Source organism: Mustela putorius, unplaced genomic scaffold, assembly GCF_011764305.1.
Source record: "Mustela putorius furo isolate JIRA1106 unplaced genomic scaffold, ASM1176430v1.1 tig00003913_pilon_pilon_pilon, whole genome shotgun sequence".
NCBI classification, from domain to species: Eukaryota; Metazoa; Chordata; class Mammalia; order Carnivora; family Mustelidae; genus Mustela; species Mustela putorius.
The window spans coordinates 10,473,261-10,545,349 of NW_025422060.1; the positions used below are offsets into that span (position 1 = coordinate 10,473,261).

The 72,089-nt window shown below is 36.5% G+C and overlaps 1 protein-coding gene and 1 long non-coding RNA gene across 3 annotated transcripts; both read left to right on the top strand.

Moving 5' to 3' along the window:
• The first annotated feature begins 3,053 nt into the window (after positions 1-3,053).
• Positions 3,054-20,357, top strand: LOC123388841. Its single transcript, XR_006603347.1, has 3 exons — positions 3,054-3,103; positions 5,526-5,674; positions 20,319-20,357. It is a non-coding gene; the product is annotated as an uncharacterized LOC123388841 (long non-coding RNA).
• Positions 20,358-20,464: 107 nt separating this feature from the next.
• Positions 20,465-59,869, top strand: LOC101677498 (ankyrin repeat domain-containing protein 26-like). 2 transcript variants are annotated; one of them, XM_045069189.1, is made up of 9 exons: positions 20,465-20,832; positions 25,879-26,092; positions 29,363-29,546; positions 31,869-32,021; positions 45,112-45,381; positions 46,385-46,599; positions 47,853-48,018; positions 58,502-58,547; positions 59,631-59,869. In XM_045069189.1, exons 1-9 carry the CDS (start codon positions 20,727-20,729, stop codon positions 59,768-59,770), a joined length of 1,494 nt encoding a protein of 497 aa, XP_044925124.1. In that variant the 5' UTR covers positions 20,465-20,726; the 3' UTR covers positions 59,771-59,869. The 2 variants fall into 2 exon arrangements, with proteins under 2 accessions (XP_044925124.1, XP_044925125.1); XM_045069190.1 differs by having other exon boundaries at positions 59,634-59,869.
• The last annotated feature ends 12,220 nt before the right edge of the window (positions 59,870-72,089 follow it).

Genomic DNA, 72,089 nt, shown 5'->3' on the forward strand with positions numbered 1-72,089 from the left:
GTGATTCTCAAGTGTCTTTGCCCCAGGCGGAATTGCACCGCCCTTACCCAGGGCTGGGGTGAGTAATCCGCTCGGGTTTGCTTTCAGGAGCTTTTGTTCCCTCCCGTTCCGGAGGACGGGAATACAAATGGCGGCCTCCTGGTCTCCAGCCCGGAGGAGCCGAGAGCCCAGGGCCCCACTCCTCAGTGCGCCCTCAGAGAACAGCGCCAGTTACTCCCGTCTGCCTGACCTCCGGCCGCGCTCCGAGCTCACCGAGCCTGCGACCAGTTCAAGGTAACACGGAGCTGCGTGCTTACTGTCGGTTCTGTCTCTGTAGCCGGCTTTCCTGTTCCAATACCCGCAAGCTCTGCGACACTCAGACACCCCCGATCCTTCTGTGACCCTGCGGGACCTGAGGCCACGCTGACCCCGCGTGGGCTTTGCCCCAGTTTAGCCTCTGGAGCGATGTCCCTCAGCGGAACAGACTTTTAAAAGTCCTGATTTTGTGCGCGGTTGCTTCGCAGCTTGCCGGGAGCCGGCCCCTCCCCCCGGGGTCTATCTTCCCGTCGCTTTGGATTCACTTCTCCGCCGGTCCTACCTTTCAGAAAGTGGTTGTTTTTCTGTTTCCAGAATTGCAGTTCTTCTTCTCTTCGATCTGCCGATGGATTTTCAGGTGTTTGCAATCTTTAGATAAGCTATCTAGCTGATCTCCGGCTAGCTGAAGTAGTCTCAGCCTGCTACTTCTCCGCCATCTTGACTCCTCCCCCTCCCTTCATTAATTTTGATGAATAGGTGGAATATTGGTTTTCAGGAGTACTATATCATTTAAAAATAATATTCTCCTGATACTCAGTCTATTGATTAACCATTTCTAATTTGTGCTCTGCTTAATGTACCAGTTAACTCAGGGCCTTTCATCAGTCATATGATCAGATTGGTACTAATAAATTGTACAGTATTTTTTTCACCCCTGTAGTTTTCTGTTCTTTCTTTACTTGTAGAACTAATGCTATATTTTCAAAAGACTTTCAATTATCTCCTAGAGTAGTGAATACAGACAACAAATTCAAAGTTATTTACCTATACAAGTGACTTGCTCCTGTTACTTCCTCATGAGCTTGGTGGATCCAAGAAGCAGGACTTTTAAAACAAAGCACCTACGGGTTCCTGTAACACAGGAAGATATAGAACAGAAAAATAAATACATGCAACTTAAAACAGTTCATGTAGAATAATTCCCACTTGATGCCTTTTGTAAAGTAATGGGCAGAGTTGGTTGCTAAGGACCCAAGATTGTGTGTTTATTCATTTAGTATAGATTTATTCTGTACTGCCCCTGATAATTTTATATCCTCAATATTTCTAGAACAAGTCTGTCATTTCAGGTGTGCTTCATCTTTATTTTGCATCAGTGCCTTCTCATTCATCTCCCATCTTATATTACAATGCCCCTCAAATTCATCCCTCCCCACAGCATTTAGAGTGATCTGTCTCAAACGCAAATATGACTGTGAACCATTGCTGAAAATATGTTTGTGTCCAGGTATCTTAAAATTACATATAAAGCTTTCATAATTTTGAGTTCTGCTAAACTCTCCAACCCTTTCTACCGTCTGCCCTTTTCTCTGCCATTCTGAACTGCTGGTGATGTCTTCCTCTTTGATTCCTGTATTTTAGACAGATATTTACCCTGTTGTGTGCGTCTCTCCCTTGTCTTACTACGGGCTTGTATAGTCGCCTCATTTTCTTCCCTCTAACCCCTTTGAATCTGTCTGACCTCAGTGTTGCTGTGTCAGTTCAGGCATTATTTCTACAAAATCCATTCCTGACACCTTTTATCTACATGCTTCTTTAAACCTGGGTACCTAGCACTTACTGGGAACTCAGTAAATAATTACTGAGTAAAATAAAGAGTGTTTACACAGAGATGATTTGTGAGATTATCCCATACAGGGACTCCTGGGGGGCTCAGTCAGTTGAGTGTCCAACTCTTGATTTTGGCTCAAGTCATGATTTCAGAGTTGTGAGATCAATTCCCATGTGGGGCTCAGTGCTGGGCATGGAGCCTGGTCAAAATTCTCTCTCCCTCTTCTCCTCCCCCCCCCCCTTTTAAAAAAAGAGAATGAGAGAGATTGTCCCATACAGTCTAGTAACAAAAGGAAAAAAAAAATATATATATATCTTACGGTTCAGGTGGTGAAGATGCACTAGAAAAATCTGTATAGTACTAATGTAGCCCCAAAGAAAGAGATCTATTTATCTAAGGAAGGGTAGCCTTAATCAGGGGCACTGAAGGTCATTTGACAAGGTAATAGCAGTCTGTGACCTATAAGATGTGAAGAAATTTGTCAAGTAGTAGAGGAAAACATTTTAGGAATGTTTACATTCATCAGGGAAATACACCCCTAGGAAGGTTGTACACTGATACAGGCATAAAAAATACTAGTAATTTTGGAAACCATGAATAATGTTGGAGTCGAAGCTTAGGGTGTTGTTTAAGAGATACTACAACAAGGTAAAGAATAGTCTGTTGTGATTTTATATCTTTCTGCTGCATTTTTAAAAAATGTATTTATTTGACAGAAAGTGAGAGAGATCACAAGTAGACAGAGAGGCAGTCAGAGAGAGGAAGGGAAGCAGGCTCCCTGCCGAGCAGAGAGCCCGATGCGGGGCTTGATCCCAGAATCCTGGGATCATGACATGAGCCAAAGGCAGAGGCTTAACCCACTGAGCCACCCAGGTGCCCCTCTTTCTGCTGCATTTTAAAAATTTGTTTCTGATTGTTTTATTCATTGATATTAGGTGGGTGAATTTGTGAATGATTCTTTGAGATGTTTGTATGCCTTTAACCTAGTGACATTTAGTATTTCCCAAATGGTTTGCTGAAATTTTTGATAATTAAAAGTATTTCTTAAAGTAAATATTCAGCTAAAGATTGTTTAATTTAAACTCTTAATTGATCAGATATTGTTTTCTATCTTTATGAAGGTTATAGCTTTTATCTAACCATTCTAATTTGTCCATTTTATTAAAATATATAGATTTTTCAGCAGAACTAGACTTAGAAATGACAACAGAAAAAGAGGAAGAAAGTTGTAATGAAAGTGAAAATAAACACCTGCAGGTACATACAAATTTAAATTTAAGTTTCCAATTTTATATTGTTTCCCTTGCTTTAAGAATGTAACATAGTTCAATTGAAATTATCTTCTGAACAGAACATATTGAAGTTGATAGATTATAATTTAATATTTAGTTTTTGTAAAATTTTACAAGTTACCAAATTTAAAATATTGTTAGAATTTATAGTAGCTTATAATTAAACTTTATCCTTGCAATTGGACCAAAAAAAATTCCTGAATATTGTTTGCTTCTTCCATTTTTGTAAGTTTTTACATGCTAAAAAGGTAACATCAAATAATGAACCATATGTTTAAGCAGTTGAAATTATGAGCAGTATAACAATGATGACTACTGACTTAGACTCATGTAGAAGGAGTGGTTCTTGGTGGTTCAAAATGTGCAGTTCTGTATTGCCTGTCACTAATGCCAAGATTAAAGATTTATTTTGCCTTGTGATCTCTGTGTAGTTGACTTCAGAGAGTAGGGTCATAAAATCAACACAATTGCCTATTGTAGAATCACACCTTCCAGGATGGGACCTTTGCAGTTGGGTAATAAACAGGCACATTTTCAGTTATTTCATTTCAGTATAGGGAATCTGTAAATATTATTAACATTTTTTCTTATCTACTCTCAGTGGATGTTACAATAGCTGGATACAGGCAGATAATTTATAGTGATATATAATACTATCATAGTATATAATTTGAATTAAAATTTAGGAATTTATTTTTCTTTTCTGATTGATGTTTATTGATTTTGGCTCCTAATTATAAGTTTGCCTATTCTCTAGTTATTAATCTTTAAAAAACATCATCAAATGCACTATTGGGGCTCACTGTTTAAGGTATGGTAAGATAAAATGTTTTAAAGTTTATAACATTGAAAATCATGTAATTCATTTTTTGGTAGATGTAACATGTGATGAATTGTTTAGTTTAAAAAACTGACAAAATTAAGTTTATGGATTTGTGTTTTTCTTCTATTTCAGGCTAGGGCACGTTATTTTTTGCTTCGTAGTTACAATCCAGTGACTTGGGAGCAGCTTAACATAGATTAAGGAATTTAACAGTTAAATTTTAATTATTTTCTAATTTTTCCTTTGTCCATACTTGATTACTTAAGGATAAAGTTATTTTATAAACATGTATGCTAACAGAAAGGACATCTGAAAATCAAATACAGCACTTTCACTTTCCATTTTTGTATCTGTCAAAAATGGCCCAAGAACCAGGAATGAATAAGGAATGTGATAGAGAGGATGATATATTTTTATATTCAGAACATCCCTCTGTTCAAAAGTGTGAGGACATGTGGACCAAACAAGACAAATTAGAGTGGAAAAATAAGTTAAAACTCATCACCAGAGAGTTAAAGCAGAAGTTTGGTGAAATTTGTGAAAAACAAAAACAAAATCAACATTACTGCTTATCCTAAGGAAGAGTCCCTACATGTTCTCTTTACAGAAGGAGCAAACTTAACAGAATAACCTTCTAATTTGACAAATTATAGATTTGATTTGATAGATGCATTTGCAGTGCCTGTCTTTGTCACACTTCAGGCATTACCTGATCAGAAAGAGTCTAGACTCGAAAATGTCATTTTTTCTCATTCATCCTCGGATTGTAGTTGCCGGTCATCTTCTCATCTTTCCTTAAGTGAAAATAAATCAGACTCTGAAAATGATAACAAATCAGACTTTGAACAGATTTTTAACAAAAGTGAGTTTTGATAGTGACAGAGAACATAAAAAAGTAAGGAACCCATGGGTTACGTTTGAAGTGAAAGAAGACCAAGAGTTTGACATGCAAATGGCAAAAAAGTATAAATCAAACTAGTTATTTTAAGATTTTATTTATTTGTCGGAGAGAGAGTGGGAGGGAGAGAGAGCAAGACAGCATGAAAACACAAGCAGGGGGAAGTACTGGCAGAAGCAGGCCTGAACTCTGTCCCAGGACTCTGGGATCATGACCTGAGCCCAAGGCAGATACTTAACCAACGAGGTACCCATGTGTCCCAATTCCTCTCTTTCTATTGAAACAGAAATGAAGCAGAATTTATAAAAATTGCAGTTACTTGTAATGATAAACATAAAATATTTTTATCAATTAAAATTATGACAAACTAAGAGTCAAATGATATAATTAATGAAAAAAGTTCTGGGATGCCTGGGTGGCTCAGTTAGTTAAGAGTCTACTTTTGGCTTGGGTCATGATCCCAGGATCCTGGGATGGGGTCCTGCATTAGGCTCCCTGCTCAGTAGGGAGCCTGCTTCTCCCACTGCTGGCACCTCCTCCTGCTTGTGCTCTCTCTCACTCTGATGAATAAATTAAAATCTTTAAAACATGTATAATTAATGAAAAAAATTCATTTTAATGAATAAACTAGTAACGATTATCCTTCGTATCAAACTTCTATTAAAGATTGAAGAAACGGAGAAGCACCAAAATGATGAAATGGCAGTACTAGAAAGCATATATTCTGCTGCTGCTGCTGGACTAATGCATCCAATAGGGAGTGGAAAAACTGATAACAACCTATGTCCTATTACGGAAAATGAAGAATCTGATGGGTAAGCCTATAGCAATATTTAAATAGTAGGTAATTATTATCTTCCTATAAAACAAATTCTAGTTGGAGCTAACATTCATGATTAACAAAGTTTATGTTTTTTAGTAAGGCTATTTCATCTTGGGCACTAATCAGAAAAATTTAAATAATGAGATACCATTTTTTGCAATTATAATGATAAATATTTAATTAAAAAATTGACAACCAAAGTTAGCAAATGTGAAGAAAAGGGCATTCTTATACACTGTTGTTAAACAAAATTGGTAAACCCCTTCTGAAGGGTGATTTAGCAGTGTGTTTCAAAAGTTTAAATTAGCCCTCAGGGAGATTCGAATTAAAACCACATTGAGATATCACCTTACACCAATTACAATGGCCAAAATTAACAAAACAGGAAACAACATGTGTTGGAGAGGATGTGGAGAAAGGGGAACCCTCTTACACTGTTGGTGCGAATGCAAGTTGGTGCAGCCTCTTTGGAGAACAGTGTGGAGATTCCTCAAGAAATTAAAAATAGACCTTCCTTATGACCCTGCAATTGCACTCCTGGGTATTTACCCCAAGGATACAGATGTCGTGAAAAGAAGGACCATCTGTACCCCAATGTTTATAGTAGCAATGGCCACAGTCGCCAAACTATGGAAAGAACCAAGATGCCCTTCAACGGACGAATGGGTAAGGAAGATGTGGTCCATATACACTATGGAGTATTATGCCTCCATCAGAAAGGATGAATACCCAACTTTTGTAGCAACATGGATGGGACTGGAAGAGATTATGCTGAGTGAAATAAGTCAAGCAGAGAGAGTCAATTACCGTATGGTTTCACTTATTTGTGGAGCATAACAAATAGCATGGAGGACAAGGGGTATTAGAGAGGAGAAGGGAGTTGGGGTAAATTGGAAGGGGAGGTGAATCACGAGAGTCTATGGACTCTGAAAAACAATTTGAGGGGTTTGAAGTGGGAGGGTGGAGGTTGGGGTACCAGGTGGCGGGTGTTATAGAGGGCACGGATTGCATGGAGCCACTGGGTGTGGTGAAAAAATAATGAATACTGTTTTTCTGAAAATAAAGAAATTGAAAAAATTAAAAAAAAAAGTTTTAAATATTCTGACCCCTTATCCCAAGAACTTCATTGCCAGGACTAGATCCTATGGGAAAATGTGACTTGTGTAAACACACACACACACACACATTATAAGGACATTTATTATACATTTTATATATATAAAATATGACATACGTTAAGGATATTTATTATAGCATTATTTTCATATAAAAAAGTTGGAGATAGTCTTAAGTATCTGTCAATAGGGAAGTGAATTTTCACCCCTGTAAAACAATGTAGTATGCGACTGTTGGAAAAAATGAGTTTAGGTCTACAAGGTACTGATTGTTTAACAAAGTATATTTAAAGTTTTTGGTTTGATGTCATGTTTTATGCAAATTTTAGAATACTTTTATTTACTTATTTATTTTTCTATCCCAGCATTTCTTTTTCTTTCTTTCTTCTTTATTTTTTTATTATGGTATGGTAGTCGCCATACAATACATCATTAGTTTTTGATGTAGTGTTCTGTGATTTGTTGTTTGTGTATAACACCCAGGGCTCCATGCAACACATGCCCTACTTAATACCCATCATTGGGCTCACTTAACTCCCCCACCTCATTCCCCTTTAAAATCCTCAGTTTGATTCCCAGAGTCCATAGTCTCTCATGGTTCATCTCCCCCTCCGATTTTCCCCCCTTCATTTTCCCCTTCCTTCTAATTCCTCCATGCTATTCCTTATGTTCCACAAATAAGTGAAACCATGTCATAATTGTCTTTCTCTGTTTGACTTATTTCACTCAGCATAATCTCCTTCAGTTCCATTACGTTGATGCAGATGTTGGTATTCACCCTTTTTGATGGCTGAGGGATAGTCCATTGTATGTATGGACCATATCTTCTTTATCCATTCGTCTGTTGAAGGGTACCTCTGCTCCTTCCACAGTTGGCTATTGTAGACATTGCGGCTATGAACATTGGAATGCATATGGCCCTTCTCTTCACTACATCTGTATCTTTGGGGTAAATACCTAGTAATGCAATTGCTGGGTCTTAGGGTAGCTCTGTTTTTTTTTATATATATATATCCACATACACATACATATATTTATATATATATATATATAAAACTATATCTATAATAAATATATCTAATATATATATTAGACTATCCCCAACTTTTTTATATGAAAAAAATATATATGATTAGATATTAGATATTAATATATATTTATATATGTTTATATAAGATTTTTATTTATTTATTTGACAGAGAGATCACAAGTAGGCAGAGAGGCAGGCAGAGAGAGAGAGGAGGAGGCAGGCTCCCTGCTGAGCAGGAAGCTGCATGCAGGACTCGATCCCAGGACCCTGAGATCATGACCTGAGCTGAAGGCAGAGGCCCAACACACTGAGCCACCCAGGCACCCTGTTTTTAACTTTTTGAGGAACCTCCACATTATTTTCCAAAGCGGCTGCACCAACATACATTCCCAACAGTGCAACAGGGTTCCCCTTTCTCCACATTCTCTCCAATACTTGTTGTTTCCTGTCCTGTTAATTTTGGTCATTCTAACTGGTGTTAGGTGATATCTCAATGTGGTTTTGATTTGAATTTCTCTGATGGCTAATGACGATGAACATTTTTTCATGCATCTGTTAGCAATTTGTATGTCTTCTTTGGAGAAGTGTCTGTTTATGTCTTCTGCCCATTTTTTAAATATAATTTTTTATTTTTTTATTAACATATAATGTATTATTAGCCCCAGGGGTACAGGTCTGTAAATCACCAGGTTTACACATTTCACAGCACTCACTATAGCATATACTTTCCCCAATGTCCATAACCCAACCACCCTCTCCCTACCCCCACTCCCTCCAGCAACCCTCAGTTTGTTTTGTGATATTAAGAGTCTCCTATGCTTTGTCTCCCTTCTGATCCCATCTTGTTTCATTTATTTCTTTCCTACCCCTCAAGTTCCCCATGTTGCCTCTCAACTTTCTCATCTCAGGGAGATCATACGATCGTTGTCTTTCTCTGATTGACTTATTTTGCTCAGCATAATACCCTCTAGTTCTATCCATGTCATCGAAAATAGCAAGATTTCATTTCTTTTGATGGCTGCATAGTAGTCCATTGCGTGTGTGTGTGTGTGTGTGTGTGTGTATACCACATCTTCTTTATCCATTCATCTGTTGATATCCATTCATTCATCTTGAAAGAACATCTAGGTTCTTTCCATCGTTCGGCTATTGTGGACATTGCTGCTATAAACATTCAGGTGCCTGTGCCCCTCTGATCACTACTTTTGTATCTTTAGGGTAAATACCCCGTAGTGTGATTGCTGGGTCATAGGGTAGCTCTATTTTTCACTTTTTGAAGAATCTTCATGCTATTTTCCAGAGTGGTTGCACCAGCTTGCATTCCCACCAACAGTGTAGGATGGTTCCCCTTTCTTCGCATGCTCACCAGGATTTGTCATTTCCTGACTTGTTAATTTTAGCCATTCTGACTGGTGTGAGGTGGTATCTCATTGTGGTTTTGATTTGTATTTCCCTGATATGGAGTGATGTGGAGCACTTTTTCATGAGTCTGTTGTTCTGCACATTTTTTGACTTGATTATTTGTTTTTTGGGTGTGGAGTTTGGAGTTTTAAAATCTTTAAAAAGATTTTATTTGTATTTATAGATCTTGGATACCAGCCCTTTATCTGTAGTGTCAGTTGTGAATATCTTCTCCCATTCTGTTGGTTGTCTCTTTGTTTTGTTGACTGTTTCCTTTGCTGTGCAGAAGCTTTTTATCTTGAGGAAGTCCCAAAAGTTCATTTTCACTTTTGTTTCCTTTGCTTTTGGAGACATGTTCTGAAAGAAGTTGCTGTGGCTGATGTCGAAGAGGTTACTACCTATGGGCTGCTCTAGGATTTTGATGGATTCCTGTCTCGCATTGAGGTCTTTCATCCATTTAGAATTTATCTTTGTGTATGGTGTAGGAGAATGGTCGAGTTTTGTGAAAAATAGAATACTTTTAAAATCTGATGTGTTGCAAAAGGAAGTTACCTGCTATACTGGCACTCTTATTACCAACAAAATTGCTAGTCACTAGGTTTTGGTTTTGGTTCCTAATGAATGAGTGCTCAAATGTTGGGCCCTCAAATTGATCTGAATATTACCAAGAGATTTCATATGGCAACTTGTCCCATGTTCTATACAAACATTTCATTTGATCCCTGTGCTATAAACTAAGATGTTGCTAATGTGTTGAATCTTCTTAAGGTACCATGCACGCGTGCTATTATCCTTCCTTTTTAAAGAGAATCTATTTCTACATGCACCCCACCAAAATTTTCAATAGTAACTTCATATTATAGAATTTATGAGAATTCAATTTACAAAGTAGGAATATTTTCTGTACTTTCCTTACAGAATTTTAATCTGACTAATGATTTTGGATAGTAGAAGATATCCTAGAGTTAGATGATTTTTATCAAGCATGAAATACTGCTGTTGGAACTTAGAGTTTTTCTGTGGTCTTTCTAAGCATGAGAAAAATGATAATCAGGTTATATAATATTATATATCTAGAAAAATTTTAAGGAGTCTTTTGCTTGTATAATTTCATGAATTATTTAATGCCTTGGTTTGGCTTTTTAAAAAGATTTTATTTGTTTATATTAGAAAGAGAGTTGGGTTTGAGGTGCGGTGGTTGGGAGAGGGACAAGCCGGCTTGGCACCGAGAGCAGAGCCCTGTGCAGGGCTTGATCTCACAACCCTCAGATCAAGGCCTGAGCCAAACCAAGAATCAGAGACTTAACCGACTAAGCCACTCAGGCGTCCCCTTGGTCAGGCACTTAAAAAAAAATAGTGCTACATGTACGCAATTTAAAAAACTTCAAGATATTACAAAAATACTACGTCATCATTGTGTAAGGATTGAACTAAACAAGAAAATTAAGTCATCTATAATCATTCCACTTAGCTATGAAATCCTTAAAAGAACCATGTACACTCAGTGATCCTTATTTCCCTCCCATTCACTATTGAATTCTCACTAGTAATTTTCACTCCCATTACTCCAGAATTGATTTTTCAAAGGTTACCACCGATTTTCATTTTAATAAATCTAGACATAATTTCTTAGATCTCATTTTGTTTAACCTATCAGCAATCTTTGACCCATTGGAAAACTCTCTTCTCCAAAATTCTGTCTTCATTTAGCTTTCAGAATATCACTCACTCACCTGGTTTCCCCCCTGCCTTTCTAGTCTGTACATCTCAGCCCGATTTGCTTCTTTCTCTTCATTCTCCACCTCTTCCACATTGAAGTCTTCCAGGAATCAGTCCTGATCTTCCTTCTCTTGACTTTTACTATCTTGTATATTCTAATGATCCTCAAGGTTGTATCGCCAGCCCACATCTCTCTGTGGAATTCCAGACCTACATATAAAACATATGATATTTCTTTGGGATAGTTATTGGGTATTGCAAACTTAACATGTCCAAAATTGAACTACTGATATTCTTTCTTATACCTGCCGTTCTTGTCTTTCCCAATTAAGTTAATGACAATTCTTCTAGTTGCTCTGCCAAAAAACTTGGTATCATCTTTGACTCCTGTCTTTTTCTTTTTCATACATGTCCCATCTACTCTGTCAGCAAATCTTGTCAGGTCTTCCTTCAAAATATATCCAGAAGCCAAACACATCCTCCATGACCAAGCCACTGTCATCTGTTGTCTGTATAAGTGTAATAATTAACTAATTGGTCTTCTTGTTTGTTTGTTCTTTTGCCTTTTCTTTTTCCATTAATTCTAAACACAGTGGATCTTTTAAAACACAAGTCAGATTATGTCTTCCTCTGCTCAAACCCCAATTGTCTCCGATTTCACTCAGAGTATGTGCTGAAGTTTTTTCTAACACCTACAAGGCCTTGTATGATCTATTCATCTCAGGTCTCTCCCTATTGCTTACCACCTCTCCTTGATTTGAACTCCTATTTTCTGTCCTTTTCACTCTGTTGAGGCACACTGAATGCTTTTCTTTTTCTTTTTTTCTTTTTTCTTTTTTTTTTTTTTGCTTACTATAAACACTTTGAGCATACCTCTCTACTTGCTGTTGACTCTGTCTGGAGTGCTTTTCCCATCAATACTCTCTTATGGCTTGCTTGCTCCTTGCTCCTTCCTTTTTTTTTTTAAGATTTGCTTAAAAATTAAGGCCTTTCGGGGCGCCTGGGTGACTCAGTGGGTTGAATCTCTGCCTTCAGCTCAGGTCATGATGCAGGGGTCCTGGGATGGAGCTCTGCATAGGGGGCCTGCTTCCCCCTCTCTCTCTGTCTGCCTCTCTGCCTACTTGTGATCTCTTTCTCTGTCAAATAAATAAATAAAATCTAAAAAAAAATTAAGGCCTTTCTTGGTTATCCTATATTTCAGGAAATATCCTGATTTCTTGGTTATCCTATAGCACATCAAAATTTGGTTTTTCTCCTCTACTACTGGCTATTTTGCCTGTGTAGTTTATTGTTTATTGTATTTACTTCACTCATGAGTAGGATTATAGTTATCTGTTTAACAGTTTTAAAACAATAATTGCTAGCTTTGTTTTTGTTTTCAGTGCTCTTAGGGGCTCATGCTCAATTCCTAAATTAATAATCTCTTGTGGGAAATTTAGTCTTTTTGTGAGTTTATGTAGCTATATGCTAATAATATTCTCTTGCATCCATTTAGTCCATGAAAAAGTAATTATAATTTTGTATTAGTAAATCTAGCTTTTATATTAGGATTAAATAGTAAGCTAAAAGTATACAAAAGTTACCAAATCATTTTCTTTAAGAAAATTAAAAAGAAATTATTTGTGAGAGAGAGAGTATGAGCAGGAGGGAGGGGCAAAGGGAGAGGGAGAAGCTCAGTGGGGAGCCTGATTTGGAGTTCGATCCCAGGACCTGGAGATCATGACCTGAGCTGAAGGCAGACCTTATCCGACTGAGCCACCCAGGCACCGCCAAATAATTTTATTTTCAAACAAAATTAAGCACATTATTGCTATTTTTGACATCTGAGTATTGTTGAATTTTGTCCAGATTTTTTGAGGTATAATTGACAGATAACTGTGTAAGTGTAAGGTATACCTGTATTACTTTAATATACTTTTATATTGTAAAATGCTAATAGTGTTAATAGCTCTATCACCTCACATAATTATCATTTCTTTTTTAGCAACTCTTTTAGCAACTTCTAAATATATAACAGTATTATTAACTGTAATCACCATTCTGTACATTAGATCCTCAGATCTTACTCTTCTTGTAACAGGAAGTTTGTACCCTCTAGCCAATATCTACCCATTTCCCTCAGCTTCCTACTCCTGGCAACCACAAATCTATAAATGTGTTTTTTTTTTTTTCAAGATTCCATGAGTAAGTCAGATCATAGAGTATTTATCTTTTTGTGTGACTTCCTTCACTTAGCTTAATTCCGTCAAGGTTCATTCATGTTGTTGCAGATGGCGGCGTTTCCCTCTTTTTTTTTTTTTTTTTTTTTTTTTGGTGGCTAAAAATATTCCATTGTAAGTGTATAGCACATTTTTAAATCAGTGGATCCACTGATGGGCACATAGGTCGTTTCCGTGTCTTGGCTGTTGTAAATAATGCTGCAGTAAATGTAGAGGGACAGATACCTCTTTGAGATACTGATTCATTTCTGTCAGAATGTTCCCAGAAATGGGATTACTGGATATTCTGATAGTTCTATTTTTTCGTTTGTTGAGGAACCTCCACACTGTTTTGCACAGTGGCTGTACCAGTTTACAGTCCTGTAAAAGTGTGTAAGGATTCCCTTTTCTGTACATCTTTGCCAGTGGTATCTCTTCCCTTTTTGATGTAAGCCATTTTAACAGGTGTGAAGTGATAGATATATCATCATGGTTTTGATATGCATTTCCCTGATGAATAGTGATGTCGAGCCCATTTTTTGGTCCTGTTGGCCATTTGAATATCTTCTGAGGAAAGCTGTCTATTAAGATGCCTTGCCCAGTTTTTAATTGAATTGTTTTTTTGCTGTTGAATTATATGAATTTTTTATATACTTTACATATTAAGCTTTTATCAGAGAGTGTGGTTTACATATATTTTCATCCATTTTGTAGGTTGCTTGTTCATTATGTTACTTGTTTCTGCTTTGTTTTTTAGATTTTATTTAAATTCAACTTAGTTAACATATATTGTATTATTAGTTTCAGGGGTAGACTTTAGTGATTCATCACTTGCATGTAACACCCAGTGCTCCTCACAAGTGATGAGCCCACCACACAGTTAGACCGTCTTCTAATGCCCACCACACAGTTAGACCATCTTCTCACCCACCTCCCCTCCAGCAGCCCTGTTTCTTTTTTCTAGTTAAGAGTCCCTTACGGTTTGCTTCCATCTCTGTTTTTATCTTATTTTTTCCTTTTCTTCCCCTATATATTCAATGTAAATGGAACTAGAGTGTTGTTCGTTTCTTTTGCTGTGCAGAAACATTGCTTGTTCCACTGTTTTTGCTTTTGTTGCTTGTACTTTTGATGTCACATCCAAAATCATTGCCAACATCAATGTTGGCAATATCAGAGAGATTTCCCCCTGTTTTCTTGTAGGAGTTTTATGGTTTAAGGTTATATATTTAAGTCTTTAACCGAGTTTTGGTTAATTTTTGTGAGTGGTGTAAGTTAGGGGTATGGTTTCATTCTCTGCATGTGAATATCCAGTTTTCTCAGGATCATTTATTGAAGAGATTATCTTTTCCTTGAGTGTGCTCAGCTCCCTCATCAAATTTTAGTTGACTACATCCATGGGTTTATTGTCCAGTTCTTGATTCTTTTTCTTTGGGTTTTGTGGTGGTTTTTTTTTTTTTTTTTTTTTTTAATGAACGGTCATCCTATTTTGATTTTTATACCTTTGTAACAGTTTGAAAACAGGAAGTGTGATGCTTCCAGCTTTGTTCTTTCCCAGGAATGATTTGCTTATTTGGGGTGTTTTTTTGTTCTATATAAATTTAAGGATTCTTTTGCCTATTTCTCTGAAAAATGTCCCTGGAATTTTGACAAGGATTGCCTTGAATCTACAGATGGCTTTGAGTCATGTGGATATTTAATGTTGATTTTTCTAAGCTATAAATAATGAGTTATCTTCCTATTTGTGTGTCTGATGTTTCTTTGATCAAAATCTCATAGTTTTTAGTGTACATATCTTTCACCTCGTTGGTTAAGTTTATTCCTAAGTATTTTGTTCTTTTTGATGCTTTTGTGAATGGTATTTTTAAATTTCTTTTTCAGATTTTTTGGGTTAATGTATAGAAATGTAATGGATTTGTATATGTGGATATTGTATCCTTCATCTTTGCTAGTTCCAACAGCTTTTTGGTGGTGTCTTCAGGATTTTCTATATGTAAGATCATATCCTCTGCAGACAAAGACAATTTGATTTCTTTTCTGATCTGGATGCCTTTCATTTCTTTATCTAGTCTGATGTTGAATACGAGTGGTAAGGTGGGTGCCTTTGTCTTATTCTTGAACTTAGAGGAAAAACTTTCAATGTTTTGCCACTATGATATTAGCTGTGGGTTTTTCCTATGTGGTCTTAATTATGTTCAGGTATGATACTTTGGTACCCACTTTATTGAGAGTGTTTATTATGAAAAGATGTTGAATTTTGTCAAATGCTTTTTCTGCACATATTTTGAGATGATCATGTAATTTTTTTCATTCTGTTAATGTGTATCAAACTTACTGATTTGATTTGATTGATTTCTATAGGATAATTTTGCTCAGTAAAGTATTCTTGGTTGGCAGTTCTTTTCTCTCAGCATTTTTTTTTTTAAGATTTTATTTATTTGACACAGAGAGAGGGATCACAAGTAGGCAGAACAGCAGGCTGAAGAGAGGGGGAAGCAGGCTCCCCCCGAGCAGACAGCCCGATGTAGGGCTCAATCCCGGGACCCAGAGATCATGACCTGAGCTGAAGGTGGAGGCCCAGCCCATTGAGCCACCCAGGCCCCCCTCTCTCAGCATTTTGAATATACAATCCCATTCTTCTCCTGGCATATAAGGTTTCTGCTGAGAAACTGCTAATAGCCTTATGAGGGTTCACTCGTAGGTGACAAGCTTCTTTTCTCTTGCTGCTTTTATGATTCTCTCTTTGATTTTGATTTTCGATGGTTTTATTATAATGTGTTTTGGAGAAAATCTCTTTAATTAGTTTTTTTGATGACTGAGCTTCATAAACTTGGATTCCAAATGTTTCCCCAGGTTTGAGAGTTCTCACCCATGACTTCTTTAAGCTTTATGTCTTTTTCTCCCTTTTCCTCCTTCCGGAACTGCAGTAATTTACACGTTGTTTCTTTTAGTGGTCTCCCACAATCACATAGGCTTTTCTTATTCTTTTCTTTCTTTTTTCTTTATTCTCCACTGATTGGATAATTTGAAAGTTCTAAAATTTGAAAATTTTAAATTCACAGAATTTTTTTTAATCCATTTTCCTCTCAGTGATTTCTTATTTTTTCCTCTCCCTCTTTTTAAAAAGATTTTATTTTTATTTATTTGACAAAGAAAGAAAGATCACAAGTAGGCAGAGAAGCAGGCAGAGTGAGAGGGGGAAGCAGGCTCCCTGCAGGGAGCCTGATGCCAGGCTGGATCCAAGGACCCTGAAATCATGACGGGAGCTGAAGGCAGACGCTTAACCAACTGAGCTACCCAGGCGCCCCTTGTCAGTGATTTCTATTGCTTTTTCCCATTACATTCACTATATTATTCAGCTCCAGAATTTTTTTGTTATTTTTTTTAACTATTTCTAGCTCTTTTAAAAAATATATATTTTATTTATTTACTTGAGAGAGAAAGTGAAAGAGATCAGCTTGGGGGTGGGACAGAGAGAGGGAAATAGAATGTCAAGCAGACCTGGGGCTCAATCCCACAATCCTGAGGTCATGACCTAAGCTAAAACCAAGAGTCAGACACCTAACTGACTGAGCCACCCAGGTGCCCTTCCAACTCTTTATTAAACTTCTCATTTTGTTCTTCTAGTATTTTTCTCATCTTATTGAAGTGGCTTTTTTTTTGTTTTTTAAGATTTTATTTGTTTATTTATTTATTTTAGAGAGAGCATGTGTGTGAGCCGGGTGAGTGGGAGAGGGAGAGGGACATGCAGACTGCACTGAGCATAAGTCCGATGCAGGGGTGGATCTCATGACCTTGCGATCATGACCTGAAACAGAATCAAAGGTCAGGTGCTTAACAGACTGAGCCACCCAGGCACCCCTGAATTGGCTTTTTGTGTTTTCTTGTAGCTCACTGAGTTTACTTAAAACTGCTATTTTGAATTCTTTTTTGGATAAACTACTGATCTTCATGTGTTTGAGATCAATTATTGGAAGATTATTGTGATCATTTTGTGGTATCATATTTCCTTGACTTTTTATATTCTTTGAAGTTTTACATTGCTGTCTTTGCATTTGAAGTAATCTTTAATGACTACCTTTCCAGTGTATCCAAACCTGTTTTGCTTTGTTTTGTTTTGTTTTTGTTCTAGTGGTGTGCTGGAACTTTACTGTAAGAAATCTAGTTTTCCAAAAAGGCTCTCTCTTCAATGGGTGATTATCTAAGTGTGTTCCAAGGGCTCCCAGATGTGGTTGAGAGGAAGGGGCTGGAGCCAGTCTGTGGGCTATTGCTGGCTCTATAGCTGGGACTGTAGTGAGTGTGTCTGTTATCTGATGCATGGGTAGGCGAGAGTTTTCCTAGGTCCCTTGGTTTATGATGCTTGGTTCCACAGCTCCTACAAAGAGGTCCACAGCTGTTTTGTTGCCACAAAGACATTGTATTGTAATTGTATATTTATCAATCTTTGAAGCAAGGGATGTATATTTGTTTATATATGGTTGGACTTCATAACTGTTCTGTGAACTAATAAATGAATTGAGATGGCTAGCAGAATTTTACAAAAAATTGGCTTTTTATTCTTTACCAGTAAAATTATTAGAAAACATCAGTTTAATAAATCTTTTAAAAATATTTTAAAGGATTTTTTAAAATTTAATTTTTTCTCAGTGCTCCAATATTCATTGCTTATGGACCACACCCAGCGCTCCATGCAATTTGTGACCTCCTTAATACCCACCACGAGGCTCAACCAACCTCCCACCCCAACCCCTCCAAAACCCTCAGTTTGTTTCTCAGAGTCCACCACTCTCATGGTTTGTCTCTGCCTCCGATTTCCTCCAACTCACTTTTCCTATCTCCCAATGTGCTCCATGTTATTACTTGCTCCACAAATAAGTGAAACCATATGATAATTGACTCTCTCTGCATGACCTATTTCACTCAGCATGATCTCATCCAGTCCCGTCCATGTTGATACAAAAGTTGGGTATTCACCCTTTCTGATGGAGGCATAATATTCCATTGTATATATGGACCATATCTTCTTTATCCATTTGTCTGTTGAAGGGCATCTTGGCATTTTCCACAGTTTGGGGATTTGTGACCATTGCTGCTATGAACATTGGGGTACAGATGGCTCTTCTTTTCAATACATCTGTATCTTTGGGGTAAATCCCAGTAGTGCAATTACAGGGTCATAGGGAAGCTCTATTTTTAATTTCTTAAGGAATCTCTGCACTGTTCTCCAAAGTGGCTGTACCAACTTGCATTCCCACCAATAGTGTAAGAGGGTTCCCCTTTCTCCACATCTTCTCCAACACTTGTTGTTTACTGTCTTGTTGATTTTGGCCATTCTAACTGGTGTAAGGTGGTATCTCAATGTGGTTTTGGTTTGAATCTCCCTGATGGCTAGTGAAGATGACCATTTTTTCATGTGTCCATTAGCCATTTGTATGTCTTCTTTGAAGAAGTGTCTGTTCATGTCTCTGCCCATTTTTTGATGTGATTTTCTGTTTTGTGTGTGTGACGTTTGAGGAGTTCTTTATTAGATCTTGGATATCAGCCTTCTGTCCGTAGTGTCATTTGCAAATATTTTCTCCTATTCCATGGGTTGTCTCTTTGTTTTGTTGATTGTTTCATTTGTTGAAACATTTTTTTTCTTGAGGAGGTCCCAAAAAGTTCATTTTCACTTTTGTTTCCTTTGCCTTTGGAGACATGTCTTGAAAGAAGCTGCTGTGGCCTATGTCTAAGAGATTACTGCCTATGTTCTCCCTAGGATTTTGATAGATTTCTGCCTCACATTGAGGTCTTTGATCCATTTCGAGTTTATCTTTGTGTATGGTATAAGAGAAGTGTCGAGCATTTATTTAAGAGAGAGGGATAGAGAGTAAGAGAGCGCATAAGAGGGGAGAAGGCCACTGAGCCAAAGGCAGTGGCTTAACCAACTGAGCCACCCAGGCTCCCAAAAACATTAGCTTTTTTTTTTTTTAAGATTTTATTTATTTATTTGACAGAGAGAGAGAGAGAGAGAGATCACAAGTAGGCAGAGAGAGAGGAAGGGAAGCAGGCTCCCTGCCGAGCAGAGAGCCCAATGCAGGGCCTGATCCCAGGACCCTGGGGTCATGACCTGAGCTGAAGGCAGAGGCTTTAACCGACTGAGTCACCCAGGCACCCCCATTCCTTAATAATTTTAGATATTCAGTGCCTTTGACAGTATCATGAATGGTTATGGATTTATTAGGGACTTTGAATTATCTGGTTATATTTACTTAATATTTGTTTAGATTCTGGGGGAAGGAGGAAGATTTTATTTATCAATCTATCATAGATTATTACTTTTGGTTTATAAAGTTCTAAATTACAAAAGCCGAAGATTCCTGTACCAACAGTGTCATTGACACATATATAGTATACTCAATAAGTGTCTGTTTGGGAATAAACAGTTGAATGAATAAATGAATGCCCATTGATCAGCTTCTGTAGAAGAAGCAAATCTTGAGTTGTTTGAAAGTAGATTTTCAATATTGCCTACATATGTAGTCTTTTTATTTAAAAAATGGTTAAGATTTATGAATTATTATTACAATTATAGCTAACAATGGAATACTAATAGATTCATTTGCTATCCGATTACTTAAAAACACTTAAATATTACTTTCACCATATGCTGTAAAACACGTGTTTTGAAGGCACATTTCCTGGATTTGAATTCTGGGTCTACTCCTGACCACCTGTACTAGCTTTGGGAAGTTACTTTTTTCTGTGCCTCATTTTCTTCCTGTGTAAAATACCTAATATAATTACCTATGTTTTGTAAGATTGTTGTGAGGCTTAAAATAGCTTTAAAACATGTGAAGTTTTCATAAAACTGCATATTATTTACACAATAGTTCCTCAAAACACTAATCATGATTATTTAAAAAGGGTTTCTTCCATATCAGAACTTAACTTGCAGTTTCCAAATAGTTTTTAGAACCAGTAAAAGCTTGATTTATTGAAAATGACAACAAAAAATGTGGTATATTTCTTTGTATCAAATAATGCAAGTAATGTTATGATTTTCCTTTGCTCAGTTTGATCTGAATTTAGTGCTTTGTTAACATTATTATTAATATAGTTTAGATATGATTTAGATATTCCTTATATTTTAAGTATTTTATATTTGACTGAAAAGAATTGTTTTTTTTTTTTTTTTAGATCTTCAAAGAAAACGTTTAGTGTCAAGGAAGAGGTAAATACATATATAGAAGATTTTTTTATTTATTAATTTTTAAATTTTTATTTTATTATGTTATTTTGATAAATAATGTTTATCAGGAATATTATTCCATGATAAAAGATTACTTTAGGAAAGGTATAGTGAAAAAAGAGAAAATCTGCCTTTGTTGTACAGACATATACTTTGAAAAAGTTGTTCAGAAACACTAGGTATTGATAAAGGTCGTTTTGATAAAAATCAGTCCTTTTGAAAGTACCTTTTTTTTTTGCTCCTATAAAGAGATATGTGTATTTATCATCTCTCTACACTCATTATATTTTATCAATATTCAGGGAACATTTTGAAGTAGTATTATTTATTTGTAGGTCAAAAAAACAATTGATTCTATGGATGACTTCAATGACTTAACTTTGTCATCTGAAACAATTTCGGAGGATTTCTACATGCCTGACTGTCATCATATGGCTTGCATGTTGCTAACTGAACAGCATGGTATGTATTGTAAAAGTAAGAGCATTGTGTAAATATGAAGCCTTTGTATGTACATTACTATAGTAATATGTGCACTTCTTGTCTAGTGCTGTACCATACAACACTGATGTGTTATAGAGCTACTCATCTCAGAAATACATTTATATGAAAATAGAGAAATGTTGAATACTCTTAGCAAAGAGCCATAATTTCCACTATACTTTTCATCATGGGAATGGCACACCTGATGTGTGTTAACTCTCCTCTTCTGTGCCTTCACCCAAGGTCAGGTTACCACTATATTTGTCCTAGAATACTGAAACAACCTCGGGACTGTTTTCCTTGTCATTCCACCTCCCAGAATCTTGGTCTACTCTGCAACCATAGTTACCATATATTTTTAAAAAATTTATATTTCATCACGTGACCCCCTTGCTTAAAGCTTAGCTATTACTTCTCATCATTCTGGGATGAAAGACCACAGTTCTCAGCCTCATCTTGGATTGTTTCATATCCTTCTGTCCATATCTCAGCCATTGTTTTAGATATTTTTCCTTACAATAGAGCTTTTTTCCCCTCAACAGCTTAAGTTAGGACAACTGCACATGTATAAAGTGTATAATTTGATAGTTTTGACATATGTATATGCATATGAAACCATAACTGTAATTCAGGCAGGTAAATAACCCTTAAGTCTCGTGTCTCTTTGTAATCCCTCATTATGAAACTGCCGAATGGTTTTCTAAAGTAGTTGCACCATTTTCAGTTCCCACCAGCAATGTCTGAGAGTTCTGATTTCTCCCTGTATATTCATGAACACTTAGTATTGTCAGTTTTTTAAATCTCAGATGTTCTGATGGGACTGTAGTATATGTATCATTATGGTTTTAATATACATTTCCCTAATAACTTATAATGTTGAGCATATATTTGTGGGCTTATTTGCCATCTGTATATCTTCTTTGAACTGTCCAAATCCTTTGTCATTTTAAAAATTGGGTTTTCTTACCTGTTGAGTTTTGAGAATTCTTTGTATATTCTAGATATAGTTCCTTTATCACCTGTATTTTTTTTTTTTTGCAGAGATTTTCTCCCAGTCTATGACTTTTCATTCTCTCAGCAATATCTTTTGAAGAGCAGTTTTTCTTTTTTGATAAAGTCCAGTTTATACCTTTGTTCTTTTATGAATTTTTGCTTTTGGTTTCCTATATGAGAAATATTTGCCTAGCACAAGGTCAGAGGTTTTCTCTCTGCTTTCTTTTAGAAGTTTTGCAGTTGAATAACAAAGTTTTATAGTTTTAGGTCTTACATTTCGATCTGTGATCCGTGAGATCCAGTTTGTATTCTTTTTTTTTTTTTTTAAGATTCTATTTGTTTATTTATTTATTTGACAGAGAAAGCATGAGCAGGGGGAATGGCAGGCTGAGGGAGATGGAGAAACAGTCTCCCTGCTGAGCAGAGGGCTGGACATGGGGCTTGATCCCAGGTCCTGTGAATCATGACCTGAGCCGAAGGCAGCCACTTAACTGACTGAGCCATGAAAGCACCCCCCATTTTGAATTCTTTTTTATTTATGATACAGGGTATGGGTCCAGGTTTATTCTTGAACTTAGTAAGTTTACTTATTAGTTTTAGTAGCTTTTTAAAAAATTCTGTCAGATTTTTCTACATAACCAAAGTTTATCAAACTTTTTTTAAACTACTATTTTACAAATTTCTTAAGGTGGAGCCAAAGGTCATCAGTTTGAGGCTTTTCTTCTTTTTTAGTACATACATTCAGTGCTATAAATGTTCATGTGAGTGGTGCTACTGCAGGATTCCAGAAATTCTTATGTGTTATATGTTCATTTCCATTCAGTTCAGAATATTTTCTAATTTCTTTTTTCTTTACTTCTTTGACCCAGGGGTTATTTAAAATTTTATTTATTTCAGAGAGAGAGAGAGAGAGAAAGAGAGAGCATGAGCTGGGAGGGGGGAAGAAGACTCCCCTCTAAGCAGGGAGCCCAGAGTGGGGATTGATCCCAGGACCCTGAGATCATGACCTGAGCCGAAGGCAGACACTTAACTGACTGAGCCACCCAGGCGCCCTGACCCAGGGTTTATTTAGATGTGTGTTAATTAGTTTGTAAATATTTGAGTATTCTCCAGAGGTATTTTTATTCTTGATTTCTAATTTGATTTCTTTGTGGTCATAAAACACACTCTTATGACTTTAGTTCTTTTGACTTACTTCTCCTATTATAATTTATTTTATGATCCAGAATATCGTCTCTTTCAGTAAGTGTTCCATGGATGCTTGAGAAGAACAGTTGTGTTCAAGTCTACTATGTCCTTGCTGATTTTCTGCCTACTGAAATCTCAAACTATAATTGTGAATTTGCTTGTTCCTCTGAAGTTCTGTCAATTTTACTTTATGTATTTTGAACCTGTTAATAAATGCATAAACATTTAGGTTTATTATGCTTCCTTTAGTTGACTGTTTTATCATTATTAAATGAACTTATTTACTGCTGCTAATGTTTTTTGTTTTGAAATCTATTTTGTGTGGTATTAATGTAACCGCTCAGGCTCAGCTTTCTTTTGCCCAGTGTTAGTGTGGTCTGTCATGTTTCTGGCCTCTTAACACATTTGTAGTTTTTACATTTAAAATGCATTTTTTAATAGCTGGCAGATAAATGGGTCTTCCTTTTTTATCCATTTTGATGTCTGCCATTTCATTGAGGCTCTTAGACCATTTTCATTTAATGTGATTATTGATGTAGTCGATTTGAATCTGTCATCATGTTGTTTGACTTCAATTTGTCCTTTCCAATGTTCATTGCATTCTCTTCTTTTCTGATTTCTTTCATATTGAGCAAGTAATTTTTATGATTTAGTTTTATTTATGTGTGTGTGTATGTATGTATTTTTCTTACTAGCTGTAACTCTGTACTTTTGCTACTTTGATGATTAGAGCCTAAAGTATATGACCTAAGCATCATAGTCCTCCATCTAGTAATGTTATAACAGATCATATGTCGTTGAAGAAAATTATAAAGGTTTACTTCCTTTTCTTCACTCCTAGCCAGATCCTTCTGGATCTGTGGGTGTGTAGTTTTCATTAAGTTTAGAAAGGTTTTGGCCATTTTTTCTTTTCTTTTTTAAAAAAGATTGTATTCATTTATTTGAGAGAGAGAAGGAGAAAGAGAGAGAGTGCACGAGCCAGGGAGGAGTGGCAGAAGGAGGGGGAGAAGCAGACTCCCTTTTAATCGGGGAGTCTAACACCGGGCTTGATCCTAGGACCCTGAGATCATGAGATCATGACCTGAGCTGAAGGTGGACACCCACTGACGAATCCACTCAGATGCCCCCGTCGTTTTTTCTTCGAATATTTTTTCTTGTTCCTTTCCTCTGCCTCTTTGGGGAACTGTATATTAGTTACTTGAAGTTTTCTCACAGTTTTCCGATGTCAAATTTCAGTCTTTTATTTTGAGCTGTCTAATTGTGTTTATTCCAATCCAGTGTGTTTTTCATGTCTGACATAATTTACATCTCTGTAAGTGCTATTTGGTTTTTTAAAAATTAGCTTCTATGCCTCCACTTACCTTTTGATGCTTTCCATTGGACTTCTAGCTCAGTTAATGACAAACAGTTTGATCCTTTCCCATCCTGCTCTTATGAATTGTTAGGTGAATCCAGAGTAGTGTTCAGCCTAGAGCTCATAATTCCCCACTGCTGAGGCACGAACTACTTAACTCTATTCATTGTGCTGCGGGTTATGAGTTTTTCCAGCATGGCTAATGGGGATATATACTGCCGCTGGTGCCACGTGAGCTCCAGGAAGGGTTTCCTCTGCTCTTTCTAGATGGATCTTTCCCCTGGTAGCAGGAGATTTCCTTACGGGCATGCATTGGTTATTACTCTTCTGATCTCCAGGGTTCTTTCTTTGTTCTGCTTTCTCCTCACCAGGGCTTTGACCTCTGATCTCATCTGTCTTGGTTTCACCAGACTCAGTTTCATCCCCTCAACTCAGGGTGTCTGGTGGAGTCTATCAGTTTTTTCACCTATGTCATGGCCTGGAAATTGTCCCAAGACAGTGAGCTCAGGTATGTGTTAGGCTAACTTCCTGTGTTTTCAGGGATCATTGTCCTTCATTGCCTGAATTCCTTTTTCTTGAAAATGATTTAAAGTGTATTTTACCTGTTTTTGTTTGGCTTTTTTCAGGTAGGAAGATAAATCAGTACCTGTTACTCCATCTTGGCCAGAAGCAGATTGCAATAGAACTTTGGCACATGCTGTAGACTGTCTTTAATGCTCTCCTTCCTCCTTTGCTCACATGCTTCCCGCTCCTCCTCCATTTCTCAGAATAGCTCCTCAAGGAAATCTCCCTTCTTACCATAGATCAAGTTATGTTATGTGATCATAGAACTCTTTTATTATAGGAACTATCTGAATTTATAATTGTGTTCTCCTTCACTAGACTTTAAGCTAAATAAAAGCCAGAGATCTGCAGAGCTTAGTGCAATATGTTTTGCTTTTTTAAAAATTTTATTTATTTAAGAGACAGAGTGCATAAGCAGGGGGAGGGGCAGGGACAGGGGGAGAAGCAGAATCTCCACTGAGTAGGGAGCCCAATGTAGAGCTTGATCCCAGGACCCTGGGATCATGACCTGTGTTGAAGGCAGATGCTTAACCAACTGAGACACCCAGGCATCCCAGTAATATATTTGATATTGAAATCATTCAATATATGTTTGTTTAATGTATGAATGAGTGAATGTGAAAGCATACAGTCTTTTATATGCAAAAAGTACTCATATATTTTATTTATTTTTCTTTTTTTATATTTAATTAATTTATTTGAGAACGAACATGACTAGGGGTGTGGGAAAGAACAGAGCAGGAGGGAGGAAGGGTGGGTAGAATCTCAAGCAGACTCTGTGCTGAGTGGAGCCCAATGCAGGGCTGGATCCGACGACTCTGGGATTATGTATGACCTGAGCTGAAACCAAGAGTCAGATGCTTAACCAGCTGAGCCACCCAGGTGCCCTATATATTTTATTTGTTTTTGTTTTTTCTCTGATGTAGATTCTGTCAGTCTATTGAAAATCCAGAATGCGGTTCTTTCATATGAAAGACTAATAGAACGTAAAAAAGATCACTGTGAACAACTTGAAAGAAAAAATAAAAAAATGGAAAATATGGCTAAGGGACTACAAAAGAATCTATCAAAAGCAAAAGAAATGATATCTAAGTTGGAGCTTCAAAAAATAAAATGGGAGGATGAACTCTGCAGTTTGAGGTATGATATCTTGGTTTTAAGGAAATACTTGTACTATTTACCTTGTGTGTGTGTGTTTTTTTAAATAGGCTCCACACCCAATATATGTAGGGCTTGAAGTCAAGAGTGTTATCAAGAGTCACATGCTCTACCAGTTGAGCCAACGAGGCACCCCTTGAATTATCTACTTTTATCTACAGATGCGTAGACATTTTGAAATTGCTAACTTACCTTCTTGGATTTTATAGGGAAGAAAACTTCTTTAGTATTGTGAAGTATGAGATTCTTCAAAATAATATAGCAAGTTCTTAACAGTGAATACTTTTAATAATTTAATGAATATTCCAAATCATAATTTTAATGACCATATAGAAATCCACCATGTGGAAACCTCATTATTTACCAAATTGAATTTTGGGTTTTTTACCCCCATTTTTCTATACTTTAATTAATGCTGTAAGGAATGTTTTTTATATAAATCTGTTTCTACATTTCTGGTTACTTGGAATAAATTCTTCAATGTAGTGTTGTTAAAGTATAAAAATTTTTAAAGAACGTCTTTGATCCTATTTTTAAATTGTTCTCAGGAAATTTTATATTAATTTATATGCCCATCAACAGAGTAGAAAATGGCCATTTTTCTCAAGACAGAAAAATTTTTAAAAACTAGTTTTAAACATATGCGTGATTAAAAGGTGAAATAGAAAATGATTACTGTGGGCGCCTGGGTGGCTCAGTGGGTTAAGCCGCTGCCTTCGGCTCAGGTCATGATCTCAGGGTCCTGGGATCGAGTCCCGCATCGGGCTCTCTGCTCGGCAGGGAGCCTGCTTCCTCCTCTCTCTCTCTCTGCCTGCCTCTCTGCCTACTTGTGATCTCTCTCTGTCAAATAGATAAATAAAATCTTTAAAAAAAAAAAGAAAATGATTACTGCTAAGTTTTTCAGCATCTCTCTTATATGTTGATGAAATTAATTCAAAAGTCTATGCTGCAAGCACATATTACTCTTTATTATTTACTTAATATAGATCCTGTATTGTTATAAAAGGAGTTTTCAAATGATTTATTAAATGGATAATAGGGGAATATATGTTATGCTGAGTGAAATAAGTCAAGCAGAGAGAGTCACTTATCATATGGTTTCACTTATTTGTGGAGCATAACAAGTAGCATGGAGGACATGGGGAGATAGAGAGGAGAAGGGAGTTGGGGGAAATTGGAAGGGGAGGTGAACCATGAGACACTATGGACTCTGAAAAGAATCTGAGGGTTTTGAAGGGGCAGGGGGTGGGAGGTCAGGGTACCAGGTGGTGGGTATTATAGAGGGCACAGATTGCATGGAGCACTGGGTGTGGTGCAAAAATAATGAATACTGTTATGCTGAAAATAAATTAAAAATAAATTAAAAAAAGAAAAAAAGATGTATAAATGTGTAATTTGAGTGTCACCTGCGATGAGAATTGACAAGCTGTATATCTGAGCATTCTGTTATCTAAAACTGAAAATTTTCTATAGACTGTTTTCTCCAAAATAATCCATATGTTTCTGTTATAGAGCTACAGTCCAAATTTGCATGTATAATCTTCAACAGAAGGCTTTTCACATACATTTTTTAATTAATTTGTTTTTTCTTTTATTTTTTAATTTTTTAAAATTTATTTTTAATTTATTTTCAGCATAACAGTATTCATTATTTTTGCACCACACCCAGTGTTCCATGCAATCCATTCCCTCTATAATACCCACCACCTGCTACACTGACCTCCCATCCCCCGCCCCTTCAAAACCCTCAGATTGTTTTTCAGAGTCCATAGTGTCTCATGGTTCACCTCCCCTTCCAATTTCCCCCAACTCCCTTCTCCTCTCTATCTCCCCATGTCCTCCATGCTATTTGTTATGCTCCACAAATAAGTGAAACCATATGATAAGTGACTCTCTCTGCTTGACTTATTTCACTCAGCATAATCTCTTCCAGTCCCGTCCATGTTGATACAAAAGTTGGGGATTCGTCCTTTCTGATGGAAGCATAATACTCCATAGTGTATATGGACCACATCTTCCTTATCCATTCGTCCGTTGAAGGGCATCTTGGTTCTTTCCACAGTTTGGTGACTGGTCATTGCTACTATAAACACTGGGGTACAGATGGCCCTTCTTTTCACTACATCTGTATCTTTGGGGTTAATACCCAATAGTGCAGTTGCAGGGTCGTAGGGAAGTTGTATTTTTAATTTCTTGAGGAATCTCCACACTGTTCTCCAAAGTGGCTACACCAACTTGCATTCCCATCAACAGTGTAAGAGGGTTCCCCTTTCTCCACATCCCCTCCAACACATGTTGTTTCCTGTCTTGCTAATTTTGGCCATTCTAACTGGTGTAAGGTGGTATCTCAATGTGGTTTTAATTTGAATCTCTCTGATGGCTAGTGATGATGAACATTTTTTCATGTGTCTGATAGCCTTTTGTTGGTCTTCATTGGAAAAGTCTCTGTTCATATCTTCTGCCCATTTTTTGATATGATTTTCTCTTTTGTGTGTGTTGAGTATGAGGAGTTCTTTATAGATCCTGGATATCAACCTTTTGTCTGTACTGTCACTTGCAAATACTTTCTCCCATTCTGTGGGTTGCCTCTTTGTTTTCCTGACTGTTTCCTTTGCTGTGCAGAAGCTTTTGATTTTGATGAAGTCCCAAAAGTTCATTTTCACTTTTGTTTCCTTTGCCTTTGGAGACATATCTTGAAAGAATTTGCTGTGGCTTATATTGAAGAGATTACTGCCTATGTTCTCCTCTAGTATTCTGATGGATTCCTGTCTCACATTGAGGTCTTTTATCCATGTAGAAGAATGAAACTCAACCATTCTCTTACACCATACACAAAGATAAACTCAAAATGGATAAAAGACCTCAGTGCGAGACAGGAACTTCTCTTTTTAAATAGTAGCTAAATTATCTTTTCTAATGGAGGAATAATTACAAGTATGTGGAAAAAACAATAATTTTCCATTCTTTCTTGAATAATTTCAAAATTCCTTTCCCTACTGTATCTCCCAGAGATGTCTCCCAGAGATACTAGTACTAAGCAGCATAATGCTTTTTCATTGCTTCTTTTCAACTATATATATATTTTTGAAGAGATTGGAGTGAGAAATTACAAACATGAGCCCTAGAAAGGAAAATAATTGAGAACATAGAAATTTCATTTGGATAATAAACCAGCATATGTGGCACCAGATCATAACATGAGCTTTTTATTGTTTACAAAACAAATTTTAAAATAAGCACATTTATTTGCAGATTTACTTTAAAACAAGAAAAACAAAAAAGAATAAATGCTGAAATCTTATTTGAAAAGATTCAGGAGCAACTAACAAAAAGAGAAGAGAAGTATAAGAAAGAAGTTGAAATGAAACAAGAACTTGAATTTAATCTTAGAGCACTAGATACAGAATTGAAGACTCTAAGAAATAATTTCAATCAGGTAAGTCTTTGATAAAAATTGCATATGGGTGGTGGTGGATAGAAAGCCGATTAAACTTTACTAAGAATGTGCTGTGGAGAATTGACCTTATTATTTTTCTGTTAAAAAGTAGAAGAGAACTACAAGATGCTCAGCCTTTGGGAATGGCTTACAAATAAATTTTCCAATGCAAAAAAAAAAGTGCATATTTCAATCACTATTATTTATAATATCCCTTTGATTTAATGTATATTACTTAGGTATAAAATAGATAAAAAAATTAGTTTTATACTAATAGGAACTATGATATTTATAGCTAAAATCATTAATTTATTGGAATTCTTGGCTTCTCATATAAACCCTATGTATATTTTCTGAATGAAGGGATGGAGGGTAAATTGAAATAAATATGCATGTTGGCTATTTTTAAAAAAATATTTTATTTTTAGAAAGAGAGAGCATGAGTAGGGGATGTGTAGAGGGGGAGGGAAAATGAGGGATAAGAATCTCAAGCAGACTCTGAGTGCAGAGCCTGACTCAGGGTTGGATCTTAAAACCTTGAGATCATGACCTGAGCTGAAACCAAGAGTAGGACACTTAACCAACTGAGCTACCCAGGCACCCCAGTTTTGGATCTTTTATATTAAAATATAGGCTAAATCACCTTGAGACTATGATGGAATTAGTTAAGTGTTTTGTAAAGAAATTTTATTTCACATACTATATCTACCTGTATATCTATGACAAATTTAGCTGTCATTTAAATTAAAATTTGAGTTATTCATGTAGGATAAAAATCCTTGTATTTTAAAAGGCTACTTCTTTTGAACATTTTTTTAAGTTCTCTTAAGCTTTTGACTTTTCTAATATATATTTATAAAATATAAAATAAAAAAATATATATATTATATATAAAATATATGTATATATATGTGTTTATATATGTATATATATGTGTTTGTATATATATATTTTATCCATGTATATATGTATATATATTTTAAAAGCCAATACTGTAAGCATAGAGGATTTTTAAAGCATGCATATTTTGAAATTGAGATTCAATTAAGTGGATTAACTTGACAGTTAGCTCCAGATTTCCCAAATGAACTGAATAAAAAGTACAGTATCTCAGTACTTTTTATACATATATATAAGTATATATTTATAAGTATAAATATATGTATATTAAATATATACATATTTATTAAATATAAATATATATTTATATTTAATATATATAATATATATTATATATATATATTTTATATATAATTAATATATATATATTATATATATATATTATATATATACTTTTTGTATTTTTTATCAAAGACTTACCTGATTGAAATTATTTCTTAGAGTCTTCAATTCTGTATCTAGTGCTCTAAGATTAAATTCAAGTTCTTGTTTCATTTCAATACATATACTTTTATATATGTATACATTTATGCAAACTATACATAGTAGCTTTATATACATTTTAGGTTGGCATGATTTTATTCTTATTTATATAAATTTGAATTTTTAGTCTGAAATCATGTATCCTTATGACCTTTTAATCCTTTGAAGGCCCTTCCTTTTCATTAGATCATAATTTGGGGCAATTGTGATGAGCTTTAGCAAAACTATATTTGATTTAATCTTCCCACTGCTATTTATAATTTTTTAAGCAATTTTATAAATAATTTGCTCATTTCAAATCTCAGTTACTATCATTTGGGCCTAAGTTTATCCAACAGAAAGAGAATTGTATCTCTGTAATTTATTAATTGGGCATTGGATCTCCATTTTCAGATTAATGAGGGGTGGCAGGATTCTTGTGTAGCAGGAATGGAGGTCAGGGAGAGAGGTGAAAGCCAGGTCATCTAGGGTCTTGAAGGCCATTAGAATGACTTCACTTATGTTCTGAGATAGTTATCTATTAAAAGGATTTGAGCAGAGGATTGAAGATGTGAGGAACTCTGACATTAATTGAAGCCTCTAATAAAAAAGAAGGAAAACATTTCATACTGTAGAATTTACCAATGTTAGTCCCACCTATATACCCATTTCTTTTTGAGACTTCAGTCAATTGGGAAGCTTTGGGAAAACTCACCCACAAGGAAAGGATAGTGGGGCAGAATTAATTAACTAAGTAACATAATACTGACTAGGCAGATAACATCTTTTTGTGTATTTAACCAAATTCATTAAACAGCCATAATGTGTACATGTTAGGAAAAGGAGATGAATTGATGTTTGTAGTGAAATTTTCCAAGTACATAGGTTAAAGTTATATATTGTTAACATATCTTAATAGTAAGATGATTTATAAAACCAGTAACAGAAATGTCTTATTAGGTTTCTGTGAGACAACTTCAAGAAGAACTGGCCAATACCCTAAAAAAACTATCTATGTCAGAGGCTTCACTGGAGGTGAAATCACGTTGTTGTACGAATTTAGAAGATGAGGTAAAAGACTTAAAGGAAAAACTGGCTCAGAGTAAGAATCAGGTATGTATGAAATGTAACATGTCAAGTTAATCTGTAGTTGGTTAAATAATATGAAGTGTTTTAGGATGCTTATTTCCAATGACCACTTCCTTCTCTTTTTCATTATAATTAATTTAGTATAATTTTAGTATCTTCACAATATACTTATTTCTTAAACTTTGACTTTCATTCTGTTCTTTGTTTTATACATTTTTTTTCTTATGGTAGTTACCTTAGGAAAGTTGAAATTTATACATCATTCTTCACAGAAATTGGGACTTTTTTCCCTACTAAATAATTTTTTAAAAAGACTTATTTATTTATTTATGGTGGTGGTGGTTGGAGAGGCAGAGGGAGATGGAGAGAATTTCAAGCAGACCCTTGCCCAGCAGAGAGCCCCAAGCTGGCTTGATTCCATGACCCATAAGATCATGACCTGAGATAAAATCCTGAGTTGGATGCTGAGCCAACTGAGCCACCCAGGTGTGCTAAATAATGTTTTTTTAATGATATCTCTGTTTCCATCATGAGCTAAGCCATGTAAAAGCAGAAGATAATGTTTAATAGAATGTTTCATAAAATTGTATTATTTCTCATCTTCACTTTTTTGAATGGATACAGAATCTGTACTGATTTCAGGATAACTTGTACAGAAGAGTGATTTCACAAACCAGTTGAACTTAGGCATTTCCTTAATTTTCTTTTCCTTTTCAATATATAATAAATGCACAGAAATATTTAGATCATGTATACTATATATACCCAAAAGAGAGAATTAAGAAAATTATCTTGGCCTTGCCATTGGATTTTTTAAAGCTGTATTGGGATGGAATGCACATTCCATACAATTCACCCATTTAATATTTGTAGTTCAATGTTTGGGTATATTGATAGAGTTGGGCAACCATTGCTGCCATCAAGTAGAACGTTTTAATTACCCTGAAAAGAAACCCTTAATCCTTGCTCCCAGGCTCAGGCAACCACCAGTCTACTTTCTGCCTCTATAGAGTTGCCCATTCTGAATATTTCATATATGGGGAATCACACAATGTGTGGTCCTTTGTGACTAGCTTCCTTCACTTAATGTTTTTGGGGTTCATCTGTGTCATAGCATATATCAGTGCTTCATTCCTTATTATCAAACAGTACTCCATTATGGAACAAAACCCTTGTTCATTCATCACTTGAGGCACCTTTGGGTTGTTTCCACTTTTTGGCCATTAATAATGCTGCTGTGAACGTTCATTTAGTTTTTGTCTGGACATCTCTTTTTATTTTCCTGCCATCACATTTTATCCTCTCAGTTAATTGGGTTGATTTCACCATCTCTCAGTCCTTTTTTTTTAAATTAACATATAATGTATTATTTGTTTCAGGAGTACAGGTCTATGATTCATTAGTCTTACACAATTCACAACATTCAGCATAGCATATACCCTCCCCAATGTTCACCACCCGGCCACCCCATCCCTTGCACCTCCCTCTTCACCAGCAACCCTCAGTTTGTTTCCTGAGATTAAGTTTGTTTCCCTCCCCAGTCCCATCTTGTTTATTTTTTCCTTTCCTACTCCCCAACCCCCCCAAGTTGCCTCTCAAATTCCTCATATCAGAGAGCTCATATCATAATTGTCTTTCTCTGATTGACTTATTTCACTCAGCATAATACCCTCCCTCTAGTTCCATCCACGTCATTGCAAATGGCAAGATTTCATTTCTTTTGATGGCTGCATAGTAGTCCATTGTGTGTATATACCACATCTTCTTTATCCATTCATCTGTTGATGGACATCTAGGTTCTTTCCATCGTTTGGCTGTTATGGACATTGCTGCTATAAACATTTGGATACACGTGTCCCTTTGGATACCTACATTTGTATCTTTAGGGTAAATACTGAGTAGTGTGGTTGCTGGTCATAGGGTAGCTCTATTTTCAATTTCATGAGGAACCTCCATGCTGTTTTCCAGAGTGGCTGCACCAGCTTACATTCCCACCAACAGTGTAGGAGGGTTCCCCTTTCTTTTCATCCTTGCCAACACCTGATGTTGCCTGACTTGTTAATTTTAGCCATTCTGACTAGTATGAGATGGTATCTCAGTGTAGTTTTGATTTGTATTTCCTTGATGCCAAGTGATGTTGAGCACTTTTTGATCTGTCTGTTGGCCACTTGGGTGTCTTCTTTGCAGAAATGTCTGTTCATGTCCTCTGCCCATTTCCTGATTGGATTATTTGTTCTTTGGGTGTTGCGTATGATGAGATCTTTATAGATTTTGGATACTAGCCCTTTATCTGATATGTCATTTGCAAGTATCTTTTCCCATTCTCTCAGTTGTCTTTTGGTTGTGTTGACTATTTCCTTTGCTGTGCAAAAGCTTTTGCTCTTGATGAAGTCCCAATAGTTCATTTTTGCCCTTTCTCCCCTTGCTTTTGGGGAAGTTTCTAGGAATAAGTTGCTGCGGCTGAGGTCAAAGAGGTTGCTGTCTGTGTTCTCCTCAAGGATTATGATGGATTCCTGTCTCACATTGAGGTCTTTCATCTATCTGGAGTCTATTTTTGTGTTTACTATAGGAAGATGGTCCAATTTCATTCTTCTGCTTGTGGCTGTTCAATTTTCCCAACACCATTTGTTGAAGAGACTGTCTTTTTTCCATTGGACATTTTTTCCTGCATTGTCGAAGATTAGTTGACCATAGACTTGAGGGTCCATTTCTGGGCTCTCTATTCTGTTTCATTGATCTGTGTGTCTGTTTTTGTGCCGGTACTACACTGTCTTGATGATGACAGCTTTGTCATAGAGCTTGAAGTCTGGAATTGTGATACCTCCGGCATCAAGCCCTGCATTAGGCTCCCTGCTCAGCAGAGGGCCTGCTTCTCCCTCTCCCTCTGCAGCTCCCCCTGCTTGTGTTCTCTCTGTCTGTCAAATAAACAAATAATATGTTTTTAAAAATCCACAAAAACTTAATTATGTTGAGCATCTCATCTTTTTATGTGTGTTATTATCCATTTCTATATCTTCCTTATAGACTGAATCAATTATTTTGCCCATTTCTTTATTGGGTTGTCTTTTCATTATTGTAAGAGTTATTTGCATATCCTAAATACAGATCCCTTATCAGATATAAGATTTTCAAATCTTTTCTCTTATTCAGTAGCTTGACTTTTCACTTTATTGATGGTGGTGTTTGAAGCAAAGACGTTTTTAATTTTGATGAAATATACTTAATCATTTTTTGTCTTTTGGTATCATATCTAAGAAACTGTTGCCAAATCCAGTCAGAAATGATACACCTATGTTTTTTTCTAAGAGTTTTATAGTTTTAGCTCTTATGTTTTGAGTTAATTTTGTATACATGTTATGAGGTAGAGTTCTAATTTTATTACTTTGCATGTGGATATCCATTTGTCCTAGTACCATTTGTTAAAAAGACTATTCTTATTCCATTTAATTGTTTTATACCCTCATTGTACATCAGTTCACCATAATGTAGCATATTCTTTTTAGATGGTCAATTCTAATACAATGATCTATATGTCTATCCTTATGTCACTGTCCAATCAAATTTTATGAGACATCTTCCCTAGTCCTCTTGCAAATTACCACTCACTTATGTAATAATAAAAAATCACTGTAGTATAACTTAACCTTACTCCTGTACACATTTTTTGCTTCTTAAAAAGGAGAATTTTACCAACTTATACCTTGCTGACTCCATGATCTGATGAGAAGTTAGGCTCAAAAAGCTAGAGTCTTGTTTCTTTTCTCCATTCATATCTTCAGTCTCTCATTCAATGCCTCCCATATCCATTTTCATCAAATCTTGGTTGTAGGATCTTCTGTCTACTATTTACTTCATTATGTTTTATGAACTTGTTATAAAGTGTAGACTTATCCATAAATTTCACCATCTAGGAAGGAAAAATGAACTCTGGGCCTTTAACTTTCCTGTTTTGAAATCTTGCTAATCCAAAATTGCAACTCACAATTAGATACTCTTTTAACCTGGTTCTTGTGTATAACACTGGTGTTGATCCTGTTCTTGGCACAGATCCTACATTCTCAGAAAACACAGTTGCCTTTACCCGTCTTCTTTTAGTTTAAATAGAAAGATATGTACTTTAATAGCTCAATATATAATTAATGGAATAAAAATTTATTACATTATTTCAAGAATACAGCTGTAAATTATCAGGTTTTATTTAATGGAGCTCTCAGAGACAAATAGTAGATAATCAGTTTGAATAATTTCAAAGCCTGTTTGTTTTATATGGGAAAGCTTTGTGGCACAACATAAAGACGAGATGGTCTTACTTACCTCCCCACATAAATAAGCTTGGAGTAAGATAAAGGAGAAGTTATACTCAATTTAAATAAAGCCAAAGGACAGTACCTTTGGTTTTCTACTGAAAAGATTAAAAATGATTCTATAATGTTCTCTTTATTTCCTCACTAATGAAAGCAGAATAAAGATTGAGTATTAGATTGATTAAAAAATACTCAAAGCTGTCTATTTCTTTTAGAATTTCAGTTAATGGAAATCAGGTAAAAGGTCAAATTTTGGTTATTGAACCATTTCTAGTTTTTCAGCTATTATACTTCAAATCATACGGTCTCTCTGCTTGCGAGTTTTTCTTTTCCCCTAACTTGAGGGGGAAATCTGAAAAGGTGTTCCTGCCAGTTGTAATCATTTGTAATTGAAGGGAAACTTAGAAAAATATCTCAAGAGAAAAGAAGATGGTTGCAGAGTAAGAGGAGCCTAGGTTCACCTAATCCCTGAAGACTAACAGAACAAAGTCCACTATTAGAGAGAAGAGGCCACACCAAAGAAGGTAGGAAGTACAGAGATGTGGTTTAGGAGAGAAACAGATCCTGGATGCTGCAGAGGAGAGGGAGTCATGGTCATGGAGAAGGGCAGGAGCGAGACATGGGACTGTGCAAAAAGAACGTTTTCCTGTAGCCACTGGCTACACTGGAAAGTGAGAGGAGCTTAATTTCATGAGTTCTTACAACTAGGGGGGCTTAAAACCTGGAATTCTAAAGGTCATTGGGCTTGGCTGTGATAGAGCTTGTAGAGCACTGTGCTGCTCTTGGAGAAAAGGCAGGCAAACAATCTGGGAGCATACAGCATGGAAACAGTGATCTGAACAGTGTCTGGGGCATACAGTAGGGAAATTACTCTTTTCAGAACATTTCCCTGAGAGGAAGTGTTCACAGAGACCACTCTCTAGGAACAAAGGAACCAGCTGGTACCATTTCCCTCCAGTGCCCCTCAGCACAAGCACAAGAGCCACCTGAGGGAAGCAGTACAGCTCTTACACTGGCTGCCTAATCTGCCTACACTGAGCACCATCCCCTTGCACTCCAGTGGAACTGCCCTGCTCAATCATTCTGATTGAACTGAGGCAAGCCTCAGTTCCACCACAACAGGACTTTCCCCCAGAAAATCAGCACAAGCCCCTGCCCACACCTCATCTGATCAGATTCAGGAGGGCCTCAGTACCAGTGGAGGTGGTGACAGGTCTCATTTCACAAGCACACCAGGGCACACCTAGTTAAAAGTTGCTACATTCAGGCCAGGTACCAAACACTGCCCACAGCAGTGAGGGAGAGCCTCTGCAGATGTCTGGCCTGAAGGATAGAGCAGCCAGAACACAACAGCAGAGTGCATGCTGCACACACTAGACATACTCCCCTAAGCACGAGACCCTGGGTGCTACATGATGTCTTCTTTCATAAGTCCATTACTTTTGGGAGCAGATGACATAACTGGCTTTTCTAACACAGAGAGGCTGGTAGAGACTTAGATAATATGAGAAAACAGAGGAATTTATCTCAAATGAAAGAACAGGATAAAGCCACAGGTCCAAAGATTGAAGTGAGACAGATGTAAATATCATGGCTGATGGAGGATTTAAAGCAGTGATTATAGGGACACTCACTGGAGTTGAGAAAAGAATGACAACATCATTGAGACCCTTACAACAGAGATAAAAGAGTTAAAAAAGAACCATAGTTGAAGAGTGGAATAAATGAGTTAAGAAACACACCTAATGCAATGAACAGCAGGCTGGAAAAAACAGAGGAACAAATTAACAACTAAGAAGTCAAAGTAATGGAAAGCAATGAAGCCAAAGAAGGGGGAGAAAGAAGAATTATGCAAAATGAGACCAGACTAGGGAACTCAGTTACTCCATCAAATGTAATAACATTCATGTTATAGGAGTCCCAGTAGAAGAAGAGAGAAAAAAGGTGTAAGAAAACTTGTTTCTAGAAATATAGCAGAAAATGTCCCTAATCTAGGGAAGGCAACAGACATCAAGATCCAGGAGACACAGAAAACTATCAAAATCAACAATAGTAGGCTAACACCAAGACCTATTGTAATTGAATTTGCAAAATATACTGATAAAGAAAACATCTTAAAAGCAGGAAAGCAAGTCAGTAACTTCCAGAGGAAACCCCTTAAGGCTAGCAGGAACTTTTTCAGCAGAAACTTTGCAAGCCAGAAGGGAGTGGTATTATCTATTCAACGTGGTGAATGGGAAAAATCTGTAGCCAAGAATACTCTATCCAGCAAGCCTATTACTCAGAATAGGAGAGGTAGAGTTTCCCAGATAAAAACTAAAGGAGTTTGTGACTACTAAACTAGCCCCACAAGAAATATTAAAGGGGACTCTTTGAGTGGAAACAAGAGACCAAATGTGACAGTATAAAAGCAGGAAACACAAAAGTAGCAAAAATGAACATTTATATAAAAAATAAGTTAAGGAACTCAGGAAAAAAGGATATAAAATGTAGTACTTTACCTAAAGCATGGGGAGAAGAAGAGAAAAGAATGGGCTCAAACTTAAAGACCAGCAGCTTAATATAGACTGCTATATGCAGAAGAGGTTATATACAAATTATATATCAAACCCCACTAATAGTGGTGCCTGTGTGGCTTAGTTGGTTAAACATCTGACTTGATTTCAGCTCAGGTCATAATCTCAGGGTTGTGAGATTGAATCCTGCACTGCACTCTATTCTGGCCATGGTGTCTGCTTAAGATTCTCTTTCCCTCTCCCCACTCCACTCATGCCTTCTCAAAACAACAACAACAACAAAAAACAAAAAACAAACAAACAAAAAACACTGATAAACACTCAAAGAGGAGAAAGAAATCCAAATATATCACTAAAGAAAACCAGTAAAACATCGAAGACACAAAAATGATCAGAGAAAATCTCCAGAAACAACCACAAAGCAAGTAGTAAAATGACAAATACATATCTATCAATAATTACTTTGGATATAAATGGGGTAAGTGCTCTAATCAAAATACATAGGATGTCAGAGTGGATTAAAAAAAGGAAGAAGAAGAAGAAAAAAAACAAGACCCATTTATAAGCCACTTGCAAGAGTTTTATTTTTGTCATAAGGACACCTGCAGATTGGAAGTCAGGGGATGGAAAAAACATGTATCCTGCAAATGGATATAAAAAGAAAGCCAGAATAGTAATGCTTATATTGGACAAAATAGAGTCTAAAAGAACAACTGCAGTAAGAGACAAGAGCACTATATCATAATGAAGAGGACAATCTGACAGGAAGAAGAACTATTGTAAATATTTATGCATCCAACATGGGATCACCCATGTACATAAAACAATTAATGACTAACATAAAAGAACTAATTGATAATAATACAATAATACTAGGGTCCTTTAATTTTATTATATATGTTTTAAATGAAATTCATTTCTTTTATTCCTACTTGAAAAGTATCCATAAAGACAATGTACAATTCGGATATTTTAGGAAGTAATAGAAATAATCAAGAGTCGGGTACTTTAACTCACCACTTACATCAATGGACAGATCAGAAAGTCAACAAAGAAACAGTGGCTTTATATAATGCACTGGACTAGATGGACTAAGGAGATATATTCAAAATATTCCATCCTTAAACAACAGAATACACATTCTGGAACATTCTATAGAATAGATAATATGTTAGGCAACAAAAAAGTCTTTTTTTAAATTTTTAAAATTTAAAAAAATTTTTTTTTCAGTTTTCCCAAATTCATTGTTTATGCACCACACCCAGTGCTCCATGCAATACATGCCCTCCATAATACCCACAAAACTGGTCTTAATAAATACAAGAAGACTGAAGTCATACCATGCATCTTTTCTGATCACAATACTATTAAATTAGAAGTCAGCCATAGGAAACAATCTGAAAGACCACAAATACATTTTGGTTAAGTAACATTCTACTAAACAATGAATGGACCAATGAGGAAATAAGAGAATAAATTTTTTAAAAATACATGGAAGCAAATGAAAATGAAAACACAATTGCCCAAACTTTTGAGATACAGTAAATATGGTTCTAAGAGGGAAGTATATAGATAGCAATGCAGGCCTACCTCAAGAAATAAGAAAAATCTACAACAACCTAACCATCACCTAAAGAAGCTAGAAAAAGAACAACAAATGAAGCCTAAAGGCAGCAGAAGGAAGGAGATAATAAAAATTAGAGCAGTAGTAGTAGTAGGTAGCTCAGCTGGTTAAGCAGCAGACTCTTGATTTCAGCTCAGGTCATGATCTCAGAGTCCTGGGATTGAACCCTGCTTCTCGCTCTGTACTCAGCAGGGAGTCTACTTGAGGATTCTCTCACTCCCTCTCCATTTGTCCCTCTCCCCGCTTTCTCTCTCTCTCTCAAATAAATTTTTTTAAAAAACTAGAGCAGAAGTAAACACTATATAAACCTTAAAAAGACAAAAATAGGAGAGATCAATGAAACCAGGAGCTGGTTCCTTGAAAAAATTAAGAAAACCGATAAGGCTTTAGCCAGAGTTATCAGAAAGAAGAGAAAAAGAACCCCAATAAAATCACAGATGAAGAGAAATAACAATCAACACCACAGAAATGCAAACAATTATAAAAGAATATTATGAACGACTATATGCCAACAATTTGGATGATGTAGAAGAAATGGATAAATTCCTAGAAACATATAAATTACCAGAACTGAAACAAGAATAGAAAATTTGAACAGACTGAAAACCAGCAAAGAAATGGAATCATTAATCCAAAAACTATGAACAAACACAAGCCCAGGACCAGAGGCAAATTCTACTGAGCATTTTAAAGGAAGAGTTAGTACCTATTCTCAAACTATTCCAAAAAACAGAAAAGGAATCTGAGGGGTTTGAAGTGGTGGGGGGGGTGGGAGGTTGGGGTACCAGGTGGTGGGTATTATAGAGGCCACGTATTGCATGGAGCACTGGATGTGGTAAAAAAAAAATAATGAATACTGTTTTTCTGAAAATAAATAAATTTTAAAAAAACCTTCAAAAAGTAGGTTTAGAAGGAATATACTTCAACATAATAAAGGTCATATATAAAAAATGCACAGGTAATGACTCCTAAATGGGGGAAAACAGAAAGAAAAACTTCTTAGGTCTTGCTTCTAGTTATGGGCTTCTTCTCATTAACACTGTTTGTCATTATTAAATTAATCTTAGGGGCACCTGGGTGACTAAGATGGTTAAGTGTCTGCCTTCAGCTTAGGTCATGATCTCCAGGTCCTGGGATTGAGTCCCATTTCAGGCTCCCAGCTCAGCAGGGAGTCTGCTTCTCCCTCTCCTCTTCCTCTCCCCCTGCTTGTTCTCTGTCTCTCTGTATCTCTCCCAAATGAATAAATATTTTAAAATTAAAAAAAATTAATCTTAACCTTTTTTACTTCCCACTTAAATGGAGACCAATTTCTAATATATAAATTATGTATCTTATTAACTCTTTTGTCATCCATTTTTCTATCTGTTTGTTTTGTCTTAACAAACTCCCCAAAGTTTAGTGGCTTAAATAAATAACATTTATTTTGTTCACAAATCTACTGTTAGGAAAAGTGTGGCTAGGACAGCTTGTTCTCTTCCCCTAGCTTCAGGTGGGGCAGCTGAAAGGCTTGGGGCTGGAACTCTTTGAAGATTTGTTCACTCACATCTGGTGGTGCTGATGCTGGCTATTGTCTGGGACTATAGTTGGGGCAGGCAGCCAAAACACTTACACGGGCACACCTAGACACTTTGTGGCCTGAATTTTCTTACAAGATGGGGGGCTAAATTCTAATCCAAAAAAGCTGCCTGAGCTGCAGAGCAAGGCGGAAGCTCTGTTGTCTTTTGTAACCTAGCCTTGGAATATACAGAGCATCACATTCACCATATTCTGTTAGGAGAAAGTCACAAAGGTAGGCCCATGGCCTTTTTTTTTTTTTTTTTAATGGGATGAATATTTAAAAACCTATGGACACATTTTAAAAGCAGCATGATTTACCCACCGGCCACAGTTTTTTGTAGTCCTCCCACATGAAAAATACACTCGCCTCCCCCCTCCGAGACCTCCCACAAATCTCAGTTCTCCATTGGGTTTGGGCTTGAGTCCAAGATCTTACCATCTTAAGCAGGTACAGCAGGGATAAGGTGCCTGAAGTATAGTCCCTTGAGTGCAAGTCCCCTCCATCTGAGCACTTGGGAATTAAGGAAGACAGTTCTCTACCACTCAAAATGGAACACTCTGGTAACCTGCTAAGGACTCTCCCATTGAAAGAAGATGGGAGGCACACTAGTCCATAGCAGTTTTGAAACACACCCTGAAGCATGCTGTCAGTTCTTCAGTGAGAACTTAGTCCTAACCATGGGAATGCTTCTCCATGGTTGTTTGCTTTACTTTTTGAGCTCTTGGATCTGTTCGTTTCATAAAGAATGACCTGTGTTTGTAGCTGCTTTTTCAGCCTGCTTCCTCCTGGTGGAATTCTAAGACTCAAAGGCCTATTTTTAGTTTGTACTATCTTGGTCTCTTTTAGTCCAAGCTCGCAAACAGTGTTTTTGCTACTATAATTCTCTTAGTTTTTTGAGTTTTCCATGAATACGATTTGATTTCATGCCATTAGCAAAGCCATTCTCCTGGGTCTTTTGAAAGAAGCTTTCACCTCAGGTTTCCTGTGCAGCTCTCATTTGACAATGCCTTTCAAATTCTCACACTCTTAAGATCCTTAAAGAAATTTGAGGCACACCTTAAGTCCTTCTCAAGTCTTAATAAAGGGTTTATAGTTCTGGCTTCATCCATAGGCCATGTCTACCTGGATTTGCTTTTAACCCAGAAGTCATTTCTTTATTTTAGCATTATTTGATAATACAGCATTGTGGAGAGGCTATAAATGAGGAACAGATAGATGAACCCAGTAAGTCCTGGTTCCTTCATATTGAATCATCTTTCTTTAGCTTATCTCTCCTACCAGTTTTACTTTCATGTGGTTTGTGGCATGAGTTCCTTTTCCCTCTAGTGTCATTTTCTTCACTTGTCTAGAAGCCTTTGCTCTAAGCCCCTTCAAGGGCCATCAGGTTTCCACTCACAGTCTCTTGGAAGCCCTTTTGGTTTTCATTCTTAATCTTCTCTACTTCTCGCTCTTACTCTTCTTTCAGGTTCCAACCACCTCCTGGTTCAAAGAAGGTTTAGTTTCAGATTTTTGGTTTTCTTTTTTAATGGCAGCACCCCATTTTAATGTCAGTATCTGTGCTAGTTATTTATTGCCATATAATAAACCATCTCAAAACCTAGTGGCTCAAAACAGCGTTTATCTTGTTCACAAATCTTCGGACAAGGCTGAGTAAGACCAACTCATTTCTACTTCATTTGGCATCACCTGGGATGACTGGAAGCCGGGAACTAGAATCATCTAAAACCTTGTTCAGGCACATGTTTGGCTGTTGAGGCTGGCTTTTGGCTAGGATGTTAGCTAGGGCAGTCTCAGCTGGAATATTTGCATGAAGACTCACTACCCTGGGCTTTCCCACAACAGCTGGATTCTAAGAGTGAGGTTTCCTAGAATAAGAAAGTCAGATGGAAGCTATATCACATTTTCTAACCTCACCTTAAAAATCACACAGCAGCTCTGCCATATTCTGTTCACTAGGAACCCGTTACATATGAAGGAGAGGGATTGTCATGGGAGAAGTGTCAGTTTATAAATACACCACATCCACTTGTCTTTCCAGTCATATTTAAAGGAAAGGAGTTCTTCCCAACTCAGCATCACTGAAACTCCAGCAAGTTTTTTGGTTGTTTTCATTGCTTAGTATATTCTCTTATTTTGTGGGAAGTAACAAAGGATTGTAACACTGTCGAGTTAAAGAATTTTTTTATCCAAAAATATATAAATCATCTCACTAAATTTTTTCCCCACTACTATTTATTTTTTTTTTACTGAGAGATGTGATTTCTTAATCTTGTGAATCATTTCTCCTCAGAATGCAATTCAAATTAGCATAAGACATTTGTAATTCAGAAAAAGGCTTATGGCAATAGAATCAGCATTTATAGATTCATTAATTAGTGTCTTATTTTCAATGTCTTATTTTGGTAAGCATTTATTGGCTCAGACCTACATAAGTCAATATGGTATTCCTAAAACTTCTTTAAAAATTATGGAGTACATGGGCACCTGGGTAGTTCAGTTAAGTGCCTTTGGCTTGGGTCGTGATCCTGGGATGCTGGGATTGAGCCCCATGCTTGGCTTCCTGATCAGTGGGGAGTCTGCTTCTCCCTCTCCCTGCTCTTGTGCTCTTGCTGTCTTGCTCTCTCTCCCTCTCAAATACAGAAATAAAAATTTAAAAAATATTATGGAGTGTTAAGATGAGGGAAGAGTTAAGAGACTTTCTACTAAGACGTGACTTACAGTTATTTTATGGAGGAAAAATCTGAAACAATCAGAAAAATAAAAGTATAAAAATTAAATACAAATGTGTGGCAAAGAGGATGACAGCAGAGATCGATTTTAGCAACTCTTAGTGGTTTGAATTTTGTTCTTCATTTTTCTGAGTTATTTGAGGTTCCACATTCCAAGACTGTACTACAATATAGAAAACATTTTGTTGAAAATGAACTTATTTTAAGATTTGAGCACCTGCCCAGAGCAGTCAGTAATGTATGTGACTCTTGATCTTGGGGGTGTGAGTTCAAGCCCCATATTTGGTGCAGAGATTTAAAATCTTTGAAAAAAATTTGGGGTCTTAGTTTTGCATTAGACTCTTTTCACTTTACTTCCAAACTGTATTATTTTATTCATGCAGGTTGATGATCTTACAGCAAAACTGGAAACTGTGTCTTCAAGAAACCAGGTTCTTATTCGGGAATTATCATCTATGAAAGAAATCCAAACAAAATGTGAAAAACTAGAGAAGAATAAAAAGAAGTTGGAACAACAAGTAGTAAACCTCAGAAGTTGTATAGAAGTCAACATGTTTGAATATAATAAAATAGAACAATATAAAGAGGATTTTGAAGAAACTACAAGATTGAACGTAGCAGAAAAATTAAAAGAAGTTGATCTATTTTTAGAGGTTAATTTATTTGTCTATAAAATGTTTTAATTCATTTCACTGCAAATTACATTTTGGTTATATGCAGTGTAGAGTTTTCCTCTACTTCCTTTATAGCAATTTGGTAAATTTCTGGAAGCATTTGTTCCTTCCCTTTAAAAATTTCAGTTTTCATTATTATTCACACTAATTGATCTTTCAGAATGATTCACAGTAGAAAGCATTTTATTTTTTAAGACCAGTTAGTATAAAACAAGGCTATTGAGAGGAAAAGAAAAAAATGTGCTTTAAAAATTTTGATCATGGGAGATTAAGAGTCACTTATGGTTTGTCTCCCTCCCAATCCCATCTTGTTTCATTTATTCTTCTCCTACCCACTTAAGCCCCCATGTTGCATCACCATTTCCTCTGGGGATAAAAATATGTGTTTATAAAAAATAAAAAATTAATTAAAAAAATTTTGATCATGGAGTACATGGGTGGCTCAGTTAGTTGCTTGTTTGGGCTCCATTCTGGGCATTCCTACATAAAAGAAATGGTACCATACTTGGATTATTCCTTTTTTTTAATATTAAATATTTATTTATTTGGAAAGCACGAGTAGGGGATGGACAGGTAGAGAGAAAATTCTAGGCATACTTCATGCTGAGTAGGACACAGGGCTTTATCCCAGGACCCTGAGAACACTATCTGAGCAGAAACCAAGAGTCAGACTCTCAGATGACTGAGTCATCCAGGCACTCCAGGTACCTCAATTATTCTTAAGTTGTATTGTTCACATTTTAAAAATTTAAATGATTTTATTATTCTTTGAATTATCAGATTGCATGATCTCTAATGTAAGAATGAACATTATTCACATTTAATTCAGTTTCACATTAATGATAAATATTTTACATTTCAGCTTTTTTTTTTCACTTTAAAAATTGCTCTCTGAATCATTGACACAAAACTAAAAGAAAGAAATATACTGTAATTACCCAGGTTGTAACAATTTTAAAACTATGCTTTTGATTTGCTTTAGATGCAAGTAGCATTTCAAGAAAGCTTAGCACAGATAAGAGAAAATAATTATGCTTCAGTAAGAAGTCAAATGGAACTCAGAATTAAAGAGCTGGAATTTGAATTATCCAAAATGAAAAATTCTCAAGACGTTACTAAAATAGAATTGGACATATACAAGCACCTCTACCTAGAAGAAGTAACACATCGAATGTCATTGACAAATGAACTGAACAAGTAAGTTAAAACAATCATAGAAAGTAGAGTTAGCTTATTAATTTGCCTATAAACCATAATTTTTATGGAGCCACGATCATGAGATCATTAGTAAGTGAAAGCCAACTAGATAGTATAATTTTGAAAAATGATGTTTGTAAATGAACTTATTGTCGAAATGCTAGTCCAAGTCAGTTTGCATTTCTCTTTTTTTTGTTGTTTTAAATGATTTTATTTTTTTCCCTTGCATATTTTCAGTTAATCTGATCTCCTAGTCTTTAAACTAATTGTTGGAAGATTTATAATTTAGACAGTATATTATTATAAAATTGTCAGAATTACCCTAAATAGAAATGAGTTTATTAATATTTATTTATTAATGTTAGTTTATTTCTGTATTTCTTTATTTCTTTAACCCAAAATGTCAAGATGGAAATGGTAGATTCCACCCCCAGTACCCTGGTATCTGTGTTATAACCTAATTGCCTCTGGAGCTGTTTCAGTTCTTTATGATCACAACTCTGCCATCTACTTGTCCTCTAGCAATTGTTCGTCTAAATTTTTCCTCAGTGCCAAATGCTCAATCTCTCTGAGGTAATGTGTGAAATGTACAAGAGTGGTGAAAGCCAATGCTTGAAAAATGTCTTTGAGGGATTTTTAAAATTTTTATTTTCCTTTAAAGATTTTACATATTTATTTGACACACACACAGAGAGAGAGAGAGAGAGAGAGCAAGTGAGCACAAGCAGAGGGGAGCAACAGGCAGAGGGTGAGGGAGAAGCAGGCTTCCTTCAAGCAGGGAGCCCAGTGTGGGGCTCAATTCCAGGACTGTGGGGTCCTGACCTGAGTTGAAGGCAGATGGTTAACTGACCGAGCCACCCAGACCCCCAGGATGGTTTATTTTTGCAGCTCTAAACTGGTTTGCTAAATATAAGTATGTATCATGGCATCCCCAAGAATCTTTTAAGTACAACCATTCCAGAAGGCAGCAGGTATAACCTGTTAGGCCATGGACATCACTGATAGCCATTTCTCTCCCTCCTTAATTTGAATTACTTGTTAGTTAGGAACCCTAGAAATATATGTACTTCTTTAAAACAGTTTTAAACCAATAATTATACATACTGGGTCTTCTCTGTCACATTTACCATGTTAAAACACTATTTAATGGCACATTCTGTTTACTATTATGGAAACTTAAAAAAATGCAAGTAATTTAGGACTGATTTGGGGAGAAATGAAATACTAAGCATTGTGTTTTGTTATCTGAACAGGACTAGTGCGGCCAATATGAGGCCAGCCCCAGATCTGCCTTATGGTAGAAATGTTAATAATAATAGTTCACTATTCAATAGAAATGTTGCTGTAAGAGAAAACATGGTGACTCGAACCTCAAACTCAAGGCGTTCAAGTAATGACATTGATAATTACATCACCAAGGTTAGTTATATTATTTTTCCTCTTTTTCCTTGGGTTTCAGATTCCTGATATAATTTTTGTTTTTAATTTGGTAAAATTCTGAGTTGTTTAGCTAACTAAATACACTCTAAGTAAAAGTCATAATTATTTGTGCTAATAAAGAAATGAGACAGAAATTTTGATTTTTTTCTTAGATCCTGAAGCTCTTACTTTCAAGAGAAACCTATTATAACCTTTATCAATAAATATAATTAAACTGACATATTTTATTATTTTTTCAAGATTTTATTTATTTTAGAGAGAGAGTGTACAAGAGGGGGAGAGAGTGTGAGATTCTCAAGCAGACTTCCTGCTGAGTGTGGAACCCTACATGGGGCCCAGCCTTACAATCCTAAGATCATAACCTGAGCCAAAAACAAGAGTCAGACACCCAGGTACCCCAAAATGGACACATTTTAAATTTCTTAAAAACCTACATCTAAATTCAATTTTAGAAAGTAACTATTATTGCTCACTAATGAAATCTATACTTAGACGCTTTGACTAATTTTCTGGTTGGCAATGGTTCATAACAATTTTAAAGTTCGTTATTACCCATTTTTCCCACCCCTATGTATAAGCGAACAATAAGAATCCAAACACTTAATCACATATGGGCATTTATTATTTAAAAGAGCCTATGATAAGTCCTTTTTATGCATTAAATAAACTTGTAGTGCTAAAGAGATTAGTTTTACTTTTTCAGTTGTAATTGCTGTCATTTTCTCACCTGAGAGTACATTCTTTTTTTTTTTTTTAAGATTTTTATTTATTTATTTGACAGAGAGAGATCACAAGTAGGCAGAGAGGCAGGCAGAGAGAGAGGAGGAAGCAGGCTCCCTGCCGAGCAGAAAGCCCGATGTGGGACTCGATCCCAGGACCTGAGATCATGACCTGAGCCGAAGTCAGCGGCTTAACCCACTGAGCCACCCAGGCGCCCCCTGAGAGTACATTCTTAATTGTTGTCTTACTTGGAGCATTTTTTAAAACTTATAACACTTCTATTTCAATTTTTACAAAATGTCCTGCTGAGCAATTGTAGAGCATTTTCTAAATCGCTAAATCAAGCAAATACAGAATTATTATTATTTTTTTTTTTTTAGAGAGAGAGAGAGAGAGTGTGTGTGTGCAAGCTGGCAGTGGGTGGTGAGGTGCAGAGGGTAAGCAGGCTCCATACTCAGTGCAGAGTCTGATGCAGGGCTCAGTCTGAATGATCCTAAGATCATGACCTGAACCAAAGTCAAGATCAGATCCTTAACTGACTGAGCCACCCAGGTGCCCCACAACTGGAATTTTTAAAATGAAGTCCACGTATATCTTCCTTGCCATTACTTGAATGATTGATGACTAAGATGGGAATAATAGGGAGTCTTTAAGTAGCAGCTGGTTTCTGTTGTGTATCATTGTTATTAAAATATCCATTTCAATCAATGTACATAGGTTTATGGTTTTGAAAGTATATTCATGGTCTTACAAATGCAGACAAAAGTAACATAGGCTCATGGTAAATGAGGCCTCAATCTTGTTCTTTTTTTGGTTTCCTTATTGTCTTGCTCTCTTTCCTCCTAATTTGAGGACTTTCTTTAGTGTTATGCTTGGTTGCCTTTCTTTTTCTTTTTTGTATATTATAGATTTTTGTGATCACAATGAAGTTCATATATAACATCCCATGGATATAGAAGTCTATTTTAAGTTGTTGGTTACTTAAGTTCAAACACATTTTAAAAACACTACATTTTTCCACCCCACCTTGTTTTATGTATTTGATGTCTTAGTTTACATCTTTTAATTTTGTGTATCCCTTAACTAATTACTGTAGATACAATTGTTGTTAGTGCTCTTGTCTTTTAACATTCATACTGCCTATATAAAAGTGATCAATCTATTACTTTTATTGTATGTTTGCTTTTACCAATAAAACTCTTTCTTTCATAATTTTCTTATTTCTAGTTATGTCCTTGTCTTTCTTTCTTCTTTCTTTCTTTTTTCCTTTCTTTCTTTTAATGTATTTTTGAGAGCAATCAAGAGAGAACACAGATGGGAGGGGAGGGCCACAGAGAGAGGGAGAAGCAGACTCCCTGAGCACGGGGCCTGGTGTGGGGCTTGATCCTAGGAGGTCCCTTAACATGTCCTCATTTTAAAAATTCTTTTATCTTTTTGTTTTTTGGCTTGGATGACTTCTGCTGCCCTGTCCTGTAGATCACTGATCTGTTCATCTGCAGCCTTTGATCTGCTGTTGATTCCCTCTGGTGTATTTTTCATTTCAAGTTATTGTATTTTTCAGCTCTGATTGGTTCTTCTTTATATTTTCTTTTGATACTAGTTGGAGTTCCCACTGATTCCATCCATTTAATATAATATTGAGGTATGTGCCCTCTATCCCTACACTTTGAAGAGTTTTGATCAGGAAGGGATGCTGAACTTTTGTCAAATGCTTTTTCAGCACCTATTGAGAGTATCATATGGTTCTTGTTCTTTCTTTTCTTGTAATTTCTTTTATTAATGTGTTGTATCACATTGATTGATTTGCGGATATTGAACCAACCTTGCAGCCCTGGAATAAATCCCACTTGGTCCTGGTGAATAATCCTTTTAATGTACTGTTGAATCCTATTGGCTAGCATTTTGGTGAGAATTTTCACATCTGTGTTCATCAAGGATATTGATAGTTCCCTTTTTTTATGGGATCCTTGTCTGTTTTGGGGATCAAGGTGATACTGGCCTCATAAAATGAGTTTGGAAGTTTTCCTTCCATTTCTATTTTTTGGAACCGTTTCAGGAGAATAGGAATTATTTCTACTTTAAATGTTTGGTAGAACTCCCCCGGGAAGCCGCCTGGCCCTGGGCTTTTGTTTGTTTGGAGATTTTTGTTTCAATCTCCTTACTGGTTATGGGTCTGTTCAGGTTTTCTATTTCTTCCTGGTTCAGTTGTGGTAGTTTGCATGTCTCTGGGAATGCATACATTTCTTCCAGATTGTCAAATTTGTTGGCGTAGAGTTGCTCATAGTATGTTCTTATAATTGTCTGTATTTCTTCAGTGTTAGCTGTGATCTCTGCTCTTTCATTCATGATTTTATTTAACTGGGTCCTTTCTCTTTTCTTTTTGATAATTCTGGCCAGGGGTTTATCAATTTTATTTATTCTTTCAAAGAACCAACAACTAGTTTCATTGATTTGTTCTATTGTTTTTTTGGTTTCTATTTCATTGATTTCTGCTCTGATCTTTGTGATTTCTCTTCTCCTTCTGGGTTTAGGCTTTCTTTGTTCTTTCTCCATTCCTTCCAGTGTAGGGTTACGTTGTATACTTGAGACCTTTCTTGTTTCTTGAGAAAGGCTTGTACCGCTATATATTTTCCTCTCAGGACTGGCTTTGTTGTGTCTCACAGATTTTGAACCGTTGTGTTTTCATTATCATTTGTTTCCATGAATTTTTTGAATTCTTCTTTAATTTCCTGGTTGACCCATTCATTTTTTTAAAAAGATTTTATTTATTTATTTGAGAGAGAGAGAGAGATCGCAAATAGGCAGAGACAGAGGTAGAGAGAGAGGAAGGGAAGCAGGCTCCCTGCCCAGCAGAGAGCCCGATATGGGGCTCGATCCCAGGACCCAGGGATCATGCCCTGAGCCGAAGGTAGAGGCTTTAACCCACTGAGCTACCCAGGTTCCCCTGACCCATTCATTCTTTAGAAGGATACTGTTTAGTCACCATGTATTTGGGTGCTTTCCAAATTTCCTCTTGTGATTGAGTTCTAGCTTCAGAGCATTGTGGCCTGAAAGTATGCAGGGAATGATCCCAATCTTTTGATAGCAGTTGAGACCTGATTTAGGACCGAAGATATGATCTATTCTGGAGAATGTTCCATGTGCACTAGAGAAGAATGTGCATTCTGTTGCTTTGGGATACAATGTTCTGAATATATGTATGATGTCCATCTGGTCCAGTGTGTCATTTAAGGCCTTTACTTCCTTGTTGATATTTTGCTTGGATGATCTGTCCATTTCAGTGAGGGAAGTGTTAAAGTCCCCTACATTATTGTAGTATTGTTGATGTGTTCCTTGATTTTGTTATTAATTGGTTTATATAGTTGGCTGCTCCCACGTTAGGGGCATAGATATTTAAAATTGTTAGATCTTCTTGTTGGACAGAAGTATGATATAGTGTCCTTCCTCATCTCTTATTATAGTCTTTGGTTTAAAATCTAATTGATCTGATATAAGGATTGCCACCCCTGCTTTCTTCTGATGTCCATTAGCATGGTAAATTGTTTTCCACCCCCTCATTTTAAATCTGGAGGTGTCTTTGGGTCTAAAATGAGTTTCTTGTAGGCAACATATAGATGGGTTTTGTTTTTTTATCCATTCTGATACCCTGTGTCTTTTGATTGGGGCATTTAGTCCATTAACATTCAGGGTAACTATTGAGAGATATGAATTTAGTGCCATTGTATTGCCTGTAAGGTGACTGTTACTGTATATTGTCTCTGTTCCTTTCTGATCTACTACTTTTAGGCTCTCTCTTTGCTTAGAGGACCCTTTCAATATTTCCTGTGGAGCTGGTTTGGTGTTTGCAAATTCTTTCAGTTTTTGTTTGTCCTGGAAGCTTTTTATCTCTCCTTCTATTTTCAATGATAGCCTAGCTCGATATAGCATTCTTGGCTACATGTTTTTCTCATTTACTGCTCTGAATATATCATGCCAGCTCCTTCTGGCCTGCCAGGTCTGTGGATAACTCAGCTGCCAATCTAATATTTTTACCATTGTATGTTACAGACTTCTTTTCCTGGGCTGCTTTCAGGATTTTCTCTTTGTCACTAATACTTGTAAATTTTACTCTTAGTTGATGGGGTGTGGACCTATTCTTGTTGGTTTTGACGGGGGTTCTCTGCACCTCCTGGATTTTTATGCTTGTGTCCTTTGCCATATTAGGGAAATGCTCTCCAATAATTATCTCCAATATACCTGCTGCTCCCATCTCTTTTTCTATTTCTTCTGGAATCCCAATTATTCTAATGTTGTTTTGTCTTATGGTGTCACTTATCTCTCGAATTCTCCCCTCATGGTCCAGTAGCTGTCTGTCTCTCTTTTGCTCAGCTTCTTTATTCTCTGTCATTTGGTCTTCTCTATCACTAATTCTTTCTTATGCCTCACTTATCCTAGCAGTGAGAGCCTCCATTTTTGATTGCACCTCATTAATAGCTTTTTTGATTTCAACTTGGTTAGATTATAGTTCTTTTATTTCTGCAGAAAGGGCTTTTATATCTCCCGAGAGAGTTTTTCTACTATCTTCCATGCCTTTTTCAAGCCCGACTAGAACCTTGAGAATCATCATTATGAACTCTAGATCTGACATATTATTGATTAGGTCCCTAGCCTTTGGTACTGCCTCTTGTTCTATTTTTGGGGTGAATTTTTCTGCCTTGTCATTTTGTCCAGATAAGAGTATATGAAGGTGCAAGTAAAATACTAAAAGGGTGGCAAAGACCCCAGGAAAATACACTTCAACCAAATCAGAAGAGATCCCAAATTGTGGGGGCAAAGGGAGAAAGGGGATAAAAAGAGGTTCAGAAAAAAATTAAAAGGAAGAATAAATAAAAAATATAAAAAAGAAAAAAATATATATTAGATAAACTAGATAAAAAATGTTAAAAAAAAAGAAAAGAAAAGTTAAAAAAAATTTAGCAGCAGAAGAAAAATAATTGAAAAGAAAAAAAAGTTTAAATTAACTGCAAGACTAAAGAACCATGGGGAGAAAGCCATGATCCGTGCTTTGCTTTCTCCTCCTCTGGAATTCTGCATCTCTCCTTGATATTGAATCTTCACTCCTTGGTAGGTGAACTTGGTCCTGGCTGGATTTCTTGTTGATCATCTGGGGGAGGGCCCTGTTGTATTGATTCTCAAGTGTCTTTGCTCCAGGCGGAATTGCACCGCCCTTACGAGGGGCCGGGCTGAGTAATCGCTCGGGTTTGCTTTCGGGAGCTCTTGTTCCCTGAGCGCTTTCTATAGAGTTTCCAGAAAACCGGAATAAAATGGTGGCCTCCTGGTCTCTGGCCAGGAGGACCCGAGAGCCCGGGGTCCCCCTCTTCAGTGCACCCTCAGATAACAGCACCCAATTACTCCTGTCTCCCTGGCCTCTGGCTGCGCTCCGACCTCACAGAGCCTGCGACTGGTTTAAGGTAACCCTGAGCTGAGAGCTCACTCCTCAGCTCTGTCTCTGTAGTCGGCTTCCCCGCTCTAACACCTGCAAGCTCTGCGACACTCAGACACCCCCGATCCTTCTGTGGCCCTGCAGGACCTGAGGCCAAGCTGACCCCGTGTGGGCTTCACCCTGGTTTAGCCTCTGGAGCGATGTCCCTCAGCAGAACAGACTTTTAAAAGTCCTGATTTTGTGCTCCATTGCTCCGCTGCTTGTTGGGAGCCGGCCTCTCCCCCCGCAGTCTATCTTCCTGTCGCTTTGGATTTACTTCTCTGCCAGTCCTTCCTTTCAGAAAGTGGTTGATTTTCTGTTTCTAGAATTGCTGTTCTTCTCTTCAATCTCCCGTTGGATTTGTAGGTGTTTGCAATCTTTAGGTAAGCTATCTAGTTGATCTCCTGTTACCTGAAGTAGTCTCAGCCTGCTACTTCTCCGCCATCTTGACTCCTCCGGAGCCTCCTTTTTTTTTTTTTTTTATTGCATCTCCTTAATAACCTTTTGATTTCAACTTGGTAATATTTTTGTTCTTTTATTTCTGCAGAAAAGGATATTCCAGTGTCTTTTGTGCTTTGTTCAAGCCCAGCTAGTATTTTTATAATTGTTATTCCAAACTCTAATTCTGTCATCTTACTTATATCCATACTGAGTAGGTCCCTGACAGTAAGTAGTAGATTTTCTTATTTCAGGTGAGTTTTTCCATGTAGTCATTCTGTCTAGAGAAGAACAGAAAATGAGAGAACAGAATACTAAAATAACAACAACAACCCCAGAGAAATATAATCTTAAGCCAATCAGAAGAACCAGAAACCAAAATAAATAAATGAATAAGATAAAAATTTTAAAAGAGAAAGAATATAATCAGACAGGTGATGAGAACAGAACAATACACTAGATTCTGGGTATATTTTGGTCTGTTTGCTGGAGGAAACTACACCCCAAAATTGTAAAGAATGAAAAAATACATATAATCAAAAATAAAGTTAAACACTATGAAAGGACAGAATGTAACTATAAAAATTGAAATTAAGTCTGGAATAGTGATGCCACCAACGTTGGCTTTCTTTTTCAATATCCCTTTGGCTATTTGAGGTCTTTTCTGGTTCCATATAAATTTTAGAATTATTTGTTCCATTTCTTCATCATCAAGACAGCATGGTACTGGCACAAAAACAGACACATAGATCAATGGAACAGAATAGAGAGCCCAGAAATAGACCCTCAACTCTACAGTCAACTAATCTTCGACAAAGCAGGAAAGAATGTCCAATGGAAAAAAGACAGCCTCTTCAATAAATGGTGCTGGGAAAATTGGACAGACACATGCAGAAAAATGAAATTGGACCATTTCCTTACACAACACACAAAAATAGACTCAAAATCGATGAAGGACCTCAATGTGCGAAAGGAATCCATCAAAATCCTTGAGGAGAACACAGGCAGCAACCTCTTCGACCTCAGCCGCAGCAACATCTTCCTAGGAACAACGCCAGGATTTCATCAAGATCAAAAGCTTTTGCACAGCAAAGGAAACAGTTAACAAAATCAAAAGACAACTGACAGAATGGGAGAAGATATTTGCAAACGACATATCAGATAAAGGACTAGTGTCCAGGATCTATAAAGAACTTAGCAAACTCAATACCCAAAGAACAAATAATCCAATCAAGAAATGGGCAGAGGACATGAACAGACATTTCTGCAAAGAAGACATCCAGATGGTCAACAGACACATGAAAAAGTGCTCCATATCACTCGGCATCAGGGAAATACAAATCAAAACCACAATGAGATATCACCTCACACCAGTCAGAATGGCTAAAATCAACAAGTCAGGAAATGACAGATGCTGGCGAGGATGCGGAGAAAGAGGAACCCTCCTACACTGTTGGTGGGAATGCAAGCTGGTGCAGCCACTCTGGAAAACAGCATGGAGGTTCCTCAAAATGTTGAAAATAGAACTGCCCTATGACCCAGCAATTGCACTATTGGGTATTTACCCTAAGGATACAAACGTAGTGATCCAAAGGGGCACATGCACCCGAATGTTTATAGCAGCAATGTCCACAATAGCCAAACTATGGAAAGAACCTAGATGTCCATCAACAGATGAATGGATCAAGAAGATGTGGTATATATACACAATGGAATACTATGCAGCCATCAAAAGAAATGAAATCTTGCCATTTGCGACAACATGGATGGAACTAGAGCGTATCATGCTTAGTGAAATAAGTCAAGCAGAGAAAGACAACTATCATATGATCTCCCTGATATGAGGAAGTGGTGATGCAACATGGGGGTTTAAGTGGGTACGAGAAGAATTAATGAAACAAGATGGGATTGGGAGGGAGACAAACCATAAGTGACTCTTAATCTCACAAAACAAATTGAGGGTTGCTGGGGGGAGGGGGTTTAGGAGAAGGGGGTGGGATTATGGACATTGGGGAGGGTATGTGCTTTGGTGAGTGCTGTGAAGTGTGTAAACCTGGTGATTCACAGACCTGTACCCCTGGGGATAAAAATATATGTTTATAAAAAATTAAAAATTAAAAAGAAATTAAAAAAAATTTAAAAACCCGAGTTGATAAAATGAGAAATTGGTTGAAATGGAAAAAGAAAAAGAAAATTAAACTAGAAAGATTAAGGAGCCATGAGTCCTATATAGTATTTTCCCCCAGCACTAGAGTTTTGCAGTTCTCTGTGATTGGTTAAAGTTGATCCTAGTGCTAAGTTCTTGCTGATTTTCTGGGGGAGGAGACTTTGAGCTTTAGCTGATTCTCAGAGGTCTTTGCCCTGGTGGTATTGCAATGCCCTTGCCAGGGGGGCAGGCTAAGTAAGGGCTTCCAGATTCCTCTTTGTGGCTTTTGTTCCCTGATGGTTTTCCACACCACTTGAGAGGATTAGAATGAAAATGTGAGCCTCCCAGTGTCCATCCCTAGAGCTGAAAGCGGGCTCCCTCCACTCTTCAGTGTGCCCTCACAGAAAATCTGTCTATCATTCTTGTTTCCCTGGTTTCTGTATGTGCTCTCTGCATGCCCAACCTTTGAGCATTTTTATCTCAGCCATGCTACCCCCTTTGGAGTTTCCAAACTTCGTAGTCTCCTTTGGCATGCATTCATGCTGCTCCTCCGTGGACGGGGGAGGAAGGTCTTGCCCTGGCTTTTCTGTGTGTTGGGTCCCTACTCTAAGAGCAGTTACCCAGCGGGATGGGGTTTGTGGTTAATGGCAACACTGAGCTGAAAGCCTGCTCCTCTGCTCTTTGATTGCAGCTGGCTTCCCTGCTGAAACACCCATACTCAGGCTCCCCATTTGGTCTGTGACCTCGGGAATCCTGAGATCAGGCAGTTCTACCTAGGATTCTGACCTACTTCTCCACCTGAGTGCTTTTCAAGCAGGGATCTCTCTCACCAGATTAGACTTATAAAAGTTTCAGTTTGCATGCAACTGCTATATCACTTTCTGATAGGTGGTTTATGCACCCCACCCCACCAACAGTTTATCTTCTCATGTATCACCTTGGATTCACTTCTCCATGCCACACCTCCTACCTTGCAGAACATGGTCACTTTTCTATTTGTAGAATTATAGCAGTTCTTTTCTTAGATCTCAGGTTGAGTTCACAGGTGTTCAGAATGATTTGAAAACTCAAGCTGAATTCCAGGAACTGGACAAAACTATGGTCCCCTATGCCTCTGCCGTATTCCTCTTCTTCCAGAAATTTTGTATATTTAATAGACCAATATTAATTGTACTTTTTATCAGATTTATCTAAATAGCATTACAAGTATTTCTTCTGTTACCTAAGATTAAAATAAATAGGCATTTATTTTATTTATGTGATTATCTTTCTATTTAAGCAATCTCTAACTTAGTTTCAGTCTCCAATAGTGGTTTTTTTAATATTAAATTTTTTTTATTAATTTCTTTTCAGTGTAACAGAATTCATTGTTTATTCACCACACCCAGTACTCCATGCAATTTGTGCCCTCCACAATACCCACCACCTGGCTCCCCCAACCTCCCACCCACAGTGCCTTCAAAACTGTCAAGATTGTTTTTCAGTCTCTCATGGTTCATCTCCCCTTCCAATTTCCCTCAACTCCCTTTTCCTCTTGAGAGTCAATTATCATATGGTTTCACTTATTTGTGGAGCATAAATACATGGAGGACATAATAGTGTTATTTTAAGTTCACATTTCATAAGCTATATATAATTCCTACAGTAATGTCTCTTGTTTAACTTGAACATTATAAATAATATTTGACTAATTTCAGGTGCAGCAGGAGTTGGAAGAAACTATAGCTAGAGCAGCAAAGGAAGGTATGTTGCCAAATTTTCTGAATTAAGATGGTCATTGATTTCTGTAATAAACTATGAATACTAAATGGCATTGCTTTCCATTGTTTGGATAGTAGGTACTATGTTAAAAATTTTAATATATATCTAATAAAAATGTAAAACATAAATATAATGAGATATATACTTATTCCTCATTTAGTCATTGTGTTTCAGACTTAAAAAAAAAATCTCCAAATGCCTATTTATCTGTTATTTCAAGCTGTAATCTTCCTTCACTTCGGCCATCCCTCTGGAACTGTCAACGTAAATATGTGGGCTTTTTCAAATCCTTGTTTCTGCTAATGATATAAACATCCCCCCCCCCCCCCCGCAAAAGCAGTCTTGTCTTAGGTAATAGTTAAGCAATTATAGTTCAAATAGCTGTCACTTGACAGGTGACATTTAAATCTCCAGTCGTTGATTTTGTCATTGATTTACCTCTTGCCATTGGGTAAAATTCCAATCTCCATACATGGAATAAAAACCCCCAACTCAGTTTGGTTCTTGCCAGGTTTTTCAGCCTTCTCTTTCGCTAACATTTACCCTACTCTGTGGCTTTGCTCTCCCACCTCTTCAGCATCAACTACTTGCAATTCCACAGTGTTCCTTCTCACTCTCTGTGTACATTCTTTGTATATGCATCTTCCCTCTACCTGGCTTGCTTCTTCCCTGTCCTTCAGGCATCAGCTTACATATCCCTTACACCAAAAGGCAGACAATATTGATAGAAAACTAGGATTTTCCTTCTGTGCATCTTATGTTTAACTCTGAAAATTGCCTGTTTGATTTTTCAGTCTGTCCTATATGATTGTTCATGGGTGGGCTCTGTTATCATCTTGTAATAAGAAAAACAGAAGCTCTGATATTTTTCCACAATAGCAATTACCTCAGTGGACAACCATGAGCAAAATACGTTTAAAAGTAATCTTGTATTTTATATTGTAGTTGTATTAGATATTTTTCATTCTTCATAACACTCATTAGGCTTCAACTTTGTTTTTTTTACTAACTTTTAGTTAATAATGAATTATTATAGAGAAAGACTGTAATTCTTTTTCTTTTCAGCAGCTGCTGAATTTAAATCAGGCTTATCTGGTGAGGCCACCTCTTTTGAATCTACTTTTGCAAGACATACAGATTGTGATGACGTAATGAAAACATACAGAGAGAACTCAGAGTTTCTGAAGCAAAAGGATAGCATCTGAAAGATAAATAGTAAAAATTTATTTACTTGATGTTTACACATTTTAATTGCTTCCTATGAAATGTTTGATATGCAAAAATCTTGATTAAAAGAAAATATTTCTGGACCATGTGTGTAATGAAAGTTTATATAATATTTTAAGCTATGTTTCTTGGCAGCTAATTAACTTTTAAGCAGATTTTTTTATGTGGAAATCAGCATTATGGATTTTACATGCTCCAGGCTGCCCAAATACCAGCTTTCTAAACAGCACCCAACCAACCAAGTTTTCATAAATACTTCAGTCATGTTAATTGATAACTTTTTGGTATTTTCCAATTTTTATTACTACATATGAACCTGGAGATTTAGACAGACATTATTTTGATATATTGCTGCTAAGTTTATTGTCAATGTTCACACATATTCTAATTTTTATAGTGCCATAAAACCTATGTATAATTTTAATTTTAAATACTGATTCTGGGGTGCCTGGGTGGCTCAGTGGGTTGGGCCTCTGCCTTCAGCTAAGATCATGGTTTCATGATCCTGGGATCGAACCCCACATCGGATGCTCTGCTCAGTGGGGAGCCTGCTTCCATCTCTCTCTCCATCTACTTCTCTGCCTACATGTGATCTCTCTCTCTCTCTGTCAAATAAATAAATAGAATCTTTAAAAATTTTTTAAAAATAGATAAATAAATAAATACTGATTCATAGCACTTCCCTCATGGTGAAATAAGATTTGCCTAAGGCTCTTCACCTTTTCTGTTTATTTTTTATTTACTTTTTCAGAACAGTCTTAAAATTAGAAGAAAAAAAAAGAACTTTTACCCCAAAACCATTTGCAAGACATTTGTTAAATTATGCCTGATTCCCATAGTGTTTATATCCTACAAGTCAGTACATTCCACATAACTACTGTACCACCTTGACAATCAGGCAATTAATTCTAATACAGTTGACCCTATCTTGCTAAACTATCTTATTATTTTGTTTTTAATAGTTCTGGAGGCTGGGAAGTCCAAATTCAAGGCACTGGCAGATTCAGTGTCCAGTGAGGGCCTACTTTCTGGTTCATGAATGGTGGTCTTCCTCCTGTTTCTTTGTACTGCACAGGGCCATGGGAGCTCTCTCAGGACTCCTTTATGAGGGCACTAAACCCATTCATGAGGGTTCCACCTTCATGAGTAATCACTTCCCAAAGTTTCCACCTCCAAATACAATTACATTGAAAACTAAGTTTTAACACACTAATTTGGGAGCTGGAGGGACAGAAATATTCAGTCTATAGCAAGGCTGTTCCTTCTTCTTTGCCCGGTAGGCGTCTCCAATATGGCTTTTTACTTCATGAGGCCAGTAAGAAGAATTTCCCTGCAGAGAGGGCTCAGTCTTGTAAGGACTTCACCTGCTTCAAACAGGCTTGCATAGAATAATCCCTTTTTGATTAACTTGAAATTAACAATTAATTATATCTGCAAGATTCCTTTACAGTTGCCATGTTCTAATGGCTAAGGTCAAGTCACAGATCTTGGCTACACTTAAGGGAAAAGGATTATAAAAGGTGAGAACACCAAAGAGCATTTGTTATGGGATCACCTAGGGTCTTTATTTGACAATTATATTAACAGATCCCTTATACTATTAGTTTTCTAAGTTTTATCATGGATGAATGTTAAATGAATGAAGGTTTATTTTGCATATATTGAGATAGTATTTTTAATAATTTGTCAGTGGTGAATTATATTATATGCTCATGTTAAACCAACTTTGCATTTAAACCATCTTTGCATTTCTCAGGAAAACTGAATTAAGTTGTGATTTCATTCATTTGATTCATACATTGCTACTATTGATATTCTAATATCCTTGTGAGGATTTTCTCCCGTCCATGGATAATGTTAATACAAAGAATTTTTAATACGTTTAACTTAATTTTTTTTTAAAGATTTTATTTATTTACTTGACAGAGAGAAATCACAAGTAGATGGAGAGGCAGGTAGAGAGAGAGAGGGAAGCAGGCTCCCTGCTGAGCAGAGAGCCCGACGCGGGCCTCGATCCCAGGACCCTGAGATCACGACCCGAGCCGAAGGCAGCGGCCCAACCCACTGAGCCACCCAGGCGCCCTGTTTAACTTAATTTACTTGGCTTCAAATTTATGTGTATTGTTGCTTTGTGTTTTCTGTCTTGTATCTTTAAAAAATAATTGCTATTTTTATAAATTTCATATGGTAGTCTCAATGTTCATTTAAATTGAACTATATATTTAACTTTTTTCTCTTCTTACATCTCAGAATTTCTATTTGTTATTATTTTTCTTCTGTTTGTTTATGTACATACTTTAAAATTTTCATGAGTGAGAACTGCCAGGTAATGAACCTCTATTTAAAAATGTCTTTATTGGGCACCTGGATGGCTCAGTTGATTAAATGTCTGGCTTTGGCTCAGAGCATGATCCAAGGGTCCTGGATCGAGCCCCACTTCAGGCTCACTGCTCTGTCTGGAGTCTTCTTCCACTCTGTCTACCCCTCCCCACAACTTGTGCTCCCTCTTTCTCTCCTCTTCCCTCACTCTCTTACAAATGAATAAAAAAAATTTTAAAAATATGTGTCTTTATTTCCTCTTCCTCTTGATATACATTTTCTTGCATAGAGAATCCTAGGTGAATAATTATTTTCTTTGATCATACAGAAAATGTCATTCCACTGCCCTTTTTCTTTCATAATTGCTCCTTAGAAATCAGGTGTATACCTGCTTCTCCCTTGAACAAAATCTATTCCCTGCTCTGCTCCTTTCCCCCACAATTTTTGCTTACATTAAAGATTTTACTCAAGGGGAAAAGAAAAACAAGCTTTTTTGTTTGTTTGTTTGTTTGTTTACTGAAGGTATACTCTTATGTGTCTAGATTAGGATGTCTTATTATTTATCTTAATTATTTTCCATAATTAGAATTGCATTTACAATGGCTCCCAAAACAATGATATACCTAGGAATAAGCCTAACCAAAGAGGCAAAGGATCTGTACTCTAGAAACTACATAACACTTATGAAGGTAATTGAGGAGATGAAATCACATCCCATACTCATGGATTGGAAGAATAAGCATTTTTAACATGTCTATGCTGCCCAGGGCACAATTTACACTTTCAATACAATCCCTATCAAAATACCATAGACATTTTTCACAGAGCTAAAACAAATAATTCTAAAATCTGTGTGGAACCAGAAAAGACCCCAAATAGCTAACAGAATGTTGAAAAATAAAACCAACTGAGACATCACAATGTCTGACTTCAAGCTATATTACAAAGACATAGTCATTAAGACAGTATGGTATTGGCACAAAAACAGGCACATAGATCAATGGAACAGAAGAGAGAGCCCAGAAATGGACTCTATGGTCAACTAATCTTTGACAAAGGAAGAAAGAACATCCAATGGAAAAAAGATTGTTTCTTCAATAAATGGTGCTGGGAAAACTCTACAACCACATGCAGAAGAATGAAACTAGAACATTCTCTTAAACCATACACAAAGATAAAATGGATGAAAGACCTCAACATGAGAGGAATCCATCTAAATCCTAGGGGAGAACATAGGCAGTTACCTCTTTGACACTGGCCACAACTTCTTTCAAGAGCCCTCTCTAAATGTAGGGGAAACAGAAGCAAAATGAAATTTTGGGACTTCCATCAACATAAATTTTTGCACAGCAAAGGGAACAGTCAACAAAACTAGGGGGAAATCCACAGAAGAGGAGAAGATATTTGCAAATGACATTTTGGATAAAGGGCTGATATCCTACATCTATAAAGAACTTCTCAAATTCAACACCCAAAAAACAATCCAGTCAAGAAATGGGCAGAAGAGGGGCACCTGGGTGGCTCAGTGGGTTAATAACCCTCTGCCTTTGGGTCAGGTCATGATCTCAGGGTCCTGGGATCGATCCCAACATCGGGTTCTTTGCTCCACAGGGAGCTTGCTTCCTCCTCTCTCTCTGCCTGCCTTTCTGACTACTTGTGATCTCTGTCTGTCAAATAAATAAATCTTTAAAAATTAAAAAAAAAAAAAAGATGGGCAGAAGACATGAACAGACACTTCTGCAAAGAAGACATCCAAATGGCTAACAGACACATGAAAAAATATTCAACTTCACTAGCCATGAGGGACATTCAAATAAAAACAACAATGAGATGCCACCTTACTCCTGTTAGAATGGCCAGAATTAATAAGATAGGAAACAAGTGTTGGTTAGGTTGTGGAGAAAGGTGAATCCTCTTATGCTGTTGGTGGATATGCAAGCTGATACAGCCACTCTGGAAAACAGTGTGGATGTTCCCCAAGACGCTAAATGTAGAGCTACCCTATGACCCAGCAATTACACTATTACGTCTTTACCCCAAAGATAAGGATGTAATAAAAAGAAGGGGCACAGCACCCCAATGTTCATAGCTGCAATGTCCATAATAGCCAAACAGTGGAAGAAACCAAGATGCTCTTCAACAGATGAATGGACAAAGAAGATGTGGTTTATATATAAAATGGAATATTACTCATTCATCAGAAAGGATGAATGCCCACATTTGCATTGACATGGATGGAACTGGAGGGGATTGTGCTAAGTAAAATCAGTCATGCAGAGAAAGACAATTACCATATGCTTTCACTCATATGTGGAACATAAAGAATAGAGTTGAAGACCACAGGGAAGGGAGGGAAAATGGAATGGGATGAAATCAGAGAGGGAGAAAACCATGAGAGACTCTCGACTCCGGGAAACAAACAAGGGAGTAACTGGGTGATGGGGCGGGCACGTGTTGGGATGAGTACTGGGTGTTATATGCAACTAATAAATCATTGAGCACTACAACAAAAACGTATGGCTTACTATATCCTGTCTAACAACATAATAAATTTCATTTAGCTTTTTGAATCTATGATTTGGTGTCTCAAAACATATTCAGACTTTCTTATCTAAACTTCATATCTCAATCTCTTTTTCATGTTTCCATGGTTGTTTTTTTGGTCTCTTTCCTTATATTCTCAATTATTTCTTTTATTTTCCTAGTTAATTGTCACCTCTGCCATATCCAGTCTCCTGTCTGACCTATCCATAGGAATTTAAATTGGGGTAATTGCATTTTTAAATGCATTTTTTGGGTCTTTAAAAAATCTATTAAAAATTATTTTTTCATTATTTGAGAATATGGGTTTTTTAATTCATTGAGGGTTTTCTTTTTTTTTAAGATTTTATATATTTATTTGACATAGAGAGACACAGTGAGAGAGGAAACACAAGCAGGGGGAGTGAGAGAAGGAGAAGTGGGCTTCCTGCAGAGTGGGGAGCCCAATGTGGGACTTGATCCCAGGATCCTGTGATGAAGACCTGAGTTGAAGGCAGATGCTCAATGATTGAGCCACCCAGGTGCCTAAGGATCTGCTTTTAAAAAGAAATAAAGGTTAAGGTTAGGGACCACTAATCAGACAATGGGAATGACTACACTTTTGTTCTTTTTAAAAAAAAAAATTAGCTGTAAAATGTACAATGTGAAAGCCAGAGAAACACCCCACAAAAAAGGAGTACTACAGGTTAGTGACTCTGATGAACATGTCTAGCAAATCAAATTGAATAATACAGTAAAAGAAGTATTCACCATTATCAAGTGGGTTTTATTCCTATGTTGCAGGAGTGGTTCAATATTCACAGATCAATGTGATACACCACATTAATAATAGTATAAGAACCATATGATCCTCTAAACGGAGGCAGAAAAAACACTTGAAAAAATACAGCACCTGTTCTTGATAAAAACCCTCAATGAAGTAGAGATAGAAGGAACCTACCACAATGTCATAAAAGTCATATAAGAAAGACCTACAGCTAATATAATCCTGAATTGGGAAAAACTGAGAGCTTTTCCTCTATGGTCAGGAACAAGATGGATATCCACTCTCACCTTTACTATTTAACAGAGTACTGGCAGCCTTAGCCTCAGCAATCAGACAATAAAAAGAAATAAATTGCATCCAAATTTTCAAGGAAGAAATCAAGCTTTCACTATTTGCAGATGACATGATACCCTATGTAGAAAACCTGAAAGACTCCACCAAAAAAATTGCAAGAACTAATACATGAATTCAGCTAAGACACAGGACATAAAATCAATATACAGAAATCTGTTGTATTTCTATACACCAATAATGAAGCAGCAGAAAAAGAAATCAAGGAATTGATACCATTTGCAATTGGATAAAACGTAATTAAATACTTAAGAATAAACCTAAACAAAGAGGTAAAATGTCTGTATTCAGAAAACTACAGAACACTTATGAAAGAAAATGAAGAAGATGAAAAAGAATTGGGAAATCATTCCATGCTCGTGGATTGGATCAAATCTTGTTAAAATGTCTATGCTACCAAAAGCAATCTACACATTTAACACAATCCTTATCAAAATACCACCTGTGTTTTTCACAGAACTAGAACAAACAATCCTAAAATGCATATGAAATCACAAAAGACCTTGAGTAGTCAAAGCACTCCTGAACAAGGAAAAGCAAAGCTGGAGGCATCATGATTCTAGATATCAAGCTATATTAAAGAACTGTAGTCATCAAGACCATATACTATTGGCACAAAAACAGATATGTATATCAATGGAAGAGAAGAGAAAACCCGGAAATGGATCCACAACTACGTGGTCAATTAAGCTTCAATAATGCAGGAAAGAATATCCAATGGATATTCAACAAATGGTTTGGAAAAACTGGATAATGACATGCAGAAGAATTAAACCGGAGCACTTTCGTACACCATACATAAAAGTTAATTCAAAATGGTTGAAGGACTGAAATTGAAATAGGAATCCATCAGACTCCTGGAGGAGAACATAGGCAGGAACCTCTTCGACCTTGGCCAGAGCAGCTTCTTACTAAATACATCACCAGAGGCAAGGTAAACAAAACCAAAAATAAACTATTGGGACTTCATCAAGATAAAAAGCTTGTGTACAGTGAAGGAAACAATGAAATAAAAGGCAGCCTATGGAATGGGAGAAGATATTTGCAAATGGCATACCTGATAAAGAGTTAGTATCCAAAATCTATAAGGAACTTACCAAACTCAACACCCAGAAAACAAATAATCCAGTTAAGAAATGGGAGGAAGATATGAATAGACACCTTATCAAAGAAGACATCTGGGTGGCTAACAGACACATAAAAAGATATTCAACATCATTCACCATCAGGGAAATGCAAATCAAAACCACAATGAGATACCACCTCATGCCTGCCGGAATAGCTAAAATTAACAACAGACAAAATAATAGGTGTTGGCAAAGATGTGGAGAAAGGGGAGCCCCCTTGCACTTTTGGTGGGAATGAAAACTGGTGCAGCTACTCTGGAAAACAGTATGAAGTTTCCTCAGAAAGTTAAAAATAGAACTACCCTATGATCCAGCAATTGTACTAGTTATTTATCCAAAGATACAGAAGTACAGATTCAAAGAGGTATAGTTCCCCTGATGTTTATAGCAGCTTTATCAACAATAGGCAAACTATGGAAAGAACCCAAATGTCCATTGGCTGATGAATGGATAGAGAAGATGTTGTATATATGTACAATGGAATATTACTCAGCCATTAAAAAGAATAAAATCTTACCTTTTGCACAGATGTGGATGGAACTAGAGTGTATTATGCTAAGTAAAACAAGTCAGTCAGAAAAAGACAAATGAAACCATATGATTTCACTCATATGTGGAATTTAGGAAACAAAACAGATGAATATATGGGAGGGCAAAGAAGAGATGGAACCAAACCATAAGAGACTCTTTTTTTTTTTTAATTTAAGATTTTATTTCTTTCTCTGAGAGAGAGAGAGACAGAGCATGAGCAGGGGGGAGGAGGCAGAGGGACAAGGAGAAGCAGGCTCCCCACTGGGCATGGAGCCCAATGTGGGGCTCCATCCCAGGACCCTGAGATCATGACTGGAGCTGAAGGCAGTTGCTTAACCAACTTGAGTCACCCAGGTGCACTTCAAACCATAAGAAACTCTTAACTATAGAGAACAAACACAGTGGTGATGGAGGGAGGTGTGTAGAGGATGGGCTAGATGGATGGTGGGTATTAAAGAGAGCACTTGTTGTGATGAGCGCTGGGTATTGTATGTAAGTGATAAATCACTGAATTCTACTCCTGAAATCAATATTGCACTGCATGTTAACTGACTAGAATTAGAAAAAAAAAAAACCCCGCTAAAAAAAAATAAAATGTGCAATGTGACGGGTTGATATATGTATACATTGTGAAAGGATTCTCACAATCTAGTTAATTAATGCATTCTGCCCCCCCCTTATTTATTTATTTATTTATTTATTTACTGAGAACAGTTGTTTTAGTTTCTTAGCAAATTTCCATTATACAGCACGGAATTATCAACTATAGCCACCATGTTACACATTAGATCTTCAAACCATATTCATGTTATAACTAAAAGCTTATGTCATTCTCTCAACCATTACACATTTTCCCCACTCTTCAGCCTCTGCAACCACCATTCTGGTCTGTTTATATGAGTTCAACTTTAAAAAAAAATCTTTTGTAGATTCCACATATACATGGTATTATGCAGTATTTCTCTTTCTCTTGATTGCTTTATATAGCATAATGCCTTCTGAATCTACTCATGTCTTGCAAATGGTAGGATTTCCTTACTTCGAAGGCTAATTTCCATTTATACATATACATATATATATATATATATATATATATATATATATATATATATATTTACCTTATCCATTCATCCATCAATGAAAACAGGCTTTTTCCTGTACCTTGGCTGTTGTGAATACTGCTGTTGTGAATACTGCTGTGAACATAGGAAGATATCTTTTTGAGATAATTTAATTTTCTTTGGATACATATACCAGAAGTGGGACTCCTGGATCCTATGGTAATTCTATTTTTAATTTCTTGAGGAACCTCCGTATGGTTTTCAGTGGTAACTGTAACAGTTTACATTCCCACCAACAGTGAATTAGGGTACCTTTCCTCCACATTCTCAGCATCATTTGGTACCTTTCAGGTTTTTTTCCTTTGGTTCTAGACATTCTAACGAGTATAAAGTTATTTCTCACTATAGTTCTGATCCGTTGCTCTGGTGATTAGTGATGTTGAACACGTTTTCATGTATGTGTTTTTATGTCTTGGAAAAATGTTCAGGTCTTTTGACCATATTTCAATTAGGTTATCTAGCTATCTATTGAATTGCATGAGTTCCTTGTATAGTTTAGATATTAACGACTTATTGATTATGGTTTGGAAATATGTTTTCCCCATTTCATAGGTTGCCTTTTAAAAAAAAAAAAAATGTAATCACCCAGCACTCATCACAAGGGCCGTCTTAAATTCCCATCACCTATTTTACCCATTTCCCCACCCACCTCCCCTCTGGTAACCATCAGTTTCTCTTCTCTAGTTAAGAGTCTCGTTCTTGTCCCACAGATTTTGAACCGTTATATTTTCATTATCATTTGTTTCCATGATTTTTTTCAATTCTTCTTTAATTTCCCGGTTGACCCATTCATTCTTTAGAAGGATGCTGTTTAGTCTCCATGTATTTGGGTTCTTTCCAAACTTCCTCTTGTGGTTGAGTTCTAGCTTCAGAGTATTGTGGTCTGAAAATATGCAGGGAATGATCCCAATCTTTTGATACCTGTTGAGTCCTGATTTAGGACCAAGGATGTGATCTATTCTGGAGAATGTTCCATGTGCACTAGAGAAGAATGTGTATTCTGTTGCTTTGGGATGAAATGCTCTGAATATATCTGTGATGTCCATCTGGTCCAGTGTGTCGTTTAAGGCCTTTATTTGCCTGCCTATCTTTTGCTTGGATGATCTGTCCATTTCAGTGAGGCGAGTGTTAAAGTCCCCTACTATTATTGTATTATTGTTGATGTATTTCCTTGATTTTGTTATTAATTGGTTTATATAGTTGGCTGCTCCCATGTTGGGGGCATAGATATTTAAAATTGTTAGATTTTCTTGTTGGACAGACACTTTAAGTATGATATAATGTCCTTCCTCATCTCTTATTATAGTCTTTGGTTTAAAATCTAATTGATCTGATATAAGGATTGCCACTCCTGCTTTCTTCTGATGTCCATTAGCATGGTAAATTCTTTTCCACCCCCTCACTTTAAATCTGGAGGTGTCTTTGGGCTTAAAATGAGTTTCTTGTAGGCAAGATATAGATGGGTTTTGTTTTTTTATCCATTCTGATACCCTGTGTCTTTTGATTGGGGCATTTAGTCCATTAACATTCAGGGTAACTATTGAGAGATATGAATTTAGTGCCATTGTATTGCCTGTAAGGTGACTGTTACTGTATGTTGTCTCTGTTCCTTACTGATCTACCACTTGTAGGCTCTCTCTTTGCTTAGAGGACCCCTTTCAATATTTCCTGTAGAGCTGGTTTGGTGTTTGCAAATTCTTTCAGTTTTTGTTTGTCCTGGAAGCTTTTAATCTCTCCTTCTATTTTCAATGATAACCTAGCTGGATATCGTATTCTTGGCTGCATGTTTTTCTCATTTAGTGCTCTGAAAATATCATGCCAGCTCTTTCTGGCCTGCCAGGTCTCTATGGATAAGTCAGATGGATAAGTCAATCTAATATTTTTACCATTGTATGTTACAGACTTCTTTTCCCAGGCTGCTTTCAGGATTTTCTCTTTGTCACTGAGACTTGTAAATAGGTGACGGGCTGTGGGCCTATTCTTTTGATTTTGAGGGGCATTCTCTGAACCTCCTGAATTTTGATGCTCATTCCATTTGCCATATTGGGGAAATTCTCCCCAATAATTCTCTCTAGTATACCTTCTGCTCCCCTCTCTCTTTCTTCTTCTTCTGGAATCCCAATTATTCTAATGTTATTTCATCTTATGGTGTCACTTATCTCTCAAATTCTCCCCTTGTGGTCCAGTAGCTGTTTGTCCCTCTTTTGTTCAACTTCTTTATTCTCTGTAATTTCACTAATTATTTCTTCTGCCTCATTTATCCTAGCAGTGAGAGCCTCCATTTTTAATCGCACCTCATTAATAGCTTTTTTGATTTCAACTTGGTTGGATTTTAGTTCTTTTATTTCTCCAGAAAGGGCTTTTATATCTCCCGAGAGGGTTTCTCTAATATCTTCCATGCCTTTTTTGAGCCCGGCTAAAACCTTGAGAATTGTCATTCTGAACTCTAGATCTGACATATTACCAATGTCTGTATTGATTAGGTCCCTAACCTTTGGTACTGCCTCTTGTTCTTTTTTTTGTGGTGAATTTTTCTGCCTTGTCATTTTGTCCAGATAAGAGTATATGAAGGAGTAAGTAAAATACTAAAAGGGTGGGAACAACCCCAGGAAAATATGCTTTAACCAAATCAGAAGAGTTCCCAAATCATGAGGGGGGAGAAAGGGGATCAAAAGAAGTTCAAAAATTAAGAAAGAAAAAAAAAGAAAGAAAAATAAGAAAAGAAAAGAATTTTTAAAAAAAGAAAATGAATAAAGAAAAATATAAAAAAGAAAAAATATATATATTAGATAAACTTTCAGAAAGTGGTTGTTTTTCTGTTTCCAGAATTGCTGTTCTTCTTCTCTTCGATCTGCCGATGGATCTGCAGGTGTTTGCAATCTTTAGACAAGCTATCCAGCCTATCTCCTGCTAGCTGCTGTATTCTCAGCCTGCTACTTCTCCACCATCCTGACTCCTCTCTCTGATTTTTTTTTCTTAGATCCTGGAGCTCTTACTTTCAAGAGATACCTATTATAACCTTTATCAATAAATATAATTAAACTGACATATTTTATTATTTTTTCAAGATTTTATTTATTTTAGAGAGAGAGTGTACAAGAGGGGGAGAGAGTGTGAGATTTTCAAGTAGACTTCCTGCTGAGTTTGGAACCCTACATCGGGCCCAGTCTCACAATCCTAAGATCATAACCTGAGCCAAAAACAAGAGTCAGACACTTGACTAAGTTACTCAGGTACCCCCCAAATGGACACATTTTAAATTTCTTAAAAACCTACATTTAAATTCAATTTTAGAAAGTAACTATTATTGCTCACTAATGAAATCTATACTTAGATGCTTTGACTAATTTTCTGGTTGGCAATGGTTCATAACAATTTTAAAGTTCGTTATTTCCCATTTTTCCCACCCCTATGTATAAGTGAACAATAAGAATCCAAACACTTAATCACATATGGGTATTTATTATTTAAAAGAGCCTATGATAAGTCCTTTTTATGCATTAAATAAACTTGTAGTGCTAAAGAGATTAGTTTTACTTTT

Excerpts from the sequence above, each read along its gene's own strand:
- LOC101677498 (XM_045069189.1), top strand. The coding sequence starts at position 20,727 with ATGGATGACTTCAATGACTTAACTTTGTCATCTGAAACAATTTCGGAG. Across the intron at positions 26,093-29,362 it reads GATGAACTCTGCAGTTTGAG|ATTTACTTTAAAACAAGAAA; the intron begins GTATGATATCTT and ends ATTTATTTGCAG. Across the intron at positions 46,600-47,852 it reads TTGACAAATGAACTGAACAA|GACTAGTGCGGCCAATATGA; the intron begins GTAAGTTAAAAC and ends TTATCTGAACAG.